We start from the raw sequence: 52453 nt of genomic DNA, 5'->3' as shown, positions 1-52453 counted from the left end.
ATAAAAGTCTCCTCGTCCAAGAGAGATTTACATGGTTATTAAAACGTCATGCCAGGGTAAGCCTACACGAAACACAGCCCTTATTGTAAGTGTTTCTAAAATCCCCCATGGGAAAAATGAATGGTGGAAAAATGATTGGAACATTTCCATGTTTGACCGCTAGGTTTTATGGGTATCATGACACCTCCACTGGGGGCTCTATAGGACTAGGACAACCTGACTCATTAGGATTTGGTGGCATGTTCACGTCATGTCGGAAACTCAGAAACTCAGAAACTTTTGACTTGCTTACTCATTGTAGAAAGATGATACCCGAGTTTCCCAATTGGGAAGTATCACAAACAACCAATAGGAAGCTCTACGCAAATCATTTATGTTCATTTAAACTCAGAGGTCCCGAGTTTCCGACATGATGTGAACACGGTATTAATGTCTTTCTTCCTAATTTATTAACCACTTATTTGTGATTACTATCAGGAAGAAGCGCCATAAGTTGCAATAACTGTACATTTTGATAAATGAAAGTATTTTGTTATATTTTCACAGCCTCTGGTGGAGAAAGCAGCTGCTCCTCTGAAGATGAAGGAGACATTCAGGTATATTTAGTAACATCTGTGATACTCTATGGTTTCTCTGTTGGATAGAGACAAATCGTCACATGTTAAATCCATGGACATAGCTTAAGACTTGTATATTTAGTTTTTATATACCGGTAGCCTAAACAGATGATGAGAGAATATGTCAGAGACTAGTCTGTGTGTATATGTGTATATTTGTTTGGTCTGTCCTGTAGTGTGAGATTCTGGAGAAGCAGAGGGATGATGCCAATCAGAAGCTATCTGAGATGGAGGAAGGTGAGATGCACCAATTAACATCCATACAGTGCATTCGGAAAGTATTCAGACCCCTTCCCTTTTTCCACATTTGTTACGTTACAGCCTTATTCTAAAATGGATTAAATTCATGTTTTTCCTCATCAATCTACACACAATACCCCATAATGACAAAGCGAAAACAGGTTTTTATAAATGTTTGCAAATTTATACAAAATTGAAAATGGAAATACCTTATTCACATAAGTATTCAGACCCTTTGCTATGAGACTTGAAATTGAGCTCAGGTGCGTCTGGTTCCATTGATCATCCTTGAGATGTTTCTACAACTTGATTGGAGTCCACCTGTGGTAAATTAAATTAATTGGACATGATTTGGAAGGGCACACACCTGTCTATATAAGTTCCCACAGTTGACAGTGCATGTCAGAGCAAAAACCAAGCCATGAGGTCGAAGGAATTGTCCGTAGAGCTCCGAGACAGGATTGTGTCGAGGCACAGATCTGGGGAAGGGTACCAAAAAATGTCTGCAGCATTGAAGGTCCCCAAGAACACAGTGGCCGCCATCATTCTTAAATGGAAGAAGTTTGGAACCACCAAGACTTCCTAGAGCTGGCTGCCAGGCCAAACTGAGCAATCAGGGGAGAAGGGCCTTGGTCAGGGAGGTGACCAAGATCCCAATGGTCACTCTGACAGAGCTCCAGAGTTCCTCTGTGGAGATGGGAGATCCTTCCAGAAAGACAACCATCTCTGCAGTACTCCACTAATCAGGCCTTTATGGTAGAGAGGCCAAATGGAAGGCACTCCTCAGTAAAAGGCACATGACAGCCCGCTTGGAGTTTGCCGAATGGCACCTAAAGGACTTTCAGACAATGAGAAACAAGATTCTCTGGTCTGATGAAACTATGATTGAACTCTTTGGCCTGAATGCCAAGCGTCACGTCTGGAGGAAACCTGGCATCATCCCTACGGTGAAGCTTGGTGGTGGCAGTATCATGCTAGTCAGGATCGAGGGAAAGATGAACGGAGCAAAGTACAAAGAGATCCTTAATGAAAACCTGCTCCAGAGCACTCAGGACCTCAGACTAGGGCGAATATTCACCTTCCAACAGGACAACGAATCTAAGCACACAGCCAAGACAACGCAGAAGTGGCTTCGGGACAAGTCTCTGAATGTCCTTGAGTGGCCCAGCCAGAGCCCGGACTTGAACCTGATCGAACATCTCTGGAGAGATCTAAAAATAGCTGTGCAGCAACACTCCCCATCCAACCTGACAGAGCTTGAGAGGATCTGCAGAGAAGAATGGGAGAAACTCCCCAAATACAGGTATGCCAAGCTTGTAGCGTCATACCCAAGAAGACTCAAGGCTGTAATTGCTGCCAAAGGTGCTTCAACAAAGTACTGAGTAAAGGGTCTGAATACTTTTAATAAATGTGCAAACATTTCTAAAAACCTGTTTTTGCTTTGTCATTATGGGGTATTGTGTGTAGATTGATAAAGAAAAAAAACGATTTAATCAATTTTAGAATAAGGCTGTAACGTAGCACAATGTGGAAAAAGTCAAGGGGTCTGAATACTTTCCGAATGCACTCTATATGTGACAAATTAGTGTAGTTTTCATGACATATGTATGTAAGCAGGAGTCTATTTATTCTGTCTCTCTCTCTCTCTGTCTCTGTCTCTCCCCACTCTCGCTCTCTCTGTCCCCGTCTTTCTCTTTCCTCTCTCTATCTCTCTCCCCCTATCTCTTCTCTCTCTCTTCTTATCTCTTTATCTCTCTCTCCCCCTATCTCTTCTCTCCTCAGTATCCTCTCAGCTGTTGAAGGAGATGGAAGTTTTGGAGATGCAGTTCCAGATCGAACGCTCATGCAGGGAGAGTGCAGAGGCCCTTGCTGTCAAGGTGGGGTGCATTATGGGTACTGTAGTTCAACTCCAGAGTGTCTCAGTGATGTCATCGACTAAACAAGTCAGTGTTCCACTTGGGTGTGCAGGTTTTTGTGCCAGCCAAGTAGTAACACACACAAGTCAGCTAATCAAGGACTCAGTGATTAATTGTATAATTACTAGCCTGGAACAAAAGCCTGCATACCCTCTGGAACACTGAAACAATGCTCTCAACAGATCTCTTTCTCCTTGAACACAAAGGTGACCAAAGACAACAAGGTTCTGAAGAGGAGGAGCCAGGCTCTGCTGCCATTCATCCCAGAGCTTCCTGAAAACATGGAGGCTGACCTTGGGGTCGATCCCGACCCTGATGGGGACAGCGGTGAGGATGCCGTGCTGCTAGGACAGGCCCAGATAAGAGGTATAGAGACTTACACAATAACCATACTGAACATATACTGTATAATTTATGATAATGAGTGACAGATAAATGTTATAGAATTGAGATTTGAGAGGATTGTTTTTGTACTTTTACTCGACCGATCGGGAAAATGTTATTAAAATACCTGCTCATCATCTTCCTGTCTCTCCCCTGTCTCTCTCTCTCCCTCCCTCTCGTTCATCTCTTCTTTTGTTCCATCCTTCCCCCCCATCCTGGCCAGAGCTGCAGGCCTCAGTGGACCAGCTGCTGGGGGAGAAGCTGCGGCTGTTTGAGCAGGTGGAGGCCCTGAGGGCAGAGCAGAGCCAGCTCAAAGAACAGGTAGCTAGCACCGACGGACACACTCTAGACCTGTGTGTGTGTATGTGTGGGTGGGGGGTGGGTGGGGTGTCAGGATGTGTGTGTCTGTGTGTGTGTGTGCGTGCTGAGTTTGAGTATTTATGGTCTCCTACTCTTCTATATGTCCCACTCAGCTGGCTCTGGAGATTGATGAGAAAGAGGCCATACTTAAGAAACTGTCCAAACAGAACAAGACCATGAATAAGATGAAGAGAGGTGAGACTCCACTCAGACACATATCAGTGTTACTCATGATATACACTCTATTCACCTCATTCCAAAGTCATGTTCAATGTTTTACTTGTGTGTGTTTGTATGTGTGTGTGTGTGTCCATAGTGTCCCAGCTTGTGACAGAGGATTTCACAGAGATCACTCAGAAACTGGAGCTGGAGCAGGGCCTCAGACAGCACGCAGAGGTCTTCGCCCACCAGGTACACCTCACTCTGTGTGTGTGTGTGTGTGTGTGTGTGTGTGTGCGCACATGCATGCGTTCGTAGGTGTGTACATATGTGTGTGTTTATGTTTCTGAAAGTGTGTGTGTGTGTGTGGCTCAAAGTAGAGGAGAGATTGACTTCATCACTACATGTCTTTGTGAGAGGTATTGACTTGTTGTAAGCACTGAGCTGTCTGTTCAAATGACTAGCACACAGCTCATACATACCCCACAAGACTTCTTCACAGTCCCCAAGTCCAGAACAGAGGCTAGGAGACGCACAGTACTATATAGAGCCATGACTACATGGAACTCTCTTCCATATCAAGTAACTCAGTCAAGCAGTAATATCAGAATAAAAAAACAGATCAAACTACACCTCATGGAACAACGGGGATTGTGAAGAGACACACACACACACACACACGCTAGCACACGCATTCTACACAGACGTACATTGTAATATTGTTGTATGGTGGTATTATACATTTTGTATTGTATATAGATATGTAGTGGTGTAATAATGTTATATGAAGTACATTTTGTGTGTGTGGGTGTGTGTGTGTGTGTGTGTGTGTAATGTAAGTGCCTTAATGTGTTTGGACCCCAGGAAGAGTAGCTGCTGCCTTGGCAACAGCTAATGGGGACCCTAATAAATACAAATACAAATACACAACTCCTAGGTGGCAGGGAAGGGTGTGTATTCACCCCTCTCTCGAATGACAGTGATATAGGTTGTGCCACAAGAAGACAAGGAGCTGCAGTGGCTTCGACCAGGGCCCTGGGGCAGTTCTAGTGAATGGAATATTGGACGGGGGGGGGGGGGGTACTTCTTCACTTCTTCACTTCCTCATTCAGACAGGGGCCATATTGTGGGACAGGAGAGGGTTGGGGGGAGAGGGGGGATCCCCATTCATTCTGCATTCAGACCAAGAGGACAAATTGGGCAGTGAAATACAAAGAGGTGTGAGAAGGGAGGGACAGGCAGGCTGATGATCACTTTGTAAAGGAGAAACGCAGACACTCACACTCAGTTGCCGACTTCCCAGCTGGTCATGTTGGCGGTAGAAACAAGCGTCTCAGCTGACAACAAAAGTAGCCTCCCCTCTCAGAGCCCCCTCTGCTTCATAATGAGCACCCATCACGGCGGCAGTCTGAGAATGGGGACTACAGCTTTAAACACATCCTCGTCTTTAGCTTGACACTTTACATTGAACACGGTCAATTGTCGCCTTTGTGCCCACCGTTCGCTACTTACCAGACGGGCACATAATGGGACGCCTCGCAGGGGTCCTTACCTGTGAAAAGGACCCCTACTGTTCTGACACAACCACACAACTCAGCCTCCTTTACTCTCAATGCTCTGTAAAGGCTCCTCTGTTTGATGCTGGTCCTGTGTCTGTGTGTGTGTGTGCGTGTACATGTTGTATGGACACCAACAGCGCTTTGTGTGTCAAACAATAGCGTTCCCTAATTAATGCCCTGGCTGTGTGAAAATGGCCTTGTGTTATGGGGACTTTAGAGTGCTTACACCAGGCTAATTTGTACTAAATGTAATGATGATGATGTGTAGCCTAACACACAGATGGCTGCTTTCACTACTCCCTCGCTGTGTTTGAATTTATGGAATCCAGAAGTGAAAGTGACTTTCAATTCCTAAACTCACTCTATTTCTGATAGTGGCCCTTTTGTTAAAGCTAGTTTCACTATCATGTGACCATTCACAGCTACAGTATATATTACAGGTTTATAGAGATGCTCATGCATGAGCCTCCAAACATTCAATGCATTTACTATAGTCACTGAAGTTATCTATCAAATTGGTTTGCTCCATTATCAGCAATGGATGAATCGTTTTTTAAAGGGGAGCTTACCATAACTGTTGTATAATATAAATTATAAACTGGTTGGTTTGAGCCTTGAATGCTGATTGGCTAAAAAACGTGGTATATCAGACTGTATACAATTATCTAATTACGTTGTACCTAAATTATTGATTGATTGAGTGGTTAATTGATTGGTTGATGGATTTATTGATTGATTGAGGGATTAATTGGTGGATTGATTGATTGATTGATTGATTGATTGATTGATGTACTGATTGACTGACTGATTGATTGATTGGTGGATTGATTGATTGATGTACTGATTGATGTACTGATTGACTGACTGATTGATTGATTGAACGATGGATTGATTGATTGACTGACTGGCAGGTGTTGGTGAAGCAGAAGGAGACCCAGCGACAGAGCATGATGCTGCAGCAGAGTTCAGAGACCAGTCTCCAGCTCCAACAGGCTCTGGAACAGGTGGCCCACATCAACAGTACCCTACAGGACATACAGCTCTACTACCGAAACCAGGTAGGGTGGGGGAAGTATGTGTGTGTGTGTAAGTGAGAGTGAGAAACAGAGAGGGAGAGAGAGCGCGAATAGTCGTCTCTTCTAAATAGACGGGTTAGTTGACAACATCCCGAAAACAATGAGCACGCGTCGATGGGGCAGAAGTCTTTGTGTTGTTACGAAGTCTGTGTGTCGTTATGAAGTCTGTGTGTCGTTATCAAGTCTGTGTGTCGTTATGAAGTCGGTGTGTTGTTATGATTCTGGACGGTCAGATAATTAGCAACAATGACAAGAAGCTGCCATGTGGGGAATTGTTTCAGCTCGTTGTATCTTGTTATTGATACCATTTTTTGTTTTGAGCTGTTTTGGCTCTTTGTCACATTATGCTAATATGGCAAATATTCGCTAGCTAGCTAACCAACAACTGTACGATGTATTTAAGAGACAACAAGTGTTCATTGTGTAAATGTATTTATGTTTTCAATTAAGATGTGTAGAGAGAATATGCAGTGTACATTAAGAACACCTTCCTAATATTGAGTTGCACTTTTGCCCTCAGAACAGCCTCAATTCGTCGGGGCATGGACTCAACAAGGTGTTGAAAGCGTTCCACAGGGATACTGGCCCATGTTGACTCCAATGCTTCCCACAGTTGTGTCAAGTTGGCTGGATGTCCTTTGGGTGGTGGACCATTCTTGATACACACGGGAAACTGTTGAGCGTGAAAAACCCAGCAGTGTTGCAGTTCTTGAGACAAACTGGTGCGCCTGGCACCTACTACCATACCCCGTTCAAAGGCACTTCAATCTTTTGTCTTGCCCATTCACCCTCTGAATGGCACACATACACAATCCATGTCTCAATTGTCTCAAGGCTTCAAAATCCTTCTTTAACTGGTCTCCTTTAACAAGTGACATCAATAAGGGATCATAGCTTTTACCTGGATTCACCTGGTCAGACTATGTCATGGAAAGAACAGGTGTCCTTAATGTTTTGTACACTCAGTGTAGTTTACATGTTGTCAACAATCCTTTGATTCTAAGCCAACCCCACTTGTTTTGCTCCACGGCTGCACATGCATCGGTTTTGTTGCTAAACAACCCACCCGTCTAGAAGTTAGATTTAAATGTGTAAGTCTAATTTTGAGCGTATAGTATGTCTATCCTTCTGTCTGTATCTATCCATATCTCTGTTTAATGACTATCACAGCTGAAGCAAACCCAGTGTGCTCTGGAGGAGAGCAGTGTTCTGTCTGAGCTGCAGCTTGTCAAAGGCCAGCTGGAGAGCAGTGAGAAGGAGAGGAGGACCATGGAGACCCAGCTGAGGGAGGCGCAGATCACTGCCACCCACCTCCAGGGAGAAGGTAGCTACCACATCTGCGATTTAATGGCTGCGTTTACACAGACAGCTCAATTCTGATCTGATGTGATTGGTCAAAAGACCAATTGGCGGAAAAATTATCAGAATTGGACTGCCTGTGTAAACGCAGCCTTACATATGTATTTTGTGCTAAAATCGTAGGTCTATATAATACGTGCTCATAGTGATCATAGGACCCTGATGTAAAATCATTATAAATAATCAATTACTATTTTATTTTTTTATCTGGAGTTGAATTTTTCTTTGCGCCATTTTCAGTCCTCAAACAAATGCTGTTTTCAAATAATAAATATGACACACTGCTGTGGTTGGTGGTACTTTGTCTTCCTTTTAGTGAAACAACTCCAGGATAGGCTGAAAGACACAGAGAAAGACCGGGTTTCCAAAGCTGACCAACCAGTGGAGGACAACTCAACCACTGCACCTCCTATTCCTCCTCCTCCTCCTCCTCCTCCTCTTCCTCCCCTGCCCCCACCTCCCTCCAGCACTGCTGTTGAGTAGGTTCTAGACTATATTGTTCTCTATTCAATATACTATATAAATACATGATTACATAATCACTATATTAACAGGTAGAGGTATCCAGAATCACTATAGTAGCAGGTTGAAGTATCCATAATCACTATATTAACAGGTAGAGGTATCCAGAATCACTATAGTAGCAGGTTGAAGTATCCAGAATCACTATATTAACAGGTAGACGTATCCATAATCACTATAGTAGCAGGTTGGAAGTATCCATAATCACTATATTAACAGGTAGACGTATCCAGAATCACTATATTAACAGGTAGAGGTATCCTATTCCAAACAATTTAAACTTATTGGCAACTTTACATTGAAAATGTGAGCTTTTTTACCTTTGTTACATAAAAGTTGGTAGTACCCAGAGGTAAGGCAGAATCTGGTAAATGTTAGTGAATAAACTCCTTCAGTTCTACTTCCTGTTATTCCTGTCTAGTCCACTTGTCGTCCTGCGCAACAAGAGGAAGGAGTCAGTCAACAACACTGATAAGAATAGTGAGTGTTTTTACCGTGGTATCACTACGCATGGCTTACTGATTTATTGTATTTATTTAACCTTTATTTATCCAGGGAATCCCAATTGAGACCAGGGTCTTTTTTCCAATGGTGCCCTGTGTCACTTCAATCAACAATCCAAACAGCTTAAACAGATAAAATGACATACAGAGCAGAAATGATTACATTACTTACGCATTCTATGACTACTATTACAATATACAGACAGTATGTGCTCAGGATATTCAAGGTTTCAACGTTTAGCAGGTCAACAAACAAAGACCCTGGTTCTGATGTGAACAGTGGTATCATTGAACACACAACAGCTCAGGTAGCCTACTCACTGTGTTGTCTCCTCTCTCCACCAGAGCCAGATCCTTCTGTGGACATGAAGACCCGAGCGGTGGATGAGATGATGGAGAGGATAAAGAAAGGCATTGTCCTGAAACCCACCCTGAGACCACAGGTAAGGCTAGCTAGCGCATGTATCAACCAATCAATCCATTGATTTATCAATCAACCAGTCATGCTATCTACTTGTTAGAGAGACAATTACAGTGGTCCAACATCTCACTGCTTCTCTCCTATATCAGGCTGGATCAGAAGATGACAGTGCCTGGAGAGTGAGCACTTTTTATGCCTTTCCCATTATAATAGTGTTTATAAAGATTATTTATTTATTTAGTATTAAAATGCTACTCGTATTCATTTATTCATTTATCAATCACAGGACCAGAGGAGTGAGAAGAGAAAGTCAGCCGTGCTGGAACTAAAAGTAATGCTGGTAAGATGGGATCAATTTCTAAAATGAAGCATTTGCTGTTTTGCTAGTGAGTCTATACGTCGATGAGATTAATATTGTACTATGGAGGCTTTGAGAAGCCAAACCCTGATTGGTTTACTGTACTTTCTATTCTTCTTTTCATTGACATGATTGGTTTACCCTCCTCCTCACCTATCCTGATTGGTTGACCTATCCTATCCCAGGACACCATGAAACGCCCGGGCCACAGGAGGGCGGGGTCACGGAAGAGGATTAGCCGAAACGTAGGGGAGGCGGAGCTACATCTGGTACTACAGAGGAGGAGGCGGGCCATGGGGGACGGACAGGACACCCCCGGCCCCTCCTCAACCCCCTCCCCAGCCCCTCCCTCCATCAAAATACAAGGTGCAGCATCTCCATCCTTTGATTTGGGGAATAGGGGACAGTCAGTCAGTTTAGCTTTTTGTAAGGGTCGCAGGGGTCCTCTCTGGTTGTTGTTTCGCTCACTTGGACTAAATTGATGGTATTACATTGAAAGATGGACTGGTCTTTAATGGCGCAAACTAGAAGAGGAAGATTGAAAGAGAAGATAACAAATGAGGGGCCAGGAGGACACATCATTAACCCACGTAGTGATATCTTTCACTTACCTACAGTAATATTTTAGCATACTTTTAATGTACCATATGTCATGCCCCCCAGGTCCCCAGCCGGGTGGCCCAGTAGCAGGTGCCCTTCCCTGGGCAGGAGAGCATGGCAGCACCCCCGTGCTCCGGAGGCTCAAGCAGAACAGAGAGAAGAGGAACTCTCGTATCAGAGCATCAGAACTGATCATCTGCCAGGAGGAGATCTGAGACTTGGGGAAAGGGATGATTAGTGTTAGGATACTGTACAACAGTGTTTCTCAAACCTCTCCTGGTGTACCCCCAGCCAGTCAACTGATTTGATGTATTCCAGAACAAGCACAGCTGATGTAAATGCTGTCAAGCCTCTAATCATTAAGCCCCTCATTAGTTAAATCAGCTGGCTAGTTCTGGAATACATCAAATGTGTGGACTGGCTGGGGGTACTGAAGGAGAGGTTTTGGGAACACTGTTGTACCACAATCATACAGATATACTGTATATTATGAACTGGGTGGTTTGAGCTCTGAATGCTGATTGGCTGACAGCCGTGGTATATCAGACTGTATACAACGTGTATGACAACTTTTATTTTTACTGCTCTAATTACGTTGGTAACCAGTTTATAATAGCAATAAGGCACCTCTGGGGTTTGTGGTATATTGCCAATATACCACAGCTAAGGGCTGTATCCAGGCACTTCGCGTTGCGTCTTGCCTAAGAACAGCCCTTAGCTCTGGTATATTGGCAAAATACCATACCCCCTCGGGCCTTATTTCTTAATTATAATGGATATTTTAATGTATAGATTTCTATGGTTAGTGCTGAGCGATTAGGGCTTTTTGAGGTCAGTTCGGTTTCGAAAAAAATTATCACGTTTTCAATTTCAGTTGAGCATAAAACATTTTATTTTACAGTAAATGCATTATGTTGGTTGAATGCTGTAACAACACATAATACAACAATTGATGGTAGTGACTGCCCATTACTATCACTTATAAGACTCTAACCTCATTATTCACATTATTTTACTTAAATCAAATATTTGTTGTGTTTATTACATACTAGTTTTCAGTATGATGAGTGGCTTTGGTTAAGGATTTTCCTTTACGGGTTCAAAGGATCGAAGGATGAACACAGTGGACTACATATACTGAGTGTACAAAACATTAGGAACACCTTCCGATAATGGGGTAACGGTTCCAGATTAACATATGGCATTAATTGGCATTGCTTCTGACTCATTCCAATTAATTTTGTAGCCTGACAAATTAAAATATGATTCAATTCAATTAAGTAATGGTGGTACAGACTGAAGAGAATCAGAGACCAGCAGTAGAATACCGTCTGCATGCTGTACATAAGCAGCTTGTGTTATTTTCCTCCTCCATTTACACTACTAATTTCTGGATCTGTTATCACTGTCGCAAGAGGCTCTAAAACTATAGTAAATAGGGGAGGGGAAAGCGAGCAACCCTGTCTTGTGCCTCTAGAAAGACTAAAAAAGGAGACATAATTCCATGCGTAAGTACTGTTGCTTTAGGATTTGAATAAAGGACCCCTATCCACTTTTAAAAATGAGATCCAAAACAAAATGTTCCAAGGGTTCTTAAGAGAAAAGCCCACTCTACCCTATCAAATGCCTTCTCAGAATCTAAGGAGACAGCAGCGGTAGGAACTATATTTGAGTGGTTTAACCACATGAGGTGTAAGAGCCTTTTCATATTATCAGTTGAGGTCCTGTTCTTAATAAATCCTACTTGGTCAATTTGTATGATATTAGGTAGTGTGTTCTCTAAGCGTATCGCAAGGGTCTTAGTAAGAATCTCCCGAGTGGCGCAGTGGTCTAAGGCACTGCATTGCAGTGCTAGCTGTGCCACTAGAGATCCTGGTTCGAGTCCAGGCTCTGTCGCAGCCGGCCGCGACTGGGAGACCCATGGGCGGCACACAATTAGTCCAAGGTAGGGGAGGGTTTGGCCGGCAGCGATGTGGGTTCGTTTCCCACGGGGGGCCAGTATAAAAAAAGAACATGTATGCATTCACTAACTGTAAGTCACTCTGGATAAGAGCGTCTGTAAAATGTAAATCTTACAATCCACATTAAGGAGGCTGATGGCTCTAAAATTCGCAGGTTCTGTTGTATCTCTATCCTTTTTAGGGATCAATGATATCAAAGCCTCGTTAAAGGTGTCATGAAGCGAGCCATTTTTAAATGCCTCCTGGAAAACCACTGTCTATACAGGTAAAAGAATGTCAATATACTTCTTGAGAATATTCTACAGGAAGGCCATCCAGACCAGGTGACTTCCCTGCTTTCATAGATAAAATTGCCTCCTCTGTTATAGTACAGTCTAGGTCCTGTACCTGGCTATCTGATAATCTAGGTCATTCTATACCAGACAAAAAAGTATCCATATCTATGGGGCTCGCTGAACAGGAGGATGTACTGTATATAAATCTTCATAAAAACGTTGAAACACACTGTTTATCGCTTTGGATGAGGTCACCATTTTATTGCCCTTCTTAATTGCTGGGATTACGTTAGATGTGTTCTGCATTTTAAATTGTCTTGCTTGTAACCTGCCTGTCTTCTCACGTCCCTCATAAAAACTGGTTCTAAGCCTAAACAGTGCATATTCTGCCCTTTTGTTATACATTTCATTCAATTGAAATTTCAGTTTGCAGGCAGTTTGAAATGTGCTATCTGTGAAATGTCTTGCCAAATCCCTTTTCAAGACAGATATCTCGGTTTCTAATCTTTTTACTGCTTCAGCCCCTTCTCTCTTCTTTTTGGACGCATGTGCTATTATCTTCCCTCTAATATATTCTTTAGAGGTTTCCCATACTGTGGAAATCCTTTCAGTTGAGCCTATGTTGATCTCAAAAAAGGTAATCTGCTAGTGATTGGCTAAATATCTCATCTTGTAATAGCATGGTCTTGTGTCTGAATCTACCCTTCCTCACATTTTCGGAGTTTATATCAACATGTAACGCTACTAAAGCATGATCTGTGGGGGCGATGGGCCCAATCTTGCAAACAATCACATTAATAACCATGAAATTAGATATCAAGGGGAAATCTATTCTGGAGTGTGTCTTATGACAGTGGGATAAAACAAGTATATTCTCTATCATTAGGATGGACTAATCTCCATATGTCTGTAAGGCCCATATATTCTGCTAGGATATGTATTGCAAGTCTATCCTTTTGCGTGGAGTTACCTGTAAATGTATTTGTATCAATCATATTGTCCATCACTTGGTTAAAGTCTCCAGCAAGGATGAACTGTCCCTCCATATTTCCCAGTATAACATTGACCTCATGAAAACAAATCAGGGTCCTGCTTGTTGGGAGCATATATGTTGCATAACACTACCTGAATCCCATTTATAAGAGCCTCAAGGCAAATAAGCCTGCCAAACTCATCAGAGTGTTGCTTCAACATTACACAATTAAGTATTTTGCTTATCCGAATAATCACCCCATTTTGTTTGGAATTAAATGAGCAATGATAAACTTCTGCAACCCAGCCTGATTCCTGTATGAACACAATATCCGCCTGTTTTGATTTTAAATATGTAAAAATAGTTTTCCTCTTCACTTGGTTACCACAACCATTTATGTTCCAAGAGATGATGTTTAAATAACCATTAGCCATATTTGCTCTGAGTGGTTATAGCCTGTGAGTAGTTATAGCCTCTGAGTAGTTATAGCCTGTGAGTGGTTATTGGCCCAGCGTCGTCCGGGTTTGGCCGGTGTAGGCCGTCATTATAAATAAGAATTTGTTCTTAACTGACTTGCCTAGTTAAATAAAGATAAAAGAAAATAAAAAATAGCCTCTGAATGGTTATGCAGTGGCTTGCGAAAGTATTCACCCCCCTTGGCATTTTTCCTATTTTGTTGCCTTACAACCTGGAATTAAAATTGATTTTGGGGGGGATTTGTATCATTTCATTTACACAACATGCCTACCACTTTGAAGATGCAAAATATTTTTTATTGTGAAACAAACAAGAAATAAGACAAAAAAACTGAAAACTTGAGCGTGCATAACTATTCACCCCCCCCCCCCCAAAGTCAATACTTTGTAGAGCAAACTTTTGCAGCAATTACAGCTGCAAGTCTCTTGGGGTATGTCTCTATAAGCTTGGCACATCTAGCCACTGGGATTTTTGCCCATTCTTCAAGGCAAAACCGCTGGTGTACAGCAATCTTTAAGTGATACCACAGATTCTCAATTGGATTGAGGTCTGGGGTTTGACTAGGCCATTCCAAGACATTTAAATGTTTCCCCTTAAACCACTCGAGTGTTGCTTTAGCAGTATGATTAGGGTCATTGTCCTGCTGGAAGGTGAACCTCCGTCCCAGTCTCAAATCTCTGGAAGACTGAAACAGGTTTCCCTCAAGAATTTCCCTGTATTTAGCGCCATCCATCATTCCTTCAATTCTGACGAGTTTCCCAGTCCCTGCCATGCTTCACTGAGGGGATGGTGTTCTCAGGGGGTGATGAGAGGTGTTGGGTTTGCGCCAGACATAGCGTTTTCCTTGATGGCCAAAAATCGATCTGACCAGAGTACCTTCTTCCATATGTTTGGGGAGTCTCCCACATGCCTTTTGGCGAACACCAAACGTGTTTGCTTATTTTTTTCTTTAAGCAATGGCTTTTTTCTAGCCACTCTTCCGTAAAGCCCAGCTCTGTGGAGTGTACAGCTTAAATTGGTCCTATGGACAGATACTCCAATCTCCACTGTGGAGCTTTGCAGCTCCTTCAGGGTTATCTTTGGTCTCTTTGTTGCCTCTCTGATTAATGCCCTCCTTGCCTGGTCTGTGAGTTTTGGTGGGCGGCCCTCTCTTGGCAGGTTTGTTGTGGTGCCATATTCTTTCAATTTTTTAATAATGGATTTAATGGTGCTCCGTGGGATGTTCAAAGTTTCGGATATTTGTTTATTATCCAACCCTGATCTGAACTTCTCCACAACTTTGTCCCTGACCTGTTTGGAGAGCTCCTTGGTCTTCATCGTGCCGCTTGCTTGGTGGTGCCCCTTGCTTAGTGGTGTTGCAGACTCTGGGACCTTTCAGAAGAGGTGTATATATACTGAGATCATGTGACAGATCATGTGACACTTAGATTGCACACAGGTGGACTTTATTTAACTAATTATGTGACTTCTGAAGGTAATTGGTTGCACCAGATCTTATTTAGGGGCTTCATAGCAAAGGGGGTGAATACATATGCACACAGCACTTTTCCGTTATTTATTTTTTTGCATTTTTTGAAACCATTTATTTTTTTCATTTCACTTCACCAATTTGGACTATTTTGTGTATGTCCATTACATGAAATCCAAATAAAAACCCATTTAATTTACAGGTTGTAAGGCACCAAAATAGGAAAAATGCCAAGGGGAGTGAATACTTTCGCAATCCACTGTAACACTTTGCATTCAGGACAAAAATGTAATTTCTTTGCCTCGTTTTGCAGTATTACTTTAGTGAGGTAGTCATCAATCTCTGTAACTGTTCTAAAATCCCCATTGGCCTCATGGTGAAGTCCCTGAGCGGTTTCCTTCCTCTCCGGCAACTGAGTTAGGAAGGACACCTGTATCTTAGTAGTGACTGGGTGTATTGATACACCATCCAAAGCGTAATTGATAACTTCACTATGCTAAAAAGGGATGTTCAGTGTCTGCTTTTTAAAAATGTTCACCCATCTACCAATAGGTGCCGTTCTTTGCGAGGCATTCGAAAACCTCCTTGGTCTTTGTGGTTGAATCTGTGCTTGAAATTCACTTCTCTCCTCTCCGCACAGGCTATACAAATGCCTCACACCACGTGGTCTCAGGCAGCCTCTGGAACTGCCGTTCTGCTGCCAACAAGGCAGAGTTCATCTCAGCCTATGCTACCCTCCAGTCCCTCGACTTCTTGGCGCTGACGGAAACATGGATTACCACTGAAAACACTGCTACTCCTACTGCTCTCTCCTCGTCTGACCATGTGTTCTCGCATACCCCGAGAGCATCTGGTCAGCGGGGTGGTGGCACAGGAATCCTCATCTCTCCCAAGTGGACATTCTCTATTTTTCCCCTGACCCATCTGTCTATCTCCTCATTTGAATTCCATGCTGTCACAGTCACTAGCCCATTTAAGCTTAACATCCTTGTCATTTATCACCCTCCAGGTTCCCTTGGAGAGTTCATCAATGAGCTTGACGCCTTGATAAGTTCCTTTCCTGAGGATGACTCACCCCTCACAGTTCTGGGGGAAATCAACCTCCCTACGTCTACCTTTGACTCATTTCTCTCTGCCTCCTTCTTTCCACTCCTCTCCTCTTTTGACCTCACCCTCTCACCGTCCCCCCCTACTCACAAGGCAGGCAATACGCTTGACCTCATCTTTACTAGATGCTGTTCTTCTACTAATCTCACTGCAACTCCCCTCCATGTCTCCGACCACTACTTTGTATCCTTTTCTCTCTCGCTCTCCTCCAACACTACTCACTCTGCCCCTACTCAGATGGTAATGCGCCGTCGCAACCTTCGCTCTCTCTATCCCGCTACTCTCTCCTCTTCCATCCTATCATCTCTTCCCTCTGCTCAATCCTTCTCCCTCCTGATTCTGCCTCCTCAACCCTCTCCTCCCTTTCTGCATCCTTTGACTCTCTATGTCCCCTATCCTCCCGGCCGGCTCGGTCCTCCCCTCCAGCTCCGTGGCTTGATGACTCATTGCGAGCTCACAGAACAGGGCTCCGGGCAGCCGAGCGGAAATGGAGGAAAACTAGACTCCCTGCGGACCTGGCATCTTTTCACTCCCTCCTCTCTACATTTTCTTCATCTGTTTCTGCTGCTAAGGCCACTTTCTACCACTCTAAATTCCAAGCATCTGCATCTAACCCTAGGAAGCTCTTTGCCACCTTCTCCTCCCTGCTGAATCCCCCCCCCCCCTCCCCCCTCCCTCTCTGTGGATGACTTCGTCAACCATTTTGAAAAGAAGGTTGACGACATCCGATCCTCGTTTGTTAAGTCAAATGACACTGCTGGTCCTGCTCACACTGCCCTACCCTATGCTTTGATTTCTTTCTCCCCTCTCTCTCCAGATAAAATCTTACGACTTGTGACGGCCGGCCGCCCAACAACCTGCCCGCTTGACCCTATCCCCTCCTCTCTTCTCCAGACCATCTCCGGTGACCTTCTCCCTTACCTCTCCTCGCTGATCAACTCATCCTTGACCGCTGGCTATGTCCCTTCCGTCTTCAAGAGAGCGAGAGTTGCACCCCTTCTCAAAAAACCAACACTCTATCCCTCTGATGTCAACAACTGCAGACCAGTATCCCTTCTTTCTTTTCTCTCCAAAACTATTGAGCGTGCCGTCTTTAGCCAACTCTTGCTATCTCTCTCAGAATGACCTTCTTGATCCAAACCAGTCAGGTTTCAAGACTGGTCATTCAACTGAGACTGCTCTTCTCTGTGTCACGGAGGCTCTCCGCACTGCTAAAGCTAACTCTCTCTCCTCTGCTCTTGTCCTTCTAGACCTGTCTGCTGCCTTTGATACTGTGAACCATCAGATCCTCCTCTCCACCCTCTCCGAGCTGGGCATCTCCGGCGCGGCTCACTCTTGGATTGCGTCCTACCTGACCGGTCGCTCCTACCAAGTGGCGTGGCAAGAAGCTGTCTCCGCACCACATTGCTCTCACCACTGGTGTCCCCCAGGGCTCAGTTCTAGGCCCTCTCCTATTCTCGCTATACACCAAGTCACTTGGCTCTGTCATATCCTCACATGGTCTCTCCTGTCATTGCTACGCAGACGACACACAACTAATCTTCTCCTTTCCCCCTTCTGATAACCAGGTGGCAAATCGCATCTCTGCATGTCTGGCAGACATATCAGTATGGATGACAGATCATCACCTCAAGCTGAACCTTGGCAAGACGGAGCTGCTCTTCCTCCCGGGGAAGGACTGCCCGTTCCATGATCTCGCCATCACGGTTGACAACTCCGTTGTGTCCTCCTCCCAGAGTGCGAAGAGCCTTGGTGTGACCCTGGACAACACCCTGTCATTCTCCGCTAACATCAAGGCGGTGACCCGATCCTGTAGGTTCATGCTCTACAACATTCGGAGAGTACGACCCTGCCTTACACAGGAAGCGGCACAGGTCCTAATCCAGGCACTTGTCATCTCCCGTCTGGATTACTGCAACTCGCTGTTGGCTGGGCTCCCTGCCCGTGCCATTAAACCCCTACAACTCATCCAGAATGCCGCAGCCCGTCTGGTGTTCAACCTTCCCAAGTTCTCTCACGTCACCCCGCTCCTCCGCACACTCCACTGGCTTCCAGTTGAAGCTCGCATCTGCTACAAGACCACGGTGCTTGCCTACGGAGCTGTGAGGGGAACGGCACCTCTGTACCTTCAGGTTCTGATCAGTCCTTACACCCAAACGAGGGCATTGCGTTCATCCACCTCTGGCCTGCTGGCTCCCCTACCTCTGCGGAAGCACAGTTCCCGCTCAGCCCAGTCAAAACTGTTCGCTGCTCTGGCACCCCAATGGTGGAACAAGCTCCCTCACGACGCCAGGACAGCGGAGTCACTCACCACCTTCCGGAGACATTTGAAACCCCACCTCTTTAAGGAATACCTGGGATAGGATAAAGTAATCCTTCTACCCCACCCCTTACCCCCCCCCCCAAAAAAAAAAAAAAAACATTGTAAAGTGGTTATCCCACTGGCTATAAGGTGAATGCACCAAATTGTAAGTCTGCTAAATGACGTAAATGTAAATGTAAACGTCAACTGAGGCACCTTACAGATAATTGTGGGGTACAGAGATGAGGTAGTCATTCAAAAATCATGTTAACCACTATTATTGCACACAGAGTGCATGCAACTTATTATGCAACTTTTTAAGTACATTTGTACTCCTGTACTTACAGTACTTAGGCTTGCCATAACAAAGGAGTTGAATACTTATTGACTCAAGACATTTCAGCTTTTCAATTTTTATTATTTTCTAAAAAATTCTGAAAGCAATTTAATAAATGTTATAGTCAGGCTACAAGACAACAAAATGTGGAATAAGTCAAGGGGTGTTAATATTTTCTACAGGCACTCCACCAGTGAATGAAAACTACACATACCATCACCAAATTATTTCTACTGTTTCTTTTAAAAGTGTGGAAATACCTTTTCTCTTATTCTGCACTCTGGATCTCCTTATAGCTGGAGCTGCTGGACACTAAGCCCCTTAGTTATCTTACACAAGCAGAGGAACTTTATATACTTGGGTTGCTGAGGTGTTGTCGAGCTAAGAGCGCTCAATGGTCCGCCAGCTTCTGAAAGTGTCTGAAATGGAGGCTGGATGCATGACACATTTTGAGTTCACACTTCCACACCCCCCTGCTCTTTGTTAAAAGCATTGGATGGGATTACTGTCACACTTCGACTCTGACACCATTTTAGTGTCTGCTGTGCGCAGTTCTCTCATTATTTATTTATTTAATTTAGCTCCATTACTAGGTCTTCTTTTCACTTTCAGCATACATTTTTTATTTATTTTTTGCCTCACAATCTCAAAGGTGTTGGTTTTTTAAATAACGCTGCTACCCCCCTTTGTGTAGGTGTGTGTGTGTGTGTGTGATGAAATCAACAGAAATAAAGTAGCCTATTATTATTCTATATTTCTACTATTATTTCATAAATTACAGCATGCATGGAAAACCAACAGGTAATTGCAGCACATTCACTTCTGATAACAATGTCTCTGATTAATTTATCCATCTCCGTCCCTCTCTGCGGGAAGCACAGCTGGCCAAAAGTTGCTGCAGTTCCTCCTCCTAACAGAACTGACGCTGTACCCACAGTGGCACACTGGATCCTTGATGGGTGGAACTTTGACCATCCACCAGTTAGCTAAATTATTTCAAAGCGTAGCACTTACTGTCACTTTTGTTTTTTCATATATGTGTTTTATTTTACATGAAACGAGATGTGGTTTATTTATTTACTAAGTTGGCTGTCGTTGGTGATACAAATATCTTTCGTCACACTAGCAATTGGTGAGTTTACTTGTACATGTTGAAGTTGTTAGCCAGCTGTAACTACAGTAGTTAGCTAACATCGCCACATTCCCTTCTTTATTTTCCCACCCCGCCTAGTATTGATACCTGTCACTTTGGCCTCGGCTCGGAGTGCTGCAAGCAAAGTGACACACAATCGACAATGTAGCGGAATAAACTTTATACTACTGACTTGCTAGGATAGTATTAACCTTGTAGCTAACTAGTTAGCAATGCACACAGTGTGGCAAATTCCCATAGCTAGCTTGCTAGCGAGCTAACAGAAGCCAACTCAATCAGGTAACTAGCTAGCTATGGTTCACGTTTAAGCTAATCAACTAATACTTTTCACGTGCAACGTTAGTAACCAATCATTTGACATTAAACTAGCCAACAAGTCGTTGCCTATGTAACGATAACCACTCATCTCGTCTTGCCTCAACCATCCTGCAACTTGTGATAAAGCTAACTAGCTATTGTTAGCTAGCTACCGAAATAGCTAACACCTGTACGTTGTCATTGGGACAGTTCATTTTGCATGGCCCGGTGCCCCGGTTGGGTGGATATTTAATTTAAGAACCAATGGAATAGTCTAAAATGTGAAACTCAGCCGACCCGGGGCACTGGGCCATGCAAAATGAACAAGTGCTAGTGGCCCATGTTGTTGTGCAAGTGGCTAATTGTATTAGCTAACTAGCTATCTATCTTACTAGCTCGCTAACTATATTTTACCACTGTTTACAAAAGTACTGCAACGTTATTGTATAGCCAATAATATCACGCAAGCCACCGAACTTCATAGAAGATCAATAGTTGGAGAGGAATTTCTAGCACGGAACTGTTGCCCTGTCCTGTCCACGTTGGCACTTTCAGAAACTCATGAAGTCATCTCACCTGGCCACGTTTAACTGCTGCCAGCTCGATCTGGCGTACCTGTGGAGGATGGGTTGCAACATTCCATTGCGTATTGGCTCGAATCGTCAATGATATATCTTCTCAATAAAAAAAAGCATATGCCGCCTTTATCTCCATCAAATAGATTATTGTACAGTAGCATATTATTTATGGGAGATGCCTGGTTTATGCCCTTAAAAAAAAATCAGTCTACTAGGCTAGTAGGCTTAGCTATGCAGATGGCTTGATACATTATATACAGTGGGGAGAACAAGTATTTGATACACTGCCGATTTTGCAGGTTTTCCTACTTACAAAGCATGTAGAGGTCTGTAATTTTTTATCATAGGTACACTTCAACTGTGAGAGACGGAATCTAAAACAAAAATCCAGAAAATCACATTGTATGATTTTTAAGTAATTAATTTGCATTTTATTGCATGACATAAGTATTTGATCACCTACCAACCAGTAAGAATTCCGGCTCTCACAGACCTGTTAGTTTTTCTTTAAGAAGCCCTCCTGTTCTCCACTCATTACCTGTATTAACTGCACCTGTTTGAACTCGTTACCTGTATGAAAGACACCTGTCCACACACTCAATCAAACAGACTCCAACCTCTCCACAATGGCCAAGACCAGAGAGCTGTGTAAGGACATCAGGGATAAAATTGTAGACCTGCACAAGGCTGGGATAGGCTACAGGACAATAGGCAAGCAGCTTGGTGAGAAGGCAACAACTGTTGGCGCAATTATTAGAAAATGGAAGAAGTTGAAGATTACTGTCAATCACCCTCGGTCTGGGGCTCCATGCAAGATCTCACCTCGTGGGGCATCAATGATCATGAGGAAGGTGAGGGATCAGCCCAGAACTACACGGCAGGACCTGGTCAATGACCTGAAGCGAGCTGGGACCACAGTCTCAAAGAAAACCATTAGTAACACACTATGCCGTCATGGATTAAAATCCTGCAGCGCACGCAAGGTCCCCCTGCTCAAGCCAGCGCATGTCCAGGCCCGTCTGAAGTTTGCCAATGACCATCTGGATGATCCAGAGGAGGAATGGGAGAAGGTCATGTGGTCTGATGAGACAAAAATAGAGCTTTTTGGTCTAAACTCCACTCGCCGTGTTTGGAGGAAGAAGAAGGATGAGTACAACCCCAAGAACACCATCCCAACCGTGAAGCATGGAGGTGGAAACATCATTCTTTGAGGGGAGGATGGATGGGGCCATGTATCGCGAGATCTTGGCCAACAACCTCCTTCCTTCAGTAAGAGCATTGAAGATGGGTCGTGGCTGGGTCTTCCAGCATGACAACGACCCGAAACACACAGCCAGGGCAACTAAGGAGTGGCTCCGTAAGAAGCATCTCAAGGTCCTGGAGTGGCCTAGCCAGTCTCCAGACCTGAACCCAATAGAACATCTTTGGAGGGAGCTGAAAGTCCGTATTGCCCAGCGACAGCCCCGAAACCTGAAGGATCTGGAGATGGTCTGTATGGAGGAGTGGGCCAAAATCCCTGCTGCAGTGTGTGCAAACCTGGTCAAGACCTATAGGAAACGTATGTTCTCTGTAATTGCAAACAAAGGTTTCTGTACCAAATATTAAGTTCTGCTTTTCTGATGTATCAAATACTTATGTCATGCAATAAAATGCAAATTAATTACTTAAAAATCATACAATGTGATTTTCTGGATTGTTGTTTTAGATTCCGTCTCTCACAATTGAAGTGTACCTATGATAAAAATGACAGACCTTTACATGCTTTGTAAGTAGGAAAACCTGCAAAATCGGCAGTGTATCAAATACTTGTTCTCCCCACTGTATATATTTTTCCTGTGCGACATAAATGTGCATCTCTGTAAGCTTAGATGATAACACTAGTTTCAAAGTGATAGTCAGTGAACCAACTTTTGTCACATAGGCTATTGTTTTTCTCTCCTAAAATCCTATCTTATTTGACAGTTAATAATAGACAGTGTCTATTTAGCAACTGTCATCAGCAATAACGCAATCTTTACTAATAACCGGTAAATTAAGATAGACCATGTGGATGGAATGCTATTTTTTGGGTTGCCTCTGGTACATTCTAATGCCTTCATTCCATCTGAAATCCACAGCGAAATTATTGAATACTTTGAGTTTATCTCCCAGATTGGAAACATGCGTTGTGGTATTGTGTTTACAATCTAAATTACTGAAAATATCTTGTTTTTCTAAGTAAGGAAACATTAAACCTTTTATATTTATTTATATTTAGTCTTCTCTTGAGATTAAAGTATTTTACTGCAAGATATGAATTGCCACAATTATGTTTGTTGTTAAAATTATGTATTTTATTAACTGAAATGAAATTAATGTATTTTTTCAAGATAACTTTGACTATTTAAGGTTCAATTTAAAATCAAATGAATTGTGTGATGGGCACTTTTTCAAATGTAAAAATGTGTCTGTAAAGTTAAGAGAACAGACGCTCAATGAAGTTCTGGGTCCATACGTGTTGAGGAGAGCGAGAGAGAACGACTTCAGTTAAATTAGTGAAATAATTTCAATGCGTTTTTGCAACTCTGTGAATTGCAATATGTCATTTATAAAAATAAAAAAAACGTGTTTTTAAAACTGACCCATAGATTTCTTATTAAAGGCTTCAAGCTTCCTTTTAAGAGGCATTTTCTCAGATTGAAGAATGACACAGGTGTTAATCATGGGCTTTGCTACACAGAAAGCAGTTGTCAACACTTTGAATAAATCAATATCTTTGAAAATACCATATCAGTATCATTAGCTTTTAAAACAATTCAATATGTTTTCTTTTATCAAGTTTTGGACCAGAGTGAGGCTCTCTCTCCACTAGTCTACCTATTGTTCCTGCAGTGAGGAGGGTTCATCATCTTCATCCAATGTTTTCATCATTTATCTGCAGATAATCGCCCAAAAAGCCTACAAGTATGCAAATTAGGGAGCCAAATGAAAGGCTCTCTTACTGATGCGATTCGCTAGGCTACTGACGAGTCACTGTCTGGCAAGTCCTGATAGACTTCATAATCGAAAATACAAACAAGATCTTTAGTTTACTTGTCCCGATGCGATACCATGGACAATAAACTACGTTGTATGATTTATGAATGGCAAGGATATACGAGATCGACTTTATTCAGTCAGTTCGACACCATTTATAAACTAGTCAAGCTTGCTGTTCGTCAATCAAATCACAATAAGACTTAGCTCTCGAAAATCCATCTCCATATGTAGGGTTTTCAGCGATTCCATCCGGCCACATTTGGCTCTGCATAAACTACAATTTCGCCGCTGTGTTTTAACGTTTAGAAACGGCAATAATCATCGCTTTCTAAACGTTTTTTCTAAACATACTCTTATGCCTCTTATCTTTCGTGTCAGTGAGAAAGAATCTTTCAAATAAAAAAATAAACTCTTACTGTAGCAGTTTTGCACAGATCCATACACTGTGTGCTTCCAGGTGACGAACTACACTTCCTTCCCAGTTAGCTTACATTTGACATATTTAGCAGACGCTCTTATCCAGAGCGACTTACAGTTAGTGAGTGCATACATTTTTCATACTGTTGCTTACACACAGGTGGTCGCAGGACGCTAGATAGCTAATTGGCACAGGTGTCTATTGTCTGTCTTCTGTAAACAAACGCTGTAACATGGAGATGTGGCCGTGTGGGAACACTAACCCTAACCCTATAAAGGTGTGTCGAAATGTACCTTTTAGTCTTTTGAAAGATACGTTCCTTATTTTTCCAAAACATTACCGCAAGTGATGCGTGTACATTTTTAGAGCAAGTGTTGAGGCTCTAAACAAAACTTCCCCGGTCAGAAGATACTATCGTCAATAGGCACCAAAGTAGTTAACGTCTATGAATGGGGCTATGCGCCAGCACTTTGAATGTTCCAGAAAACAATAGGCTAAGTGGATTTCGACTCGTCGTTTCCGCAATATATGGGACGTGCAAATTGACTCACATGGATGATGAAGGAGCGTCATGTTCTTTCCCTCCGTGTAAAGGACTTTGACTGCAACCACAGCGTACACAACACAAACACCCAGGTACCAGGAGGCTGGACAGACAGCAGACTGTCAAACCAGCGGTGTTTCCCTGTCATCGCTCACTTTGTGACTGACAGGCGCCTGTCCTATCAATAGATCGCTTGAAAATTCTTATCGTTCATTCTAGCTGGAGAGGGCTCAGCAGACTTTTTTTTTTCTGACCTGCGAATTAAAAAAGTAGCCTAGTTAATTTAAGTGGAAAAAGTACCCAGCTGAAAATGAGCGTGTAACCGGCTGTATAGCCGACAGCCGGCGCTAGTGGAAAACTCTGGTCTGTGTGTAGAAGGGCGGGCGAGTGGGGAGTGCCTTGCCTTGCGTGACGAGATGCAGTGCCCTCCTGTGTGCTTGCCAGGGGTGTCTGTGTGTCACCCCCTTCTCTTTGACCTAAATATTTTGACTTGTTTTAGTGCCATTGCCTCAAGTAGCCTCTTACATTTACATTCTAGTCATTTAGCAGACGCTCTTATCCAGAGCGACTTACAGTTAGTGAGTGCATACATTTTTTCATACTGGCCCCCCGTGGGAAACGAACCCACAACACTGGCGTTGCAAGCGCCATGCTCTACCAACTGAGCTACAGGGGACCTCTTCTGGAAGCATGTTAGTAAATGTCTGCTTCTATCTAGGCTACCTTCAGTTTTTCAGGGGTTATTTTGGGTTTTGTGTGTGTGTGTGTGTGTGTGTGTGTGTGTGTGTGTGTGTGTGTGTGTGTGTTTGCTTGTTCATATATTGAGCTCATCTCTGGTATGTTACTGTGCAGTCTATAGACGGGTTAACTGACAATGTCACGAAAACGATGCACACTGTTCAATGGGGCAGAAGTCCGTGTGTTGCGATTCTGAACGGTCAGATAGCTAGCAACCATGACAAGAAGCTGCCATGTGGGCAATCGTAGGAGTCTCATTTAATGTAGTTTTATCTTGTTCTTGACACCATGTCTTGTTTTGAGGTGTTTTTACTGATGGCAAAAATTCCCTAGCTAGCTAACCAACAACTGTAACAATGTATTTGAGAGACAACAAGTGCTCATTGTGCAATTTTATTTATGTTTTCAATAAAGATTGGTGACAAAATCTAGTTTTCATGTTGTCAACAGTCTAAGCCAACCCTGTCTGGTTTACCCTATAGTTGCGCACGCATCGGTTTTGTTGCTAAACAACCAACCCATCTATGGGGCGGCAGGTAGCTTAGTGGTTAAGAGCGTTGTGCCAGTAACCGAAAGGTCGCTGGTTCTAATCCCCGAGCCGACTAGGTGAAAAATCTGTCGATGTGCCCTTGAGCAAGGCACTTAACCCTAATTGCTCATGTAAGTCGCTCTGGATAAGAGCGTCTGCTAAATGACAATAAAAAAAATAAATGTATGGACAAGCTGGTAATGCATTTAGTTTGTTCTTGTTGTTTTTTGGTTGTTTGTTAGTGTGTCTCTCCTCCTCCTCCCCCAGCTGCTGGCCTGTATTATTTGGCAGAACTAATAGAAGAATACACAGTTGCCACTAGTCGAATAATAAAGTACATGATACTGGTGAGTAGTGTCTCTTGACTGATATCAAATCCAACACAATGTAAATGATTTCCTCTATTAGTACCTGGATTTAGAATGTCAAGGAACTGACTTCTCTGACAACTCTACCTGACCAGGAGAAACTCCAAACCCTAGTTATAGCCTATAAGGTCCAGAGTTTTTCAAGATCATCTGATCAGGGAAAACCCCTGGCCCTTATGTCCTGTAACCTTGACTCCCAGTCCAGATGTTTTGAAGTACTAGCGAACCCCTGCTCTGTGCATGCATCCTCTCTAGTTCTCCACAGGTGTGCTGACGGGGCTGTACCTGTTTGAGGGCTTCCCATGGCTGATGATGGGCTGTGGTCTCTTCACCAACCTGGTGTACTTTGGCCTCCTGCAGACCTTCCCTTACATACTGCTGAGCTCACCTAACTTCATCCTCTCCTGTGGTGAGCATCAGAAACAGGCAGCTACAGAGACAGGAACCAGTGTGTAGTGGGGATAGCTTCTCTATGTATAGACGTCTATGTACAATATGCTGGGACAGGAGTGTTTACCTGATCACGTGATCTGATACAACATGTTCAGGAGTTTTAACATCTCTCTCTCTCTCTCTCTCTCTCTCTCTGTCTCTCTGCCTGTCTCTGTCTCTCTGCCTCTCTCTGTCTCTCTGCCTGTCTCTGTCTCTCTGCCTGTCTCTGTCTCTCTGCCTGTCTCTGTCTCTCTGCCTGTCTCTGTCTCTCTGCCTGTCTCTGCCTGTTGCTCTCTCTCTGTCTGTCTGTCGGACTGTCTGTCTCTCTTTCTCTCTCTCTCTCACTCACTCACTCACTCACTCACTCACTCACTCACTCACTCACTCACTCACTCACCTACTCACTCACTCACTCACTCACAGTATTGGTGGTGCTGAATCACTACATGGCCTTCCAGTACTTTGCAGCAGAGTATTACCCCTTCTCAGAGGTAAGCCTAGGTCACACTCTAAGGTAAGCCTAATCTGTGTTAATCACTCCTGAGCTCCTATGAGCAAAGTATTGCAGGCTACATATTAATTTATCTGTCTCCTCTCCTCACCTCCATGTCTCCTCTCCTCACCTCCATGTCTCCTCTCTCCTCACCTCCATGTCTCCTCTGTCCTCACCTCCATGTCTCCTCTGTCCTCACCTCCATGTCTCCTCTGTCCTCACCTCCATGTCTCCTCTGTCCTCACCTCCATGTCTCCTCTCTCCTCACCTCCATGTCTCCTCTCTCCTCACCTCCATGTCTCCTCTGTCCTCACCTCCATGTCTCCTCTCTCCTCACCTCCATGTCTCCTCTCTCCTCACCTCCATGTCTCCTCTGTCCTCACCTCCATGTCTCCTCTCTCCTCACCTCCATGTCTCCTCTGTCCTCACCTCCATGTCTCCTCTCTCCTCACCTCCATGTCTCCTCTGTCCTCACCTCCATGTCTCTGTCCTCACCTCCATGTCTCCTCTCTCCTCACCTCCATGTCTCCTCTCTCCTCACCTCCATGTCTCCTCTGTCCTCACCTCCATGTCTCCTCTCTCCTCACCTCCATGTCTCCTCTCTCCTCACCTCCATGTCTCCTCTCTCCTCACCTCCATGTCTCCTCTCTCTTCACCTCCATGTCTCCTCTCGCCTCACCTCCATGTCTCCTCTGTCCTCACCTCCATGTCTCCTCTGTCCTCACCTCCATGTCTCCTCTGTCCTCACCTCCATGTCTCCTCTGTCCTCACCTCCATGTCTCCTCTGTCCTCACCTCCATGTCTCCTCTGTCCTCACCTCCATGTCTCCTCTGTCCTCACCTCCATGTCTCCTCTGTCCTCACCTCCATGTCTCCTCTGTCCTCACCTCCATGTCTCCTCTCTCCTCACCTCCATGTCTCCTCTCTCCTCACCTCCATGTCTCCTCTCTCCTCACCTCCATGTCTCCTCTCTCCTCACCTCCATGTCTCCTCTGTCCTCACCTCCATGTCTCCTCTGTCCTCACCTCCATGTCTCCTCTGTCCTCACCTCCATGTCTCCTCTGTCCTCACCTCCATGTCTCCTCTCTCTTCACCTCCATGTCTCCTCTCGCCTCACCTCCATGTCTCCTCTGTCCTCACCTCCATGTCTCCTCTGTCCTCACCTCCATGTCTCCTCTGTCCTCACCTCCATGTCTCCTCTGTCCTCACCTCCATGTCTCCTCTGTCCTCACCTCCATGTCTCCTCTGTCCTCACCTCCATGTCTCCTCTGTCCTCACCTCCATGTCTCCTCTGTCCTCACCTCCATGTCTCCTCTCTCCTCACCTCCATGTCTCCTCTCTCCTCACCTCCATGTCTCCTCTCTCCTCACCTCCATGTCTCCTCTCTCCTCACCTCCATGTCTCCTCTCTCCTCACCTCCATGTCTCCTCTGTCCTCACCTCCATGTCTCCTCTGTCCTCACCTCCATGTCTTCTCTGTCCTCACCTCCATGTCTCCTCTCTCCTCACCTCCATGTCTCCTCTCTCCTCACCTCCATGTCTCCTCTCGCCTCACCTCCATGTCTCCTCTCGCCTCACCTCCATGTCTCCTCTGTCCTCACCTCCATGTCTCCTCTCTCCTCACCTCCATGTCTCCTCTCTCCTCACCTCCATGTCTCCTCTGTCCTCACCCCCATGTCTCCTCTGTCCTCACCTCCATGTCTCCTCTGTCCTCACCTCCATGTCTCCTCTGTCCTCACCTCCATGTCTCCTCTGTCCTCACCTCCATGTCTCCTCTGTCCTCACCTCCATGTCTCCTCTCTCCTCACCTCCATGTCTCCTCTCTCTTCACCTCCATGTCTCCTCTGTCCTCACCTCCATGTCTCCTCTGTCCTCACCTCCATGTCTCCTCTGTCCTCACCTCCATGTCTCCTCTGTCCTCACCTCCATGTCTCCTCTGTCCTCACCTCCATGTCTCCTCTGTCCTCACCTCCATGTCTCCTCTGTCCTCACCTCCATGTCTCCTCTGTCCTCACCTCCATGTCTCCTCTCTCCTCACCTCCATGTCTCCTCTCTCCTCACCTCCATGTCTCCTCTCTCCTCACCTCCATGTCTCCTCTGTCCTCACCTCCATGTCTCCTCTGTCCTCACCTCCATGTCTCCTCTGTCCTCACCTCCATGTCTCCTCTGTCCTCACCTCCATGTCTCCTCTGTCCTCACCTCCATGTCTCCTCTCTCCTCACCTCCATGTCTCCTCTCTCCTCACCTCCATGTCTCCTCTGTCCTCACCTCCATGTCTCCTCTGTCCTCACCTCCATGTCTCCTCTGTCCTCACCTCCATGTCTCCTCTGTCCTCACCTCCATGTCTCCTCTGTCCTCACCTCCATGTCTCCTCTCGCCCTCACCTCCATGTCTCCTCTCGTCTCACCTCCATGTCTCCTCTGTCCTCACCTCCATGTCTCCTCTCTCCTCACCTCGGTACCTCTTCTTCTCCCTGAAGGTCCTGGCGTACTTCACCATCTGTCTGTGGATCATCCCCTTCTCGTTCTTTGTGTCTCTCTCGGCGGGGGAGAACGTGCTTCCATCCACCATGCAGCAAGGAGGTGAGCTCTATGATACTGTTCACCTTATGGTTGGCCCAACCAGGTCGTCTTAATACTGTTCACCTTATGGTTGGACCAACCAGGCCGTCTTTATACTGTTCACCTTATGGTTGGCCCAACCAGGTCGTCTTAATACTGTTCACCTTATGGTTGAACCAACCAGGTCTTCTTAATACTGTTTACTTTATGGTTGGACCAACCAGGTCATCTTAAATTCTTGTTCTAGCCCAGCACCAACGTAGCCTGGTTGCCATTTCTGTTCAGCTATTACATTCCACTCCTTGCCACTTCTGCCTTTTGCCAAAGAGACTGGCCTTTTGGCAATCTTCAAATATGAACATTCTTTCATTAATGAGCTCGAGCAGGATTTGATCCTGATTCGATAACACTCATAGCTATCATCCAATCACAATGTTTATGCAAATTAGACTGACAGGAGAACGTTCTAACTTAATTCATACATTTGATTGGAAACATTCTAACGTTGGGCATTCTGACGTTATATATTTCATTATAAACTTTGGGTGCGGGGAGAACAGAGGATTCCCGTTTCTTGCATTTTTACCACCAGCCAATGTGATCGCAAAGATTATTTTGTATTTTTCTTGCTCAAAATAAGCGACCAAACTATATTGCTACTTCTGGGACACGCGTTGGGCTAGGCTACTGGTTCAAGAGCTATAAGAGGAATACAGAGAGGATGGAAGAGGGAGAGGCTAGTGGAGATGCCAGCGGAGATGCATGAATTGCGCTAGAAGGGAACAGTGAAGAAGGAGTGTAAATTAGAAGTTAATTCCTAGGCTGGGCTATTAATCCACCATTCGTATGCTAGCCTATACATTAGGCTTAGCCTACTACGGTGAATGTAGGTGACCAGCTGTGCCATGCAAGCCAGATCTTTTTTAAAAAAATCTGACACACGTTTTGTGCCAATGAATTGAAGTTAGACATCGCCAAATGCATCAGTTTAATATAATGTGCAATAAAAAAGTATATCAGGGTTCTACACTAACTTTTTCCACTGGTGACACTGGTGCTACAAACTGTTTTATTTGGTGGCACCAGCTCATGATTTGGTTGTACAAATGTTTTAATGTTTTTTTTTTAAATAATTGATAATGACCTGCCCTGTCCCATAATGTGCCTGCATTCCATAAAAAACAGGCTAATAATTACTAGCCATCTTTTAAATTAGCATGCCCTTGTGTTTTTACATTGATTTGGATAGATTTACTGTAACAGCAAAGAAAATATACTTTTTTTAAATAAAGTGCAAAATGTATTTATTGCAGACTTCAAAGTGCCTTTTGTTCTTTTCTGCAAACTCCTCTAGAGGGCAGAATAAAAAAAAAAAGATACTACTCTTCCTGGGGTCCACACAAAACATGAAACATGACATCATTCAGAAAATTAATAGTCAAGAACAGTAGCAGATGATTTTCATTAGCATCGCTAACGGCTACACAAAGTGGTAGACACACAGGCCCTACTCCCACCGCACACAGCAGGGCTCCTCATTCAGATACATTTGCCAGTGGCACAACGGGCTAGTGCCAACTGAAAGCTACAGGCCTGAATTAAAGAAAATACTGGCAGGGTCAAGATCTGACAGGAAAGCGAATGATGCGTTCATCATTTCAGTGGCAGGTGATTTTATCTTTCATTTGCGGGCTGAGCAAGTAGCCTATACAGGGTTGATATAGACATTGGCAAGTCAAATTTAAAGGACTTTTTCAAGCACCTAATTGTAATTTTCAAGGATCTACATTTTTATATTTAATTGTTGTAATAGCCTAAATAAAATAAAACAAAATAAAAGGTATGCAAAAAGTATGCATTACCACTTTTTTTTTTAATAGGCCTACCCAATGGAATTCTGAATTGACATTTATTTTTACATTCTATGTGGGCAGAAATGTTAAAAAACATGTTTTTACTTTATTTATGGTATTGTGTGTAGATCTGTGAGGGGTAAAATCTATGAAATCCATTTTGAATTCAGGCTGTAACACGACAGAATGTGGAATAAGTCAAGCGGTATGTATACTTTCTGAAGGCACTGTATGTGTGCAGCGCGCACGTGATAAATAATCGACATAACAAACTAACGGCTTCGGGAATCAATCAGTAAAAAACAAATATATTGTATAGCCTAGATTTAAAAATAGCATTATTACAATATTATTTTCACTGGCGCAAGCGGGCCACTGATGGGGATGATCGACTGGCCCGGAGGGTTTCCAAAACCGGGCAGCCCTGTATGTCGAGCCCTGACACACACAGAAGGGCATTCCCGTGCCGTTGTTGCCTCTTTAGACAGTTGGTTTGTTTTTGGTCAATTGCACATTACTGTTTGAATAAATCATGATAATAAAACAAATTAAGCAAATTCACTGGCACACTTTTGAACAATTTAAAAAAAGTGTGTCGCACTGCCAAGTCAAACGGTCACAAATTTGGTCGTATTGAACCCTTTATAGTGCCTAGGCCTATTTAACGAAACCCTTGCTGTTTACGTAGGCAACCGATGGCAAAGCAGGGAATCCCCAATTCCCCACTGATCTCCTTTTTGGAAATGGCAAGTTCACTTTCTCATCCGTAAACGCATATCAAGTGCAAGTACGCTGTCCAGCAGCTTACATCAGCAGGATGGAGGGCCTTTTCATTAGGAGGGAAGACTACTGTGGATAGCTAAAATAATGATAATGATCACATTTCCTCCATTTTTAGATTAGGCCTATGGGGACACGTATACATTTGGCAACCACGCAAGCCTTTTGTTATCTAGACATGATGTTGAAATATCTTCACACCTAGAATTAAAAACCACCAGGCTTCCAACCGCCTTGGACTCAATTGAATGAAAAAATTAATAAAGGCCTACTTTCTGATGGACTACAGCCAAGATTTGAAGCTGAGCCTAGATTTTGAATAGGTTTTTAGTAAAGGAGAAATGTGATTTGTTTGTGTCTGAGATGGGCTGGTGGCTTTGATGGTTCCTTTTATGGTGTGTGTGCGAGCTCGCTAATTCTCTCTAGGCCTATGTCCATTCAGAAAGTTTCCTAGAGTAGCCTGTCCGGACTCCATCTCTTAAGAGAGGAGGGACAAATAATAGGACTGAAATGAGCATAACAAAATTTAAAAAATGTAAGCAAGTCATGATGATCAGCATATGTGCGAGGAATGACAGCAGGTGCCAGTTTTGCATTTCATTCCTCTCATTTAATGGGATGCAACTGAAGCAAAACATAGCTCAATTGAATCTTGTAGGCTAATATGTTCTGTATCATCATTACTCTCTCTCATTATGGAGTCCTCTCTAGCCGCTTTGAACAACATGATCTTGCATTGACACTGCCTTCTCACAAGCACGTCGTAACTGAAATTTTAATTGTTGTTCTTAACGTTCTAACTCTATATTGCGCCAAATTTGCGCGCATCTCATGTTCCATAACGTTGTCATGGAAAATATGAATGTTGTTTCCAACTACAAATCAGCAACTGCACCTTAAATCCAGCTGCATATTGAACGTTGAGATTGCCGAAAGGCCAGTCTCTTTGGCAAATGACAGGAGTAGGAAGTAGTGGAATGCTAGCTAAAAAGACTGGTACCCAGACTAGCACCAACACACCTGATTCAACAAATCACCAAGCCCTTGATTAGTTGATTCAGGTGAAAAACACTGGTATAAAATATTGTCATTTTCACAAACTGAATTGGTCAGTTCCTTTTTTCTTTTTCTCACCCTCTAGATGACGTGGTCTCAAATTACTTCACCAAGGGCAAGAGGGGCAAGAGGTCCGGCATCCTGCTCATATTCTCTTTCCTCAAGGAGGCGGTGTTGCCTAGTCGACAGAAGATGTACTGATGCTCTACCTGGGGGGTTTGGGGGGGTACGATGGTAGATTTGGGAAGGGACTAAAGGAGAGGTGGCTGAGGTGGAGGGTGGAAAATGAGGAGGACGAAGGAGAGTACATCGTAGCAGAGCAGATGAGAGCTCCCACTATTACTACGGACTAGCAGCAGTGCGTTTACAGGACTTGTACGTCTCTTTAACTCTCTTTCTTGGTGTCTGCGTCCAAAATGGCACCCTATTCCCTATATAGTGCCCTATATAGGGAATAGGGTATCCATGTCTGTCTGTGATGACGACTGCCAACAAACAACTGACAGCCTCTCTCTGGCTGCTGTTCTCCAGATACAGTAAAAGCCTCCAGGCTCTACTGCAACACTCTTCTGTTCTGTTTTATAAAGGTTTGTTAATGAAACTGTTGGTATGAGTCGTCTGGGCCATATTCATGAGTGCAAAACGTTTTGCAATGGAAAACGAAAGCAAGCGTTTCTTATTGGACAAGTTCATGTTGTCCCTTCTCTGTTTTAGTTTTCTTCTGTTTGGTGCCTAATGAAGAACAGCTGAGTGCAGGTTGGAAGGGGGAGAGAGAACAAGGTTGGCGTAAAACGAGGCCAGACAGGATCTCTTTTTTGTGTCTCAAATGGCACCCTATTCCCTACATAGTGCACTACTTTTGACCTGAATCCCATGGGCCCTGGTCAAAAGTAGTGCCCTATGAATGGAAGAGGGTACCATTTGGGACGCAGGCCCTTGTGTTGCGTGATGAGCTGGTAACTCCCTACTAGAATGTGGTCGCCTATAAGACAATGTTTGTACGTGGACGCATAGGAATTACTTTTTTTGTTGTTTCTTTAATGTTCCCCAATCATCAATGACTACTTATTCTCTTGAACTGTTTAAAATAAGAAAAAAAGCTTAAATAATATGAGAAGTGATTTTTTTTGTATATCAATTGATAAAAAAAAAAAAAACAGAACAAACAAACATTCCTACAAATACTTGTGCAATGATTTATGTTATGGCTGAATCTGGGAGTGTTTGGAGAGAGGAACTGCTAAAGTGATTTTATTAAAGAGGCAGTTACATAGTGTGAGACTCACATGATTGGTTGTATGGAGGATACATGGTATAAGACTTAATCTGATTAGCTGTGAGGCAGGTACAGTGCCTTCAGAAAGTATTCACACCCCTTGACTTTTTCCACATTTTGTTGTGTTGCAGCTTGAATTTAAAATGGATTAAATAGAGGTTTGGTGTCACTGGTCTACACACAATATCCCATAATGTCAAAGTGGAATTGTGTTTTGAGACATTTTACAAATTAATAAAAAATGAAAAGCTGAAATGTCTTGAGTCAATAAGTATTCAACCCCTTTGTTATGGCAAGCCTCAATAAGTTGAGGAGTAAAAATTGGCATAACAAATCACATAAATTGCATGGACTCACTCTGTGTGCAATAATAGTATTTAACATGATTTTTGAATGAGTACTCGGGTGTGAAGTGCTCGGGAACAGTGTGTGTGTGTGTTATGACACCAAAGTAAGAGGACAACCACAGCTCAACCCTCCACCCCCTACCTTCCTTTGGCAAGCTCTCACCTGGAGACCCAGTCTAGACCCTGAGGGAGTGTCATCAAGAGACCAGGCCTCTGTTTGTGACAGGTGACCCAGGTCACTGCGATCTCACCTCTCTGTCACCCCTCCCTTCTCCTCGTCACCACCCCTGCAACCCTCCCTTACCCTCACACAGGAGACTGAGGAGCTCCGAAAAGTGACTGGAGACTGGTGAACTCGGAGCTGTAGTTCCACTCATGCATAGCCTGTGTGACTTGGGGGGAACGAGTTATCACAGTACCTTACAATGACACAACAATGCACAACATCGCTTCATAGGGATAACAGTGTGTGGCGTAGAGAGATACTGGAACATTGTCTTTAGGGAGCCCAGAGTGAAACGTTAGAGGGCGGTCCTTATGTCTCCTGTATTCAACAACATACATATTCATAAACAACCTATTTGTACCCTTTGTTAGCTCTGGAAGTCCTTGTACTGCCTTACATAAGCTTTATGGCAATTCTATTGAACAAAGAATCTACAGCAGCGTTTCCCAAACTAGGTCCTCGGGACCCCAAAGGGTGCACGTTTTGATTTTTGCCCTGGCACTACACAGCTGATTCAATATTATATTAATATACAGTATTAATGCCATCAGTAATCGCCACCAGCAATGTGTCTCAAATATCACACCCTTCAATAATACTCATGATATGTTAATTGAAAATCTGTTATTGGAATGAAGACAACTGTCCAAGTCCAATTTCCTGTGATGTTTTGTGACATAAGTGTCTCTCCATTACAGTAGTGTAAGACTGTCTGGAAGTGGATCTCTCCACCTTTCAAGGTAAAGGTTATCTTCAATTACAGATCTAGGATCAGATTACCCTACTCCCCCCATCCTAACTTCAACCATTAGAGGGATGAAAGAGATCTGACTCCAGATCAGTGGTTAGGGGCAACTTCTACCTCTTCCTTCTCCATCCAGTGAGTAGTGGCCAGGCTTCAGCTCCTCGGCCAGGTGCATGTCCACCTCTGTCCAGGGAGAGGTGGGTCCTGTGGAGCAGCCGAGGCACGGCAGGTCCAGCACGTGGTTGAGCTGGAAGTGACTGGCCTAGGCGATCCGCGATGGAAAGTCAGCTGGGAACAACCTCCTATGAAGGACGTTCCAGGGCAGGGAGGGGACTGACTAGGGGGACCCGTCCCACTTGGCAGTGTACTGGGGATGTGTCATGTGAATTTCTATCTCTAATTCACCCTAAGCTTGAATCATTACCAGAGGTTGTAAGGCTCTGGTTTTAATCATCAATGATTCAAGGTCCACAACCAACAAGGATTTTCTGTATGTTTATTCATGGAGAGCTCTTCCGCCAATGAAACAAACAGACGATTTTATACCTCCTGGACTTGACTCCTCCCACCTTTAGGTGACTTTTCTAAACAGTTTCCGCCTTCCCCCTTGAATGGTTAGTACCGCCCCCTCTGTTAGTGGGTTGACACTACATGATAATTCTAACATTTATACTGTATTTGGGGTGAAATCCTTTAGTCATTATTCTTAAAATCCAAATTAATCTAACAATCCACCCCTTTGACTAAATATTCCCACATTCAGGATAAATGTATTTTACAAGCATGATTAATCTCAGAGATCACATCAGAACTAATAAACATTTCATCCAATTGCGGTCTTTCAGGGTCCAAATCCTCGTCATCCACCAAGCCTGGAGGATCGTTTTTCACATTCCCCTGGTCAGAGTCCGGAGTCAGTCCATCTCTCATCATTGTTTAGATACTGCATTTCACCAACGCCTGACTCACCAATCCTCGGACACAGGGAACAAGACAACAACCACATAATACAAGAATACCCATACAAACACTGATCGCTCCTAAGATGGTGGCTGCTAGGGTTTTCCATTTACCAAATATTTCATCAAACCACCCTATCCACAATGTACTAACTTCTGAGTTCAGTTCATCCTTCACTTAGTGCAGTTAATTCTGTAAGAGCTCTGGTGACTGTCCCATCCAGTGTGGTGTTGTTAGGGATAAATGTGCAACAATGGCTTATCTTTCTATAGACACCGGCCCTTTCTGCCTGATCTAGAACCAACCTCTACTAAGTTATGAGCGGGATGGCGGATAATCGCTCAGAGATCCCCTTTACTGCATCTCTAGTCTGGTCAATAAATCGTTGTTGGTTGTAATAGATATAATTTATCCAATCCATTTTTTTGTTTATTGTCACCCACCAGAAAAATGTTGTAGTAAAACTCTCCCATATTTGATTCATAGCTTTGTATTCGTCTGGAACACCCCTGGGGATGCCTATACCATCTATCCAAATTGGGCTATTTCCTTCCTGACTTATTTATTTTTCTCCTAATTATTCTTCCTGTCACTGGTCTTTGATGACCAATTCTTACAGGTTGGACCAACAATACTGGTGCACAAGTACCCACCCATCCCTCTGGTAATGTCTGCCGAATGCTCCCTTTGTTAGTGCATGCCCACCACACATCAGTCAGAGGGATGGTTAGTCTCCTAATTTTTTTCCTCCCTTCCTTACAGCCATCAAAATCACCCAAGTTACGGGTGCCATTTCTATGTCTGTAACACTGTTATTCGCCAGGAGTTAAAGTGAATCTAGGTGGGCTGGCCCAGTATGTCAATTTTGCCAGCCCAATCCCTGTGCAATTTGGCTCTTTTTGATTGGACCCCAGGTCTAATACACAGGGAAACATTGCCTTTGGCATTGGGGCGGTCAACATTGTCGGTCGCCCAATGGAGCATGCATAACAATTGGTCTCCCCCAAGGCCCTAGCGGTGTATTTCATCCACTTTAACCAGAGATTCTCATCAGGGACCCCCTCCACTTCCCCATTGTTCCATTCTTGGAGGAGAAAATCTTTCATAGTGGACGGGTTAGTCGAATTGACTCCGTCATCCCTTGACTGATCTACTCGGTCTATTGCTGTTAGTGGATTAATGACAGTACCTGTGCTTTCCATATCTTTTGACTCCATCAAATGTAATCTTAGACAAGTATCCCATCCGTATTTGTCCGCGCAAGCCCAGTAAGTTCCTTTCATGTCCTCTTTAGTGACTTTTACTATCGTTACTACCATTTCCGTGGGGATGTCGTTATACCTTCTTATCCTCCATCTGGACGTCCAGCCCCCCCCCCCCGTCTCATATCTCCGTCCCCCAGTATGTCTAAATACCTGAGCCCAGGAACAATCTGCCGAGGGAGCTGAACATAAATACAACGGGATTTTATAATCCCATGTTGCTTGCTTATCCGCTCTGATAAGATCCCTAATCCTAATTTTGAATCTTACTCCCCACCCTTCTCTGACTCCTATTTTGTAGATCACTCGCCCTTGACGGTCAGTATGTCGGGTCGCTTCCCTTTTATTTCTTAATAATGGTAAGGCCATAGCGTAATTGGTGCGAGGTGGTGGTGGATCTTGACCTACCACGACTATTGTCGAGACTATGATGCAGCTCAGGGTCACTCATATTCCCAAAAACCGCCAACCCTCTCCTGTCTTGAGTCCTTCTGCTCGGTACCACCCCATACTCACACCCTAGGAACACACTACAGTGATGATAGGTCTGGGTAGGAGATCTTCGTTGACAGAGGTGACCCCCAGACCCTGTGGCCCAGTTCTGCTCGTCAACTCTGCGTGTGCTAAGCGGTGCTTGTATGTGGTCTTACCTTCTTGGAGTGGGTAACATGGACCCAGGTTCCTCTCTCTGCTATTCTAATGGCCAAGGTGGTCACCAACATAACCTGATAGGGCCCTTCCCAACAGGCCTGCTTCCAGTTTTCCTTCTAGTGACTGGATGCTCACCAGTCACCTGGTTAGATAGTGGGTCACCTTCTCCTTTAGTTCACCTGTGGGGCACAAAACCTCTGACATACGGGTGTGGTTAATAAACTATCTTCACACATGTTCAGATTAATCTAACAATTTCTGACTGCATTCTCTTTTTAGACTGTATCTAAAAATTTAAAAAAAAAAAAAAGTATTTTGACCTCTCCTTCGTATATTATTTAATACAATTAGCCTCTTCCCCCCTCTTGACACATAGTTCTGCTTATGTGTCAATTTTTTCCACCTTCCTAAACATTCCCTTAGGTTATTTATCAACCAATTGCCATGCCTTTCATTTTTGAGATTGTCTTTTGCTTCTTTATTGCTCCTCCCACTTCCTTTGTCTTTATGGCGGCTAAATTCGACTTTCATTCAGTTCAGAATCAATTAGTAATCCAACAAACAATCTCTTATCTTGTAAAAAACACTTATGTTCAGTTCAACCTCTGTTCTACCCCGGCTCTCCCGGGCTTGACCTGAAGACTGATTGTTGGACATGACAAGTCCATTTTTAGGTCACCTAAGTATTCTGCCTAGCAACAAAGAATAAAAACCTCTATGTTCGTGATTAACCCAGTTATCTCTAATAGCCCACCAAAAAACCCCTCATCTTTAAATCACGACCAATGCCATATCCCTCCATCTACCATTTGGGTAACATCCCTGATATATGTATGAAAAGCTAAGACTGTTTGGGAAGAGAGCAACAACATAAACTGTTCTTAATCCTCAGAGTTCCAAATGATTTTATCATGGGCTGCCATTGCCTTCCCATAGATAAGATCACTTAATTTACCCGTATGCAGTACATAATGGAGTACCCAAGCTTTACAGCAGTCTATCCTTACCAAAAAGCTCATCATTCTTCATCTAATTTTTTTTTTTTCTCTAGTCCTTATCTACCTGATCCTATTGCTAAATCAATGATCTAGGCAATAGTTGTCTCACCTTAGATTGTACATTCCTCTGATTACTGCAGCTTATTCCATTAATTTAGTTTCAAATATCACCCAATAAACCGTTCCATCCCACAGCATAGTAAACACCACCTATGAACTGTTGAAAATCCCCTAAATTCAACATAACAACCCTTATAAACATCATGCTGGGTGTGTTTTTTATTTATTTGAAAAACCCAATTGAAAAATAACAATCAAAGATAGTTAGGCTCAACTTAATTTGGTAGCTCCCTCTTATGACCTAAATACTGCGTAACTTCACTACTGCTCCCCCTTTCCCTGAGCAATATTCCAATGAGATAAACTAATCTCTTTCTCCTGGTTATACATTTTGTTAACCTTCAATTACCATCCGAAATCTAAAGATGGTAGTACACACAAAACATGATACAGATATCCCCAGTCCTAACCCATGAATAATGTTTGTATCAATCTAATTTCTTATAACTAATCCATAAAATCCCTCAAAACTCCTCGAGTATACAATGATTATTTAATTGATTACTCTAAATCTGCTACATGTGATCTCATTTCAAATGATCCATTCTCAATTATTAGATCCACCCCCTAAGAAAATCTCTCTCCCCTTCTATTCTGGAGTTCTACCTCTACCAGCTATTTCCCCTAGTGGCCATTAAATACTCAGCTCCCATATGTTATTTTTCTTACTCTAGCCTGTCTACTATTCCGCTCATGATGGATTGCATATCTTTTGACCTCGGCTAACGAAGTAGTTCCCCATCCCACTAAAGTCCTCTTAATATTCCAGCTTATTTCTGGTCTCATTCAACTAAGAAATGCTAATTTTTAGCTGCTGATGGTACGGAGTATCATTTCCCTGTCCCTGGGGAGGCTCAGGTATTTCACTTGGCTGATGGTCTCACTGTCTTCCTGTTTACATTCATGTACTTTGGAGAAGTCAGCATGTCGATGGTAAGGTTCCCTTAAATTATTACACAACTCAGTTATTTTCCCAACATTTTGCCCATCATTTGCCCATGGTAGGACTGCTCCATTGGCATCCCCTGAAACCCACTGCCCCCCCCGAACAGCTGCCCAATCTTTCCCAACTAGGGTTCTGACTGTCCTCTCAATTTCCCCTGTGTTTAGCTTAAAGCTTGCTGCTAAACTCTCCAAATTCCTCCTGAACCCCTCTGTTCCTGTCTTAGGGTGCACTACACCCTCTATAGCTCTCACTACATCTCGCTGTGTCCATGCCCTATATACATCCAGTGTGTCTGGTGCATGCTCCACCCCAGCCCTTGGGTTCGGCAAGGCTATCAAAGGGTACTGGTCATCCCCTTCCTCATCATCTAACCACTCTTTCTTCCCTGGCTTATTGTAGTTTTCTAATCTTTTTAACTCCCTGTTTTTAAACTCTCTGTGTTTACTCTCTCTAGCTTTTCCTGTTTCTTTCCTCTCTACCCTCCTATCATTACTGAATCAATGATAATACATTTACATTCTAGTCACCCAGCAGACGCTCCTATCCAGAGCAACCTACAGTTAGTGAATACATTTTATTTTTTTATTTTTTACTACCCCCGTGGGAATCGAACCCACAACCCTGGCGTTGCAAACACCATGCTCTATCAACTGAGCTACATCCCTGCCGGCCATACCCCCCTCCCCTGGACGACGCTGGGCCAATTGTGCGCCGCCCATGAGTCTCCCGGTCACTGCCGGCTGCGACAGAGCCTGGATCCGAACCAGGATCTCTAGTGGCACAGTTAGCCCTGCGATTCAGTGCCTTAGACCACTGCGCCACTCAGGATAATAATAACTGCAATAACTATCAATAATAATTATAATAACTATTACGAATTATATTGTCATTTTTCTGATGTTATAATTGTAGTCTATTCCATCACTTTAGTTTAAAATATAAAGTTATTTATAACAAATCCAGAACCCACCACAGGCTGGCGCTATTCCCCCAGCACAACAGCCAATGCCACTTGCTTCCCTGTAACGAAAATAAATTATCATTTTAAAATTTTCCAACTATTTGTATTTTCCCGCTAACCCATTTCAGTTCGCTATTCAATATCTTTAACAGTTCTCTCTGATTCGGCCCCAATCAATAAAACAAATGCTTGATATCGTTTATCAGCATACACTTAATGACATCCCTACCATCTGAACTTATTTACTGTCTCTCACCCCCCCCTCTCCTGGTCCTTCCTACATTATGGGGGAGGCGCGGGAAACTTCCCTACAATCTTCCTTCTTAGGAAATAATGTCATTCGTACTTATAACATATTTTCATAGACATATCTAGAATATTCCTAAAGCTATCTAATGCAACTTTTAATACACGTAAAAAAAACTCTCTCTTTCTACACCCATTTCCCATTGAATAAGTGCGTCTTCCTAGTTACCCCATAACCACGCCTCAAATCTCTTATTCAGCATTTAACCAACCAAATACTAAGTAGTATCCGGTTATCATTCATACCCGCCGTTGAATTCCCTCATACACACATATTTCACCTTATGCCATTCAAATGCCCAACACAACAGAATAGTTCAGTGCAACCCTCTATTGGTTCTTACAAGTCGCTCCGGACCAGAGCGTCTGCCAAATGACCAAGAATGCAAATGTAAATTTCTCTACTTTCTCACTCATTACGTACGTCTACGTTTGAGTGCGAAAGTTCATACATATGCATCGTTGGACTTTATAGGTACCTCTCAAATAATCGCTTTGTGGTGTTTTTAGCCAATTCTTAATTGACACGAATCATTTTTTCAAACATTTTACCCGTTGAACCAAAAAAATTGACTGTCCTCCTCCTTTTCTTTACCCATGCAGTCACGATGGTTAAATATTCCTTTGTTCCTGTTAAAGCATTTTCGCGCTTAAAAAAAAAACACACTCGGTGTCTCCAGCCCCTCCTTTCGCTGTTTTTTCAAATTAGTTCCACAGTGTACATGCATCTGTTTGATCATAAATTCGAATTTTTCTACTTCGAGATGCCCAATAAATTCATACCTCTTCTCCCAAATGGATCCATAAAACATATTTCTTCGATCTCTTTCTAACATATATCTTTCATCCCCCGTTAATTTTCGGACCTAGAAACCCCCCCCCCTTCTTGTTTTTTAAATAATTCACTCCCGAATTATTTTCGTAGGAGCTAATATCTTAGTGCGCCTCTTGCTTTTGTAATTAACCATTTAAAATTATTTAACCCCTAACCCAGAGTTTTTATTTAAAACTCCGGTTTCATGAAAAGAGTAAGTTACCCAATTTTCCTCACGCGACTTATTTTTTGCTCCTTCCTTGAAATAATGATCACGTCTCCCAATGGATTAAGTCTCACACATATACGACCTTATCATTTGCCAAACTTGTTTGCAAAGTTCTAGCAAATGCCCAGTCATTTACGCTACTCCCGACACATCCATCTCACACGATGATAATTATTTCCCTGTTTATATTATTACACTGCAATTCGTACAATGACAATATTAACTAGTTTACATTTGTGATTGCAATTCACTCCATGTAATTTCCGACTAGTTCATTTTTGTAATAGCTATTTACCTAGGATCAATTGCGGACCCTCCCTGTTTCGTAATAATTATTACTTCCTTTGAGATTTTGGTAACCTGTCTGCCCTTTACAAGAATTCCTATTCTTATACAAGTTCAAATCATTTCACCAAAACCCATGAATAAAATTACTGACCTTTTCCTTGTAGTTTGGATTCAAATAATTTTTCAAACTCGTTAACGTCTTTATCGTTCATAAAGAGTAATCACCGGCCTGTTTATAACCTTAACGTCGAAGGCCAGGACTATTCTCCACGGATGCAATCACCCGGCCGTGCACGGATTCGGTGTCCTTAGAACGATAAAGACGTATTTAAACTCCGCTCAAAGGACCAATCTGTCATGTGAATTTCTATCTCTAATTCACCCTAAGCTTGAATCATTACCAGAGGTTGTAAGGCTCTGGTTTTAATCATCAATGATTCAAGGTCCACAACCAACAAGGATTTTCTGTATGTTTATTCATGGGGAGCTCTTCCGCCAATGACACAAACAGACGATTTTATACCTCCTGGACTTGACTCCTCCCACCTTTAGGTGACTTTTCTAAACAGTTTCCGCCTTCCCCCTTGAATGGTTAGTACCGCCCCCTCTGTTAGTGGGTTGACACTACATGATAATTCTAACATTTATACTGTGTTTGGGGTGAAATCCTTTAGTCATTATTCTTAAAATCCAAATTAATCTAACAGGATGTCCATCCCCACGGGCCCTGCAGAGGGTGACATGGCGCCTCAGGTCGGGCTCCGGAGGGGACCTCTTGGGCTGGTTGCTCAGACGTACTCCCTGGGGCCGGGATACAGAGGCCGGCGGGGACTTGGAGGGGTTGGGGGAGATGTTCCAGGCCTCCCAGGGCGGGGCCCCTGGATGTTGCCTGTGGCGGACCTTGGTCCCCTGGCTGTGTGGCCCCTGGTCTATGGAGAGGCACTGGGCAGGAGCCTGGTTCCATGTGGCCGTAGGTATGTCCCAGAGGAGCGGGAGGCCCTTCTTATCGACCCACATGACCTTATTTTCTATCAGCTTCTGGCTCGCCACCTGAGGTAGGTCACCACAGAAACAAAGAGACATGGAGGAGAGACTGGTAACAATCGTTAGGAAAAAATAATGATTCCTTTTTTATTATTTTCAAGAGTGGACCTTTGAATGTTGATGACAATGTTAGATCTATGCAACACATCATATTAGTAATATATGAGTAAAATAGTAACACAGTATTAGTAATACTAACAGTAATAATAACTATGCATATCAATCAAATTCAATCAATCACATTTATTTATAAAGCCATTTTTACATCAGCAGATGTCACAAAGTGCTGTAGTGCTATGTACATTGTGTTTTGTGACACCTGGCGATCCCTCTGTGGCACCAGATGCGTGCCAGGTGCGGAGTTGTGTGTCCCTTGCTGTCTCCTTCACCAGTGGTGCACTCCCACAGGCCCTCAGCCAGTGGCAACCAATACATTACTCTCTTATAATATATCATCATCATCATTATAAAGGTAACTCTTATTATGGTCATTGTGATAATGTTGTCAGAGCAAAAGATGATGGACCAACGTTACGTACACGTTGGGCAGGGCTCCGTGCTCCAGTAGGCAGGTGAGGCAGGCGTGGGAGTGGCGTCTGCTCTGGGCAGTGAGGACCATGTGGATGGGTCTGCGGCCCAGGGGGACGCTGGCGTTCACGTCCACCACCCGTGACGGCAACAGCAGCCTCACACACTCCAAATGCCCATGTAGGCCGGCCACATGAAGCACCATCAGACCATGGTGTGTAAATATTGGTATACAGGCACACACGGTACACACAGACAGGCACGCACGCACGGTACACACAGACAGGCACGCACGCACGGTACACACAGACAGGCACGCACGGTACACACAGACAGGCACGCACGGTACACACAGACAGGCACGCACGGTACACACAGACAGGCACGCACGGTACACACAGACAGGCACGCACGGTACACACAGACAGGCACGCACGGTACACACAGACAGGCACGCACTGTACACACAGACAGGCACGCACGGTACAAACAGACAGGCACACACGGTACACACAGACAGGCACACACGGTACACACAGACAGGCACGCACGCACACGGACAAACACATGCACACATGCAGACAAACACACAGGGAGGAACGGTTTAGGACTAGAAATCGGCCCTGGCATTTCTAACACACCTGTCCATTTTTTCCTCATGGCCCCCACACCGGACAATTTTTTCCTTGAGGCAACCATTATTAGCCATATAATGATCATTTTGTGCAAAAAACAACAACTAGTTAGACAGGCCCACTGGGCTAAAAATGGACCAGCCAATCTTGAATTTGCCGGAAATGACAGATGGCCAGTCCGGCCCTACACAGTACAGCAATAGCTAACATGTTAGAATGCATGAACATAAACAAATAGCTAGATCTTCAAGAGATGGAGTTATTGAATTGACATTGAGTTAAGCCGCTGACAGTTCTTAATGCTCACCTGTTTTTCGAGCGTTGGAGCAGCGACCGCTTCAGGCTGAGGTGGAGCCACTCACAGTCCCCTGAGGTGGCCGCCTGGAACATATCGCTGTCCAGCGGAGCCTTCACTACCCACCGCACCAGCACCATCCCACCACCTACACCGGGCTTATTGGAGGTGCATATCAATAACAACAATCACAGTTCAGGAACATGTTGAGAATGGTAATAATAATACAAAAAATAGTCTGTTAATGTTTTTAGAATTATGGTTTGATAGTCTGAAATAAACTAGTTTACCCAGATTTTGGTTAGCCTAAACTTCTGCTTGCATTTAGGCGACTCCTTGCTCTTGGGCGGTGAGCCACCACTTCAAGTTCAGAAACAGGTTTGAACTGTGCGCATGTGTGCAGTGTCAGTGCTCTATAACTTCTGATCAATTGCAGGCACACGTTACAATGTTACAACCGGTTGAATTCATAGCTACAAAGTAGTCTAGCAAATTAGGATACAACTTTACCACACAGTCACCATCTAGCTCTTTTATGGTTGCTATGGTAATTCTCCACATTGTTCCTCTCTTTTTATGCACATTACATGCAACAACTCAACAACCAAAAACAAAATATAAAGACAAGAGATGTGATATCAATGTATTGAGTCCTCCTATCTAGAATACATTTGATTTGAACACTTACTTGAGTTTTCCAGAATTGAGAACTCTTATCTTTGACGCGCAATGTGAAGACACTTTCAATAAAGCCTATAATCATAGTCCATTGTGGAAGGCAAATAAATGATGTCCATTTTACTGCAGTTGAATGAAAAGCATGATGTGTGTATAGAGGCGTGGTTAACAGCCCCCTCGAGGCAGAAGGAATCGGGGCCAACACTAATTTATGATCCTTTTGTTGCTGTTATTGTTCCTCATGCACATAGCCTACAGAAGACGGCTTGGTTTCATAACGGCTATGAAAAATGTATTGAAATGAACAAATAGTTCAAAGCAAAGACACTTCTAGAATTCCTAAAGTCATTATCAGTAACACCTTCTTAAATTATAAAGCATTTTTCCTATCAAAGTGATGATAATTTCAACATCGATTTTCCCATCAATGTGGAAATCAGTCTACAACAAATACTTTTTTTTCGCTACAATAGCAAATGACATGATACACAAATCTGGCACTTTGCCCCACGTGGCATTTCTCTAATTACTTGCCTAATTAACAACATTGATTTACATCCTGGTCAATCTAATCTAAGGCCCCTTTGGCCGTTGTTAGGCCGTGTATGGCCGTTGTTGGGCAGGACGGAGTGTGACTCCTGTCATGACACTGGGGAATGGATACTTCCTATAGCTCAGGTCAAATCCCTGGGCAGAGGCATTGACTGCCTCGGCTGGAGCACACGTGTGTATGCGTGTTGTCATGGACAGTGCATCAGCCTGAGTGTTCAGAGCAAAGTGTGAAACGGTTCGATTGGAGGCCTGCTTCACTGGAACCAGCTGAGTATATGACCAGAGAGAGCAGTGTGTGTGTGTGTGCCTGTGTGTGTGTTGATATTCTCTATGTCCCTGTGGGTCTATGTGATCAATGCTCTCATCAGTGGGGTAGCCTAGTCTGACAGTGTACCCTGCCTGAACCCATGAGAGATGGGTGCAGGGCCGGACTAAGAAATCATAGGCCCCGGGGCTTTGTTTGTTTTTATAGCCCCCCAGCAGCAGGCTGTCTACACTCATTGAGAGGGGTTGCAGTAAAAAAAACTACAAAACATATATGACATATATAATATATACAGTATATATTTCCTTTAATATTATCTTTTGTAAAACCTTTTTATTTTGTATTTATTTTTTGCTTCCTCTTGGGCCCCCCACAGGCCTGGGCCCAGGGGCTTTAGCCCCGTTAAGCCCCTGCATTTATCCGGCCCTGGTTAAATGTGTCAATACCTTGCAATGTTTGTGTCATTGCAATACTGTACTTTCACCTGAAACTTGATTGTTACTCATGTTTATTTTTAAAAAACACTGCTGTACTTTACTTTTGTTATATGTAGGCCTGTGTTCCCTCCTGTTATGTACAGTATGTTCCCCTGTCCGGTGATAGCCATTCAGAAGAAAGACTCTCACCATCTCATGCTTAGACAGGAGAGGTATGATCCATAGCAACGGATTTCGGATACCTGTTCTAGGAATTCTCACAATTCTATTCCTATGGTAGAATCCTAATTCTATTCCTATGGTAGAATCCAAATTCTATTTCTATGGTATGAGTTACTCTGTGTGTGTGGTTCCTAGAGTTCCTGTATATGGGGAAGGATGGTCGTTGAGTGTGTGTGTGTGTTTGCTCCCAGCAAAAGTCTCAGAACGCAGCGGACAGAGTCCCTTTGTCCATTTCTTTTTGGCTTCACAAATCAGATGCTTGAGTGGTGTGTGTGTTTGTCTAAGTATGGTTTCTGCTCATAGCATGATAACATAGAGCCCAATTTATAGGTAAAAGCTGGGCCTTAGCCTAAGTATGTATTTGCTCTAATGTGGAGAGAGAGCTAAAAAGGACGTGGAAAGAGAGCTAAAAAGGATAGGGAGAGAGGGAGAGAGGGAGAGTGAGAGTGAGAGAGTGAGAGTGAGAGTGAGAGTGAGAGTGAGAGTGAGAGAGAGAGAGAGAGAGAGAGAGAGAGAGAGAGAGAGAGAGAGAGAGAGACTGCATGCAGAATTCTGCAAAAACATCCTCCGTGTACAACGTAAAACACCAAATAATGCATGCAGAGCAGAATTAGGCCAATACTTATAATTATCAAAATCCAGAAAAGAGCCGTTAAATTCTATAACCACTTAAAAGGAAGCGATTCCCAAACCTTCCATAACAAAGCCATCACCTACAGAGAGATGAACTTGGAGAAGAGTCCCCTAAGTAAGCTGGTCCTGGGGCTCTGTTCACAAACACAAACAGACCCCACAGAGCCCCAGGACAACAACAACAACAACAACACAATTAGACCCAACCAAATCATGAGAAAACAAAAAGAGAATTACTTGACACATTGGAAAGAACAAACAAAAAAACAGAGCAAACTAGAAAGCTATTTGGCCCTAAACAGAGAGTACACAGTAGCAGAATACCTGACCACTGTGACTGACCCAAATTTAAGGAAAGCTTTGACTATGTACAGACTCAGTGTGCATAGCCTTACTATTGAGAAAGGCCGCCGTAGGCAGACCTGGCTCTCAAGAGAAGACAGGCTATGTGCACACTGCCCACAAAATGAGGTGGAAACTGAGCTGCACTTCCTAACCTCCTGCCAAATGTATGACCATATTAGAGACACATATTTCCCTCAGATTACAGCGATCCACAAAGAATTCGAAAACAATCCCAATTTTGATAAACTCCCTTATCTACTGGGTGAAAAACCACAGTGTGCCATCACAGCTGCACGATTTGTGACCTGTTGCCACAAGAAAAGGGCATCCAGTGAAGAACAACCCATATTTATTTTTATTTATTTTCCCATTTGTACTTTAACTATTTGCACATTGTTACAACACTGTATATAAACATAATATGACATTTGAAATGTATTTATTCTTTTGAAACTTCTGAGTGTAATGTTTACTGTTAATATTGGTTGTTTATTTCACTTTTGTTTACTATCTACTTCACTTGCTTTGGCAATGTTAACATACGTTTCCCATGCCAATAAAGCCCTTAAATTGAATTGAATTGAAAAAAATGAGAGAGAGAGAGAGAGAGAGAGAGAGAGAGAGAGAGAGAGAGAGAGAGAGAGAGAGAGAGAGAGAGAGAGAGAGAGAGAGAGAGAGAGAGAGAGCGAGAGAGAGAGAGAGAGAGAGACCAGAAGGGCCTCACAGCACCTTCAAATTTGATGAGCCACCTGGTGAGGATCTCATGCCCTGGGGGCCTGTGAGATATGTTAGTGTAAGTGCGCTGATGCTCTTGCTCCTCTCCTCCTCGTTCTCTCTCTATCTCTACCCCCTCTCTCTATCCCCCCTCCTCTTTCTCTCTCCATCCATCCCTCTCTCTCTCTATCCCCCCCCCCTCTCTCTCTCTCTCCCTCTCTCTCTCTCTCTCTCTCTCTCTCTCTCGCTCACTCTCAGTATCTCCCTCTCTCTCTCTCTCTCTCTGCTCAGCCAGGCGGCAGTGCGTTAATGCTTCATGGCACATTCTGCAGCTCGGGCTTTCAGCATTGACCGCACCACGACCTCCCTCAGCTTCCACACACTGTCACTGTACGAGAAAGGGCAGGGGCGTGGGGCGAGGGGCAAGGGGGGTGAGAAAGGGTGAAGAGGGGTTAGGGTGGAGCAGAGGAGGGAAGGGGAGGGAGGGGTGAGAGAAGGAAGAGAGGATGGCAGGGTGAGGGGTGACGAGAGGAGAGAGAGGGCTTGAGGGGAGGGGAGTGATGGCAGAGAGTGGAGGGAGGGGCAAGGAAGAGGAGGTGAGAGAGTGGTTTGAGGGGAGTGAGAGAGGGGAGGGGAGAGATGGCAGGAAGAGGCGGGGGACATTGTCTCTGTCGACCGGCGGGTGCTATCCAACACAGTGCCAGTGAGATAAACGAAGGACCACGAATGGAGAATAAAGTCAACATGTGATGTGAGGGGCGGCAGGTAGCTTAGTGGGTAAGAGCGTTGTGCCAGTATCCGAAAGGTCGCTGGTTCTAATCCCCGAGCCGACTAGGTGAAAAATCTGTCGATGTACCCTTAAGCAAGGCACTTAACCCTAATTGCTCCTGTAAGTCGCTCTGGATAAGAGCGTCTACTAAAATGTAAAAAAAAAAAGTGATGCGATGGGCTGGCTTGTGTAACATTGTAGGCGTGCAGTGCTTGTGTAACCATATATCTCTATGAGAGTTGAACAGTACATTAGTTAGATGAGCTAAAGACATGGAATATAATGGACTCTATTTTGGATGGATTTACTTCAGATAATGTATCATTTGTAGAGTTGGTAGTGGAATTGTATATTTTCTAAGAAAAACAATTTCGACTACTGGACCAAAAATATGTTGAACCATTGATGATAATAATAATAACAATAATATGCCATTTAGCAGACGCTTTTATCCAAAGCGACTTACAGTCATGCGTGCATACATTTTTGTGTTTGGGTGGTCCCGGGGATCGAACCCACTACCTTGGCATTACAAGCGCCGTGCTCTACCAGCTGAGCTACAGAGGACCACACCCATGATCAAATGTCTCATCCAACTGAGATGCACTGTATTTGTTTAATTTAATTCTAACTGTCTCAGTGAGTAGTGTGTATAGTATACATTGTGAGTAGTATGTTTTTACAGTATGAGTAGTGTGTATAGTACACATTGCGAGTAGAATGTTTTTACAGTATGAGGGGTGTGTATAGTATACATTGTGAGTAGTATGTTTTTACAGTATGAGTGGTGTGTATAGTATACATTGTGAGTAGTATGTTTTTACAATATGAGTGGTGTGTATAGTATACATTGTGAGTAGTATGTTTTTACAGTATTAGTAGTGTGTATAGTATACATTGTGAGTAGTATGTTTTACAATATGAGTGGTGTGTATAGTATACATTGTGAGTAGTATGGTTTTACAGTATGAGTGGTGTGTATAGTACAGTACACACTGGGAGCCGTCACAGAAAAGAAAAGCGGAGGCCTCTGCTTTGGTCCTATAAGTTGCATCTTTAATGCGCAGTGTCTCTCTCGGTCCTAGCAGGATAAACAGCTCATTTGTTGGGCCCTGCTCCCTCATCCATGAGGTCAATGTGGAGATCCTGCCATCACACTCCCTTCTCCTCTCTTCTCCTCTCTTCTCATCCCTTCTACCCATCTCCTCTCATCTACTATCTTCACCTCTCCTCCTCTCTTCTCCTCTCTTCTCTTCTCATCTCATCTCCTCTCTTCTCCTCTCTTCTCCTCCCATCACCTCTCCTCTCCCCCATCTCCTCCAATCTCCTCCCATCTCCCCTCTTCTCCTCTCTTCTCCTCCCATTTCCTCTCATCTCCTCTCGTCTCCTCTCATGTCCTCTCTTCTCCTCTCTTCTC

General features: G+C 43.8%; 2 protein-coding genes across 3 annotated transcripts in view; both read left to right on the top strand.

The window, feature by feature from the left end:
- The window catches only part of LOC311113240 (shootin-1-like), a 12636-nt gene extending 1571 nt beyond the window's left edge, over nt 1-11065 (top strand). The window contains exons 2-17 of the mRNA XM_084156446.1: nt 547-596; nt 794-854; nt 2640-2734; nt 2980-3139; nt 3381-3478; nt 3631-3712; nt 3834-3928; nt 6147-6293; nt 7482-7635; nt 7987-8149; nt 8614-8672; nt 9041-9138; nt 9266-9295; nt 9403-9456; nt 9660-9840; nt 10138-11065. Coding sequence (XP_084012572.1) covers nt 547-596; nt 794-854; nt 2640-2734; nt 2980-3139; nt 3381-3478; nt 3631-3712; nt 3834-3928; nt 6147-6293; nt 7482-7635; nt 7987-8149; nt 8614-8672; nt 9041-9138; nt 9266-9295; nt 9403-9456; nt 9660-9840; nt 10138-10289 — 1679 coding nt within the window. The 3' untranslated portion in view covers nt 10290-11065. The remainder of the gene's footprint in view (nt 1-546; nt 597-793; nt 855-2639; nt 2735-2979; nt 3140-3380; nt 3479-3630; nt 3713-3833; nt 3929-6146; nt 6294-7481; nt 7636-7986; nt 8150-8613; nt 8673-9040; nt 9139-9265; nt 9296-9402; nt 9457-9659; nt 9841-10137) is intronic.
- Nucleotides 11066-19928: 8863 nt separating this feature from the next.
- LOC311112721 (protein TEX261-like) lies at nt 19929-35318 on the top strand. 2 transcript variants are annotated; one of them, XM_084155849.1, is made up of 6 exons: nt 19929-20106; nt 26517-26596; nt 26873-27026; nt 27473-27563; nt 30020-30122; nt 33876-35318. In XM_084155849.1, the coding sequence occupies exons 1-6, from the start codon at nt 20037-20039 to the stop codon at nt 34026-34028; spliced, it is 651 nt and encodes a 216-aa protein (XP_084011975.1). In that variant the 5' UTR covers nt 19929-20036; the 3' UTR covers nt 34029-35318. The 2 variants fall into 2 exon arrangements, with proteins under 2 accessions (XP_084011975.1, XP_084011976.1); XM_084155850.1 differs by having other exon boundaries at nt 19932-20106; nt 27473-27540.
- Nucleotides 35319-52453: the final 17135 nt, after the last annotated feature.

Source organism: Coregonus lavaretus (genome assembly GCF_964263955.1).
Source record: "Coregonus lavaretus genome assembly, chromosome: 39".
NCBI classification, from domain to species: domain Eukaryota; kingdom Metazoa; phylum Chordata; class Actinopteri; order Salmoniformes; family Salmonidae; genus Coregonus; species Coregonus lavaretus.
This window is presented reverse-complemented; position numbering and strand designations above follow the sequence as displayed.

Coding starts and splice junctions, on each gene's coding strand:
- LOC311112721 (XM_084155849.1), top strand. CDS start 20,037: ATGTGGTTTATTTATTTACTAAGTTGGCTGTCGTTGGTGATACAAATA. Junction 26,597..26,872: donor TAATAAAGTACATGATACTG/GTGAGTAGTGTC, acceptor CATCCTCTCTAG/TTCTCCACAGGTGTGCTGAC. Junction 30,123..33,875: donor ATCCACCATGCAGCAAGGAG/GTGAGCTCTATG, acceptor CTCACCCTCTAG/ATGACGTGGTCTCAAATTAC.